Here is a 72089-nt window from a genome sequence, read left to right on the forward strand (position 1 = left end):
CGGACTCATCTCAGACCTCCCAAGGCGGAGCTACGTCACCTCCCACCTCAGGGAGCTGCACTGGCTCCCCATTCAGAATAGATGTCCGTTCAAGATGTTAATCCACACCTTCAAATCACTACACAACGAGGAACCAGATTACATCAACCATCGCCTGAACTTCCACCTTCCCTCCAGACACCTCTGCTCCACCTCTCACTCCCTCAATCACACCCCCACATCCACCGCAGCTACAGAGGAAGACATTCCTTCTGCCACCTCACTGCAATGTCCTGGAAGGAATATGCTACTTACCAGTATGCATCTGTTCTTGGCATAGAGGGCTGCAGAGTGGTACATTATGAATAGATCGCCATCTGGTGTTGGGCTCGGATGATTGCACTTTGTTTTTCTCTTGGAGAGTCTTTTGTATCTTGGTGACTCCTCCCTTGGTTGGTAGTGCGCATGGGCATCGGCTCCATCCTTAGATTGTTTTGCCATAGTAGGGTTAGATGGAGTAGTATAGTAGAATACAGATAAGAGTGCCCATGTAAGTGTATCTAAATAAGATAATGTTGGAACAGACACAGGTTTCCGGGGAGGCTGGGAGGGCATGTACCACTCTGCAGCCCTCTATGCCAAGAACAGATGCATACTGGTAAGTAGCATATTCCGTTCGAGGCATATGGGCTGCAGATGGTACATTATGAATAGACTATACAGCAGTTCTCTCCCTAGCGGTGGTCGCCCGTGTCTGTTGCAACTGTCTGAAACAATGTTTTTAATATTGCTTGTCCCACTCTAGCTTGTTGTGTTGTGTGCACATCTACACAATAGTGTTTTGTGAAGGTGTGCGGTGTAACCCAGGTAGCTGCTCTGCATATGTCATCTAGTGGAATGTTTCCCAGAAATGCCATAGATGCTCCTAGTTTACGTGTAGAGTGAGCTCTAGGGGGAACAGTTAATGTTCTCTTTGCCTTTAAGTAGCATATTTGAATGCATTTTACAATCCATCTGGCAATGCCCGCTTTGGAGATGGGATTGCCTTTATGTGTAGGAGAAAACGCAACATATAGCTGTTTTGTCTTTCTGAAAGTTTGTGTTCTTTCTATATAGTACAATATGGCCCTTCTAACGTCCAGTGTATGTAGGGCTCTTTCAGCTACTGTTTGTGGTTTTGGAAAGAAAACCGGTAATTCCACTGACTGATTTATGTGGAATGCTGAAATAACCTTCGGTAAGAATTTTGGGTTTGTTCTAAGAACCACTTTATTTTGGTGTAGCTGCATAAATGGTTCTTGAATCGTAAAAGCCTGCAGCTCACTTACTCTTCTAAGTGACGTGATAGCTATGAGGAAGGCTACCTTCCATGTGAGGAATTGTATTTCACACCTATGCATAGGTTCAAAGGGTGGCCCCATTAGTCTGGTAAGCACTATGTTGAGATTCCAGACTGGGGAAGGTGGTCTTCTTGGTGGAATGACTCTTTTGAGTCCTTCCATGAAAGCTTTAATTGCTGGTACTTTAAACAGTGACAGATGTTGCCTGTTTTGTAGGTACGCCGCTATGGCTGCGAGATGAACTCTGATAGAGGTATATGCTAGGTTACATTGCTGTAGGTGTAATAAATAGCAAATGATTTGTTTAGTGGATGCGTCCAGAGGGTTGATGTGCTTACTGTTACAGTGTATAGCAAACCTCTTCCATTTTGCTGCATAGCATGCTCTGGTGGTAGGACGTCTTGCTTGTTTAATGATTTCCATGCATTCTGGTGGTAAATCTAAGTACCCAAACTCTATGACCTCAGGAGCCAGATCGCTAGGTTCAGTTGTTTGGGATCTGGGTGCATTATTTCTCCATGGTTCTGTGTAAGATGCATGGGTAATAACCTTAGCTTTTGATGTGGTACTTGTGAGAGTTGTAGCAGCGTGGTGAACCACGGCTGTCTTGCCCACGTGGGTGCCACTAGTATCATTGTCATTGAGTGTTGCTGTAGTTTCCGAACCAGTAATGGAATTAGTGGTAGAGGAGGGAACGCGTAAGCAAATTTGTTGGACCAATTTATCCACAGTGCATTGCCCTGTGACCTTTGGTGTGGGTACCTGGATGCGAATTCTTTGCATTTTGCGTTCTGATGATTGGCAAACAGATCTATCTCTGGTTGCCCCCATTTTTGGAAGAATGGCTGTAGTATTTGGTCGTGCAGCTCCCATTCGTGTACTTGTTCTGACTGTCTGCTTAGGATGTCTGCTATTTGATTTTGAACTCCTGGTAGGTGTTCCGCTAACAGGGAGATCTTTTGAGGAATGGCCCATCTCTATATGTCCTGTGCTAGTCTGGACAGTTGGAGAGAGTGTGTCCCCCCCTGTTTTTGAATATAATACATTGCAGTCATGTTGTCTGTTCTGATCAGGACTGCTTTTCCTGCTATTTGTATTAGGAAAGCTTTTAGTGCTAGAAATATTGCTAATAGTTCTAGGTAGTTGATGTGCAGTTTCTTTTGCTGCACACTCCACTTTCCCTGTTCTGTGTATCTGTCCATATGCGCTCCCCATCCGGAGAGCGATGCGTCCGCTGTTATCGTCACTTGTGGAATTGGCTCTAGGAACGACCGTCCCTTGGAAATGTTTTCTGTGTTCCACCACTTCAGAGAGCGATGCGTCCGGTCGTTTACCAACACCAGATCTGTAATCTGACCTTGAGCCTGATTCCACTGTGTCGCTAGACACTCTTGTAGTGGACGCATTTGTAGTCTGGCATGTGGTATTAGCTGTATGCAGGAGGACATCATGCCTAATAGTTGCATAAACACTCGTGCTGGTAGTAAGTGTTGTGGTTGAAATCTTTGTATTAACCCGACCATTGTCTGTACTCTGATTGGGTTGGGGTATGCTATTGCCTTCTCTGTGTCTACTGTAGCCCCCAGGTATTGCTGAATCTGGTTTGGTTGCAGGTGTGATTTTTTGTAGTTCACCGTGAACCCTAGGTGGTGCAGCAATTGGATTGTCTTCTGTGTGCTGTGAAGACATTCTTCCTTTGACTTGGCCTTTATTAGCCAATCGTCCAAGTATGGGAAGACATGTATTTGTTGTCTTCTTAGGTGTGCTGCCACCACCGCTAGACATTTTGTGAAAACTCTTGGTGCTGTTGTGACACCGAACGGAAGGACTTTGAACTGATAGTGTTGTCCTTCTAACACAAACCTTAGGTATTTCCTGTGGGCTTTGTGAATTGGGATATGAAAGTAAGCGTCTTTTAGATCCAGTGTAGAAAGAAAGTCCCCTTTCTTCAGTAAAGGGAGTACCTGTTGGAGCGTGACCATGTGGAAATGCTCCGAATTTATGTACGCATTGAGAGGTCTGAGGTCTAATATCGGTCTTAGGGACCCATCCTTTTTGGGGATCAGGAAGTATAGAGAGTATACTCCCGTTCCTTGTTGATCCTTTGGTACCTTCTCTATTGCATGCTTTTGTAGAAGTGCTAGAACTTCTTCTCTTAACAATGTTAGATGATCTTGACTCATTGGACGCTGTTTGGGGGGGATGTTTGGTGGGGTAGCTGTGAGTTCTAGGCAATAACCATGTTGGATAATCTGTCTCACCCACTTGTCTGACGTGATGTTTTCCCAGACAGGTAGGAACTGTGATAGACGTCCCCCGACCGGTGTTATGTGGTCTGGGGGGAGTTCTATGAAGTCACTGTTTTGGTGTTGAGGCGTTGCGGTTGTTATTATTTCCGCGGCCTCTACCCTTATTGTTGTTACCTCTGTAACTGCCTCTTGAATTACCTCTGGGTGATGTTGGTGTGAAAGATGTGGACTGCTGATTTGTTCCTGTGTTCTTTGAGCCCCCTCTATAGGTGGATCTACGAAAGGAACCTCTGTGTGTTGGCTGTTGCAATGCTCCCATTGACTTAGCCGTTTCCGTATCTTTCTTCATTTTTTCTAATGCCTCGTCTGTGCTTGAACCAAACAATGTTTTCTGATCAAATGGTTTGTTCAATAGGGCTGTTTGCACTTCTTGTTTGAATCCAGAGATTCTAAGCCATGCATGCCTTCTTAGCATGACACTGGTATTAATAGACCTTGCTGCAGTGTCTGCTGCGTCTAATGCGCACTTAATGGAAGTATTTGTTATTATTTTACCTTCCTGTATCAATTGATCTGCCTTTTTCTGGTGTTCCTTTGGGAGATGTATGAGAAGTTTTTCTAACTCATCATAATGTGCCCTGTCGTAACGTGCGAGTAGTGCTTGTGTATTTGCTATGCGCCAGCTATTCGCTGCCTGTGATGCTACTCTTTTGCCTGATGCATCTATTAACTTCGACTCTTTATCTGGTGGAGGTGCCTCTCCTGTAGATAGTGAGTTTGCTCTTTTGCGAGCGTTTGAGACCACCAGCGAGTCTAGGGGTACATGTCCTTTAATAAAAATTGGGTCCTTTGGAGCCGCTTTGTATTTTTTATCAATTCTGGGGTTTAACACCCTGGCTCTCACTGGGTTTTCGAAAATTTCCTCTGTGTGACTAAGAAGACCCTTTAACATAGGAAGAGTACCTGATGTTCTCTGTGCATTAGGTAGAGTCTCTAACAAGAAATCTTCTATTTGAGGTTCTGTATGCATATCTAGCTTGTGATATTTTGCTGCCCTATTAATGAGCTGCACAAATCCTGTGTTATCATCAGGTGGTGAAGGCTTTGAGGGATATAGCTGTGGGTCGTTGTCTTCATCTGACCCTACATCATAGTTTTCCCATGGGTCCTCCTCATCTGGGATAGTTTCGTCATCCCCTTGAGGTTCTCCCTCCCCTAAATCACTGTCTACATCTGACTGAGGTGTAGCTGGTCTTGGTGTGGAAGGTGTAGGAACATTTGGCTTATTGTGAGGAATAGGAGAAGAGGGTGTGACTCTTGGACGAGGAGAAGCAGGAGGAGTTATATTTGTCCCCATTGTTCTCTTTTTTGGAGGAAGAGGTTTATCTTCTGACTGTTCACTCTTTCTCTTCTTTGTGACCACTTTCCCAGTTTGTGGATCAATAAACAAGATCTTTTGTTTGGGATCTGTCTGTTGCTCCTGAATCGGTACTGAAGGTCCTGGTTCCGAGAGGTGCTTTTGTTTTCGATCGTCAGATCTTGTTGTTTTCGGCACCGAATGTTTGCTCGATTCCGACTTTCTCGGTATCGAGTGTCTCTTGGGCGATAAGTCATATTTGTGTTTCGACATGGAATGTCTCGATACCGAGCTTTCCTTTGCATGTAGCCTCGGTGTCGAAGTCGATGTTGCCCTTTTGTCGGATCCGACATGGTGGGAGTCCGAGTGTTTCGGTTTCAGTTTCGGTTTCCTTGCCGGGCCCGAAGGCGGGGCGTCGGAAACTTTTTTCAGCGGTTTGACCGGGCCCGAGGGCGGGGTCGTTACCGCACGGGGTCGGTTTTTCGGTAAGGGGACGTCGTCACTCACGGTTTGTTGATCGATGAGTTCCTCGGTCTCCGACTGGTCCCCTTCCGACCCCGACTGTTCTTCTTCTTCTTCCTCGATTTGGTCTTCTCCGAACAACTCCGGGATCGCTTCCGCCTGCATTCTGGAAACCTCGTGTCTTCTAGCTCGACGATTCCTAATCGTTAGCTTGGAGGAGAATGCTGCGCAGGCTTCGCAGTCCCTGGATTCGTGCTCGGGCGATAGACAGAGGTTGCACACCTCGTGTAGGTCCTTGTGTGGGAACTTAGCACCACACTTTGTACATTTGTTGAATGGAGTCCTTTCCATGGACCCCGGGCTTGACTGCGTCGAAAAAGGCCTCCTGTTCTTCGACGTAGATTCAAGTTTTTCTCTTCGATTTTTTATTTGCAACACGTCGGAATGGAAAATGAACGCGTTCGATAACAATACCGTCGAATTGGAAAGGGAATACGCGTCGATAAATCACTTTCTTCTGAAGTTGATCTGGAGCGTCTCGATCCTCATCCGAACCCGATGGCGGAAAAAAAACAATCTAAGGATGGAGCCGATGTCCATGCGCACTACCAACCAAGGGAGGAGTCACCAAGATACAAAAGACTCTCCAAGAGAAAAACAAAGTGCAATCATCCGAGCCCAACACCAGATGGCGATCTATTCATAATGTACCATCTGCAGCCCATATGCCTCGAACTGACCTTCACTTCAACTCTGTACCTCATCCTCTCAGCTGGAATGCAGGCAAGGACTCAATACCTGGCTGATCAAGTGAAGCCCCCCACCCAGCATAAGTGTTCTCCGCGCCTGGATACCCTCACAGGTGATTAGCCGCACTATACATATCCTGATTGATTGGGTGGTGTGCATAGGTGGTGTTTGCATTTAATGTGTCTGAGGGGTGTTTGTTACAGTGTTTGTTTAAATATTATGATCCTCAAATATAATCCCAGCAATATTTTCCAAAAGCCTTCATGAAATATAATTGTAAACAGGCAAAAGGAATTGTAGATAAAAGACAGCCTACAAAAACAGAATAATTCACAGATTACGTCATTTCCTTGTAAAATTTGAACAATTTGACACAAAGCGCCACAAGGCCCTGTTAATGGCAGATGTGCCATACAGAAGAATAAATATTATAAAAGCTAGTGATATTAAGATAGATATTTATAACTGCTTCTCCTCCTAAATACATTCTGCCCCCAGAAGCGAAATCCTGCTCTTTATCCCTCTCAAGAACATCAGGGAGCGTTTGTCTCATACCACATTTGCCTTTTCAGCCCAAACCCCAGCAAGCTTCAGCCCGCTTGCAATATGCATCAGCAGCACAATGCATTGTGGAACTTGTAGTCCTACTTGTACCTTTTCAATGATTAGCTCCACATTTGTGGAGACAAAGTACTGCTTATTAAAAAGGTGGCTCTGTTTCAAGGGTCTACACACATTATGTCTCAACATAGCAGCTTCAGGCAGGGGCACATGGATGTCTTGGAAATTGCAAAATCATACCTTTGGGATAGCAGGTGGTGAGCCAGTGGGTTGCCTTAGGGGTGTCATGGGTACCTCTGTAGGCCCACAGTCACTGTAAATGTTCCTCTTCTGTCTGACCACAACAATGACAAAATTAAATAATGTGCACGCTTGGTTGCCACAGACCTCAAGTGATGTGCTTGTTTTACGTAAAATGGGATTAGCCTCAGTTGGGCTAACATCCTGCTTTTTTACACACTCCTTTTCGTACAACATGCAGAGGGACAGGGAGGAAGAAGGGGCCAAGCAAAACGCAGAGTGGGATGGGAGTCAGCCTACAAACACATGCACACTTATGGAGTGCTGCAACAAAAAAAGAAATTTAAAGTCCCTCCAAAAGCGCATACGCAGTGGAAGGACATAGGGCGCTGCAAGGAAGCAGTACTTTGGCCATCCTCCAAGGGCGGGATAAAGAAACAAAGAGAAAGTGAAGCCAGCATGTGCTGACCAAAGAGAATCAGGGAAATGAGAGTAATGATGAAGCCAAAAAATGGTATGCAATAGGCGAGCTCCAAGTCCCTTTTAAGGAAATGCCTTACACGTAACAGCGCAGGCGCTATTTTAGGGGTTACCAAAAAATTGTTCAGTGGTTCAAGCACTTGGCTGAAGCAAGTAGTTAGGCTAAACGAAGGTGAAGAGGAGTGGAGGATGAGCCCCCCCCCCCCATATACAAAGAAAATATCTAATGCAACACAACATGAAGTGCCACAACATCGAGAGTAAAGCTGTGAAAAAAAGTACGACTACCTCTGAAACCATTACATTGGAGAAAAGCTCCTATTAAATACAGCCCTTAGAAATTGCAAAGATGAGTATTAAGCGTTGTATAAAAATTATTTGTATTAGCTCTCTTTTATAGGTGGTCTTACAGTCTAACAGCTTACATTACAGAACCATTGATTGGATTAGTGATCTAACAGGATCAGGTTTTGGACAGTAAGGCTACTGCTTACATACACACTACTTACACGCCATGTTGGATTCCAAGCTTTTAGAGGCAACAACATATATCTCAGTGCAGTTGATCAGTATTTAAAAAGTCCACAGAAATAAGTAAAAAAAGACAACTAGGTTTTACAAAGGTAGGTAAAACTGGTATTTGTGAAGTCTCCACATTAGCAAATTGGAGAATACCTTTTTAGGTCTGGCTTAACAGCACAGCTCTCATTAGAAAAACAGAAAAAAGAGTTTTTAGGAGTATTACGGAGAGGGGCTTTTGGTTGACCCACATGTTGCTGGACAGGTGTATGTTTTGATTGGGCAGAAGTTGTGTGCTTCCACAGAAAAAGTTCTTCCCCTCCTTGCAGCTGTGATTATTTGGTTTGTTTATACAGCTACATAAGCCAGCAGCAGTATGGCTCCTAAGACAAGTCTTACCAACACTCATAAACGATCACGTTTACAATGGAATGGAACTTGAGCTTTCAACAGCCGGGGCCTGTGCAGGTAAGAGCGGTGGGGCCGGATGGGGGTGGGGGATTTCGAAGGATGATGCGAGGGAAAATTAATTATTTAATTTTCCCTCGTCATCATCCATCAAAATCCCCCCCACGCACCCGGCCCCACCGCCCCACCACTCTTACCTGCACCGGCCACGGCTCGCTTTCTAGGCACACATACGGCACTTTAATGCTGTTAGTGTCTTAAAACAGTAATTTACAATGTTTGTTTTTCTCTGGCAGCAGCACAGATTCCCCTCTATTTCCATCATTAAATTTAGACTTCAAAGTGCTGTTGTGTTTTTGAGAGCAGTATGGGATGCTCAGGGCTAGACTAACTCAGCTGCATTTTTAGATCTGCCTTGACCACTCCAACATCGCCAGACCTTATGAGATCAACAAACAAGATCTGTCGTGGTACTACTGAGAGAGGGGCGTAGGCTTAACCCATATGCTGGGTCCGGAGTACAGGATTGATTTGGCCGAAGTTGTGTGCTTCCACTAAAAAGAGTACTTGTATTGAACCCTTTGGCTTGTGGCGAAGCTTATACTCAATACAGCAGGACTGAGTTGATTATGGTGGTAAACCAATGATCATTAAAATAGGCCTAATCTGTATATTATGAAATGTTACAAAAAAAGGCAGTCGGCCTCATGTGAAAAACATATGCTGAAGTCAATAGGCATTAAAGTGTGGATTGTTAATACTCTGTATTAAAGTCTACCGTTTGGTATTTTGTTACATGGAACCTTACAGACTACCATAGTAGGCTTAGATTTGGGTGTTAGTGACCCTTTGTGACAAGAAATGTGTATATAAAAGTTTTGTTTGGTGAGAATCCTTGTTAGGCCTTCATAGGAGAGATTGTATTTTGCTTAGCCTACTGTAATTTTGTATACCTTTCTAATTTTATGACTTTGTACCTGATGGCTGCATTCTGGGAAAATGTATGCTCAAAACAGTAGTCCTGAGTTGGTTGTGGTGACAGGCTATGGGACTGATGGAGCACTGGGAAAAACTATGTTGATTGCCATATGTCTGATCTGCTTATTATGAAAACTTATGACAAAGGCAGTAGGCATAGCTTTGTTATGGTGAAAAGTATTTGTTTTAATCTAGTTGGACTTCAACAGTTGGGTGTTATCACACTGTGTTAAAGACCATGAACAGGTATTTTGTTACATGTACACTCACAGATTACTGTAGTAGGCAAGAGTTTTGGTATTGGCCACCCTCTATGACACACCAGGGGGGTTCTGATGATTATTGTTAGACCCTATTGAAAGAGGATGTATATTGTTTTGCAAACTGTAGTGTTCTACATATTTGTAATTTTGTACCTGTCTTCACGATGGTTATTAATGTATGTGCTCTTAAATAGGCCGGTGCTGGTTAAGGTATAAACCCAATGGTAAAGGTTCTAGTTTTTATCTATACACCGGGGAAAACTTATGCCAGATTCCATACCTTTAATCTGTTTATTATGACACATTAAGGCAAAGCTAAGGCAAATTCAGTAGACTGTCTTACTTATTATGAAAAGCATTTGTTAAAGGCAATACGCTTTTAAGGATGGATTTTTATTATATTTTGTTAAAGCCAGTAGACATGTTCTATGTTTCATGTTATCTCTCAGATTAGGCAAGGGTTTAGGTGTTGGTGACCAACCCAAACAAACTTGGGATAGAAGTTATGCACTACAATAATCCCTGATTAGGCTCGTTTAGGAGAGATAGAATTTTGTTTTGCCACCTGAAATTTTGTATAGATTTGTAATTTTATGACTGTATGCCCTATGGTTATTTATTTATTTGAAAAGTTTTATATAGGCGTGAGGAGGGCAAGATGGTGTCTGAGTGAGATCGCAGTCACTGACCTCCACTCCGCTCCTTGCTGTGCTCAATACCGAGCAGGACGGTTGATGAATGGCTGCTAGACGGCAGGCAAAGCGATGAAGGAGACCTGAGGTAATCCGCAAGATCGCGAAAGTACTAGGCGGTGCCAAAGGGAAAGGAAATGCGAATTGCAGAAAACGCTAGCAGAACCCGGTGGTTCCGGAGATCTGACGGAGCCCAGAGACTGGGGAAACATCGATGTTTGACAGCTTGCTCTACACGCTGGGAATCTCTTGCTCAGCTTCACCTGACAGCTTCCGGAGGGGGAATCTGTGACGGCTGCTGACTGGGGTTGTCCAGCAACGAGGACGCCGGGAGAGGCCACAGAGACTATTGCACGGAGACCATGGTGGAGAAGGACGCAGTAAGACTCGCTGGAACACGCTGTCTGTCACCTGAAAAGAAAGTGACTCAAAGGTGGAAACGGATGCAAAGAAGTCAGAAACAAGCTCCGATAAGGGGGGTAAACAGGAGAAAAATAAGGACAAAGCAGAGGTCCCTCCTAAAATTAACGAGCTGAAAGGTACGCTTCTGGAGTGCCCTGGCAGGAAAAAACAAGTCGTAATAACCAGCATGTTTTCTCCTATAGACTGTGAGAAATAGAAAGAGCTGGGTGCACAGCATAAATCAGCTGACGTGGGCAGTCAGGAATTAATAAATACAGAAAATCCCCTGAACTCCCCACTGGTCATATCACCGGGACTTTTGGAGGGGGGAAGGCCCTCCTGGGGGTCGTGCAACGAGAACAGAGATTTAGGCTCACCTGAGGAACCTCACAGGGACCCTCAAAGAGAGGATAATACTAAAGGGATAATTCCGGAATGGACAGTACCCCTAGAGCAACCAGAGAGACCACAAATACCACAGAGTGGGGAATCATGCCCGAACAATCACAACAAAAAGTTCACGACGACGGGGCCATCCATAAAAGGAGCTCTGAGGCGGGATATCTTTCCCCGAACTCCAAGGAAAAATTCTACTCCTTGAATGCCGAATAAGCGGATGCAGATATTGGACTCTCTAGTAGTAGTGAAGAGGTGGAATGTGTGGATTCATCCACGAGTAACTACAGCCAGCAAGACGAAAAAAGGATACCTAAGAAAAATAAATGGGGGGCGGAAGGAAAAAGGAACACTCACAAGAAAATGCTAGGTGAAGAAGAAGAAGAGCTTAGATGGGATTATTCAGCAACGCAACTGCTACCCTATAATAGCCCGAAAGAGGCAGGAAAGCTGGCCAGAGAACATCAAACTAGCCAGCTGGTGCAGAAAACCTATGACAAAACAGCAGAGCCCTCCCTTTCAATGATTTTTTGATCTTTGAGGTCATTTAAGGACGAGTTCAAGATTGAAAATCGTCAAGCGCGGCTTGCCTCAAAGAAGCTGCAAGGCACTATGGACAAAATTGGGATAACGTGTACAGAGATTGCAGAGAGGCTGTGCATGGTGGAAAAATGCACAGAGGATCTAGAAAATACTGTGGTTACATTGAAGGACAGGCATCCTCACAAGGGGCCCGATTCACAGAACTAACTTAAGACAAAATCCTAAACTTACTACTTTTGGTATTCACAGAAGTTAGGATTTTGGCTTAAGTTTGTCTTAAGACAGACTTAAGACAGACTTAAGTTAGTATTTTGTCTTAAGTCTGTCTTAAGTCTGTCTTAAGACAAACTTAAGACAAAATCCTAACTTCTGTGAATACCAAAAGTAGTAAGTTTAGGATTTTGTCTTAAGTTAGTTCTGTGAATCGGCCCCAAGATAACATGTTGAAGGATGTAATGTGGAAACTAGAGGAGGCAGAAAATCGCCAGCGCCTCAATAACCTGAGATTGCTGGGAATTCCAGAGAATAGCGAAGGCAATATTATCAGGAAGTTTACAATAACCCTACTGAAAAACTCCTTACCAGAACTAGCACACTGGGAGTGGGATAAGGAAATTCAGCGGGTGCATAGATTTCCCTTGTCAATCTCCAAACGCCCTGCAAATACACAAGCGTATCCACGTGTGATTTTAATATACTTTGGGAACTTTCTGCTCCGATAGGCCGTTTGCGATTTGTCCAGACCCAATATGAAGAGGAATTGGGTAAACACTTCTTATTTCACCAAACCAGACTTTGCACACGCCACCGTGGAAAGAAGATGGAGGCTCAGGCAGCTCATAACTCCTTTTTAAAAAAACAGAGCATCAGCCTTTCTACAGAATCCGGCTAAACTAAAAGTCATTCATCAAGGACAGAACTATTATTTTTCATCCGAAATACAAGCCCAGAAACTACTAGAGGAGATCACAACAGGGGGAAAAAAGGACTGTCAAGACTAAATAAGACAATCAATTGGTCCACACTAAAATAATCAGGGAACAGGGAGCTGGAAAGTATATGTATGGGTCTTTGTTTTTTCACCTGTTTTTTTTTAGGGGTTGGATGACGACAATGTTTAGATGGCCCGGAAATTGGGGGAAAAATATAGGTGTGTGGCAAAATGCACTCTCTTTCTCTGTACACACAAGGATGTTTTTTTAGGTCTCGGCTAGAAGCGAGCCAAGCTCGCTCTCGCCAGAGACCTTATTGTTAGCGACTCAGCTTCCCAGGAGGACAGTCCTGGCCGCGCGCAAGGCAATTTGCGCCGGCCGCGCGCGCGCGAACGCGCTGTCCTCCTCGGAAGCTGAGACGCTAGCTATACCTCTCTAGGTTCATGCTTCGCTGGATTGATTGAAAAGGCAGCCTTTGTCCTAATACACTGCACACCCTCGCTTGTTGCGTGGGTGTCTAGATTCGGGATGTATTTCTTTTTTTCTTGTCTGTCTGGCTCGAGCTCAGCATCATTGTGAAGATTTCACGATCATGTCTAATATATTACATGTGCATGGCGAACGTCTGGTTAACGTTTACATTTACTTTTTTTGCCGTGACCTACGTGATTTAGTTAAGCAGAAAAAAAGACGTGTCATGATTGTAACTGGAAAAAAAATATTCCTTTGGCGGGTGAACGTTTTGTGGGCTGTGATGGAAAAGTGATCAGATAAACTCGGGGAAACCCAGCAATGCGCGAGAAGTACGATGACAGCTGCGCCGTTTGCACGTAGCTGAGATGAGTGGAATTGTTTAGCCTGTGTGTCACATCCGTTTTATATAGTGATTAGGCTAATCTCATTTATAGGTTTTTCATGTCAGTAATGTTGTACTTGTATTGTACTTCATATCAGCAGGCCATTTCCTTATCGATTAGTTCAACCTTAAAGCACTTGTGGTTTTCCCATCGTTAATTTAAGGCGTGTGATATAAATGAATGCCAAATTCTAAATGACAGGACATTTTCCCCATTAGTCATCATGTGCAGCTCAATGTAGGCTTCGGTCTTAACTTCTTACATTTGTATACCCATCAGTTGTCTAAATTACTGATTTATGGCCAATTCCAATTAACCCTGCAAACTAGATCGGCCTGGGAGTACATCGAGTTAGTCTGTTGACAACATATTTATTAGTAGTGAGTAGTGAGTGCAGAGTGCAGAGTAGTGAGTGCAGAGTGCAGAGTAGTGAGTGCAGAGTAGTGAGTAGTGAGTGCTGAGTAGTGAGTGCAGAGTAGTGAGTAGTGAGTGCAGAGTAGTGAGTGCAGAGTAGTGAGTGCAGAGTGCAGAGTAGTGAGTGCAGAGTAGTGAGTGCAGAGTAGTGAGTAGTGAGTGCAGAGTAGTGAGTAGTGAGTGCAGAGTAGTGAGTGCAGAGTAGTGAGTGCAGAGTAGTGAGTAGTGAGTGCAGAGTAGTGAGTAGTGAGTGCAGAGTAGTGAGTAGTGAGTGCTGAGTAGTGAGTGCAGAGTAGTGAGTAGTGAGTGCAGAGTGCAGAGTAGTGAGTGCAGAGTAGTGAGTGCAGAGTAGTGAGTGCAGAGTAGTGAGTGCAGAGTAGTGAGTAGTGAGTGCAGAGTAGTGAGTAGTGAGTGCAGAGTAGTGAGTGCAGAGTGCAGAGTAGTGAGTGCAGAGTGCAGAGTATTGAGTGCAGAGTATTGAGTGCAGAGTGTGCAAAGTGCAGAGTAGTGAGTGCAGAGTGCAGAGTAGTGAGTAGTGAGTAGTGAGTGCTGAGTAGTGAGTAGTGAGTAGTGAGTAGTGAGTAGTGAGTGCAGAGTAGTGAGTAGTGAGTAGTGAGTAGTGAGTGCAGAGTAGTGAGTGCAGAGTAGTGAGTGCAGAGTAGTGAGTGCAGAGTGCAGAGTAGTGAGTGCAGAGTAGTGAGTGCAGAGTAGTGAGTGCAGAGTAGTGAGTAGTGAGTGCAGAGTAGTGACTGGTGAGTAGTGAGTGCAGAGTAGTGAGTGCAGAGTAGTGAGTGCAGAGTAGTGAGTGCAGAGTAGTGAGTGCAGAGTGCAGAGTAGTGAGTGCAGAGTGCAGAGTAGTGAGTGCAGAGTAGTGAGTGCATAGTGCAGAGTAGTGAGTGCAGAGTAGTGAGTGCAGAGTAGTGAGTGCAGAGTGCAGAGTAGTGAGTGCAGAGTAGTGAGTGCAGAGTAGTGAGTGCAGAGTGCAGAGTAGTGAGTGCAGAGTAGTGAGTGCAGAGTAGTGAGTGCAGAGTAGTGAGTGCAGAGTAGTGAGTGCAGAGTGCAGAGTAGTGAGTGCAGAGTAGTGAGTGCAGAGTAGTGAGTGCAGAGTGCAGAGTAGTGAGTGCAGAGTAGTGAGTGCAGAGTGCAGAGTAGTGAGTGCAGAGTGCAGAGTAGTGAGTGCAGAGTAGTGAGTAGTGAGTGCAGAGTAGTGAGTAGTGAGAGCAGAGTGCTGAGTAGTGAGTGCAGAGTGCTGAGTAGTGAGTGCAGAGTAGTGAGTAGTGAGTGCAGAGTAGTGAGTAGTGAGTGCAGAGTAGTGAGTAGTGGGTGCAGAGTAGTGAGTAGTGAGTGCAGAGTAGTGAGTAGTGAGTGCAGAGTAGTGAGTGCAGAGTAGTGAGTGCAGAGTAGTGAGTGCAGAGTAGTGAGTGCAGAGTAGTCAGTGCAGAGTGCAGAGTAGTCAGTGCAGAGTAGTGAGTGCAGAGTAGTGAGTGCAGAGTAGTGAGTGCAGAGTAGTGAGTGCAGAGTAGTGAGTGCAGAGTGCAGAGTAGTGAGTGCAGAGTGCAGAGTAGTGAGTGCAGAGTGCAGAGTAGTGAGTGCAGAGTGCAGAGTAGTGAGTGCAGAGTGCAAAGTAGTGAGTGCAGAGTGCAGAGTAGTGAGTGCAGAGTGCTGAGTAGTGAGTGCAGAGTGCTGAGTAGTGAGTGCAAAGTGCTGAGTAGTGAGTGCAGAGTAGTGAGTAGTGAGTGCAGAGTAGTGAGTAGTGAGTGCAGAGTAGTGAGTAGTGAGTGCAGAGTAGTGAGTAGTGAGTGCAGAGTAGTGAGTAGTGAGTGCAGAGTAGTGAGTAGTGAGTAGTGAGTGCAGAGTAGTGAGTAGTGAGTGCAGAGTAGTGAGTGCAGAGTAGTGAGTGCAGAGTAGTGAGTGCAGAGTAGTGAGTGCAGAGTGAGTGTGCAGGTGCAGAGTGGTGTGTGCTGTTGAGTGCAGAGTGCTGTGTATTGGCAATGTAAATGACAATGCCATTTATTTATGATTTAAAGAAAAAAAAAGAAATGTCATGAGCAATGCCAATTGCTCTACCTTTAATGATGCCAAGACCATTGCATTGCAAATGCTTGTTTTCTTTTGGTAGTGAGGTTGAGCCGGGGGAAGGTAGCGGGGAAGGGGAGGGAGTGTGGGCGTGGACAATCCGGACCCTATCACACAGGCTCAGGATTGAACCTGATTGCCTTAAGATGGGTGGGGGAGGGAGGTGAGGGGTGGGGAATAGGGACTTCAGGCATTCAACAGATATAAGATATACAATCAGGATAGATTAATCATGGCGCAAAATGCAGACTAAAGGTCAAGAGTAGTATGAATGGCGTGAAGGGATGGCGAGATCAGGGGGGGGAATTTTATAGTTTTTAATGGCTAAGCTGAAAATTCTTTCTATTAATAGCCAATATAATAAGGGAGATTAAAGATCCAAAATATGGACATAGGAATGACCCTAAGGAGATACGAGCCGCATTCCAAAGATAGTACCAAGAGTTATATGATGAGACCAGTATATGACAGGATAAGATTGAGGAATATTTAGCTCAGACTCCAACATTAAGATTGCCACAGGAGGATCAAGATAGCTTGGATGAAATGCCACAGTGGGAAGAAATTCTATTGTCAATAAATAGTTTAGCTAAGGGGAAGGCAGCTGGGATGGATGGGATACCATCAGAGTTTTATACTAATTTTTACAAACCACTAAAGAGTATTTTAAGAGTGACCTATTTGTACATATCTCCCAGGGTGGGTGCCCCCCAGGATATTGGGCGCGAGCTAAAATCGTAGATTAAAAAAAATAAATAAGGATGCTACAGAACTTGGATCATACCGTCCTATTACCCTAATAAACAGCGGCTCAAAAATATATGCGAAACTTCTAGCTGGCCGATTGGTGCCAATTATTCATAAAATTGTATCATGTCGCCAGCATGGGTTCTTCCAGGGGAGATCCGCTACTGACCATGTACAACGAGTGATCACACTCTTTGACTTTACTGAGATGGCAGGAGACCCTATGGCACTCATATTACTGGATGCTGAGAAAGCCTTTTACAGGGTCTCCTGGAAATATCTGTGGGTAGCGATGTCAAGAAGCGGTATAGGGGAGCCTTTTATTAGAGCAACTCGAATGCTATATACGGCACCAGAAGTGGTAGTAATGGTGAATGAGATAGTCTCAGGGAAAATAGACGTAACCAGAGGGACAAGACAGGGATGCCCATGCTCCCCCCTATTATTTGCGATATTTATTGAACCCTTTATCCGCAGACTAGAAAATAATCAGGTAATCCCACCAATATGGTCCCAAACCTGGGACACAAAAACATTGGCCTATGCGGATGACATCGCGCTGGTTACGAGTGATCCAGGCACCGCAATAAAAGCAATAGAGAGGAGGCCAAAATCTTTGGAAAGGTATCCGGGTATAACCTGAATCAGGATAAAACCCAGATAGTTCTTAATAATAAACGTACGATGAGGGATGATTGTGTAGTGGAGAAAGCCATATATTTGGGAGTCAACATAACGGCAAATTTGGATAGCCCGGTAAAGGCTAATCTGGACCCACTTATACAACAAACCGAAAAAGATCTTAATAGACTAAACAACCTACGCCTAACTACTGGAGGTAGGTGTTACGTGATTAAAAGGCTTTTTTACCAATTTTTTTTACTTTTTTCAGGACAATATGTTTGGAGTTTACACCACAATTGTTTAAAGCTATACATAACATGTTTTCTCGGTTCATATGGGGATATAAAAGACCTTGTAGGGCACTTCCCGCCCAAAAGATACAGGTGGCCTGGCCCTCCCCAATTTTAAACTGTATTGTTGGGTTACGATTTTGAAATACTGTAACGTATTATTGACCCTAAGCAGAGACAATAGGTCAACCGGAGACATACCAACACCACAAGAACTTATTTTGGGTAATGAAGCTAGTGGGTATTTATGGCGACATGCATATGACTGTTATTTTAAAAAAGTACGCTTCAAAACCCTGGTGGGTATACATAAAGCCTGGAATAATGTGCGCAAACTTCTGGGAATTGGAAGGTTCTCTTGCTATACAGTACTATCTAAAAACAATAATCTTCTGGAGCTATTCAATGATGTTTGTATGAATAGATGGTTAAATGAAGGGATTACTCAATTAGGCTGTTTTTATTCTATGGCTGGGCTAAAATCATTAGAAGAATTAAGAAATGAATATCTGCTACACCATAGGGACTTCTTTAAATTCCTTCAAATCAGGGATTTTTTAACAAAGAAAGGGGGGTGGATCTAAATTTCAGAAAATTCAAACTATCGAAATAATAAACACGAATAAATCAGGAAAGATCGATGAAATCTATGATAGTTTGATCACCATACTCCCTGATGATATGAATAAAGTTTTCTTAAAATTTCAGAACAAACTGGGGACAACAGCAGAATCATGTCTTAGATTGTATGAATTATCTCAGTCTATAATAATGTCTGCTAGATTACAAGCCCAGTACTATAAGACATGTTTCCAACTGTATTATACACCAAATAGGATAGCTAAGTGGGGATCCGGTAAAGGAACAGAATGCCCGTGGTGCACCTTGTACAGAGCCAACATTGTACATATGTTTGCAACATGTGACGTACTGCAAGAACTGATAAGAGCGCATGGCCTTCTACGCTCCTAGGAGGACTCTACGGTCAGCCTTGTTGGCCAAAGCCGTTGTTCCCCCCATCAGACGCGCTCGTATTGGAGGTCGCTCCTTTCGATACTTGGCACCTAGATGCTGGAATGAGCTCCCCGTTTCCCTAAGAAAAGCCAATACTCTGTTCTCTTTCAGAAAGGAGTTGAAGACCTGGCTTTTCTCCCAATAATATTCTTTCGGCCCTCGGTGAGTTGCTGTGTTGTGTACTTTTTTCCAGTTCTCTTTGCCAAAGCGCCGGGACACTCCTTGGAGTAGCCGTGCGCTATAAAAGAGACCATATAACATAACAGCTATCTTTTTATCTGAAATCTTTCATGTGAGACAATAAATGACACCTGGGGAAATAATGCTGGGTATAGATGGAGATATTCGACCAAATAATATACAAGGATTGATATTCATGTAAATGGCAGTATTTAGAATATGTATGGCTTCTGCTCGGCTGGATCCGAATCCGCCCGGATTCCAACAATGGCGGGTGCGACTGCTGGCATCTTGCAGCCTAGAGGTAGCCATTTATAGAAGGAAGGGACCGAACAAGCGTAAAAAGGGGCTGGAAATTTGGGAGCCCCTGCTGCACTGGATGCAAAGTCAAGAGAGTGCAGGTTAGACTCCCTGTGGACCTGATTGTACAAATAACAAAATGTACTAAGAAATGATTTGGCTATACAAATAATGAATTGCTTTAGCGAAAATCACTGCGCAAGATGAACCTTATATGTGACACTGCCACATCTCGGATTTATGTAATATAAAGAAATTTATGTGATATTTCAAATATATCTGAGCTATGTAATATAATGAAATATAATGTCTGAGTGGGGTGGGGTGAAGGGAGGGGAGGGAAGCAACGTATATGAAAAATGAAATAATAAAGATCATTTAAAAAAAAAAAATTACGTTTTATATAGCGCTGGCTAAACCCGGAGATATCAGAGCACTTTACATGGTTGCCTTCTGGTGGGAAAGCTTAGGCTCAGTATAGTAGACATGAGTTGTTATGGTGATAAGCCAATGATAACACCTACGGGCCTAATTGGTGCACAAAGAAAGTTATGCCAGATGCCACCGGGCTGGTCTATTATGAAACGTTAACGCAAAGGCTGTAAGCCTGGATTATTTATTGCGAACAGCATTTGTTAAAACCAATAGGCCTCAACCAGTGGATTGTTATCACACTATGTTTCCGGCTGTAGACAGGTATTTGTTTACAAGTAATGTAACAGATTACCATAGTAGGCAAGGGCTTTGGTATTGGTCACCTACTCTGACACATCCCAGGGGGTTAAGAGGATCCTTGTTAGGCCAACGAGATAGGTTGTATATTGTTTTGTAAAAATGGTGAGATTTTTACAAAAGTGCCGATTTCATGATTTATTTTGCAAATTTTGAAATCCCAATATCCTGGGGGGTCTGATTTATCACAACATCTCCCTGTTTTGGACTAAAATCATAAATGCTTCTCTCTCATCAGCCATGCACACGACTCCCTCTAACAAGGCCAAGTCACACCCATTCTCAAAAAACCAGGGGCAGACTCCATCGACATCAATAACCTCATTTATCACTAACTTTCCTTTCGTAGCCAAAAAGATGGATAAGTGTGTCCTAATACAATCCAACCAACAAATACACAAATTCAATCTCCATGACACATTCCAATCAGGATTCAGGAAAGCTCGTAGCATAGAAACTGCTATGCTCACTACAGCAGATGACATTCACAGATCCTCAGATGAAGGTGACTCCTGCCTCCTAATCCCACTCGACTTATCTGCGGCCTTTGATACAGTAAATCACCCAGCCTTACGTGAGACACTCAAAAAACACATGGGTATCAATGGCACAGTCGTGAGTTGGTTCACATACAACACCACTTGCAACAAATAAAAATCAACAGCTGTCTCTCGAAGTCTGCACTAGTGATAGAGCGCGCAGTTCACCCGGGTCACTAGTTTACCAAATTTCCACGCACTGGGCCCTGGCGTGCATACAGATGACAGTGTTTTTCGTGAACCGGGTGATTTTTCACACGCTGCTATGAGTAATTCGGGGGGTGACTCTCACACCACTTACTATTCATGTACCTGACTTACCACAGGCACATTACTCCTGATGGATCAGGAGCTAGCAGTGGACAGGCGACAAGTTTCCTAAAAGGAATAGAACTTTTATACACTTAGTACAATTATCCACACTCGATAAAGTATAAGGACCACAGACACCTGATGGGTTTTCAAAGTTTTATATGAAGAGGTTTAAAATGAGTATGCCAGGATAATGAGGCAGATACAAATCAGTACATCAATGAGTAGAATTAAAGCCACAATGTAACTATGGATTAGGGCAAGTACCATTAGAGTATTGAGGGAACACTACAGAGTATGAGTATTTCGGAACATGCTATTCAGCACAGGCTTAAACTAAGGCAGGGGACGTGAGAAGGACCTATCATGTGCACTTATTCTTAAAATGCTATTCTTACTAAGTTCACTGCAAACATACTAAAGGGAAGGGAAAATGGAACACACTAATATAATATGACAATTTAATAATATCCTACAGGTAGGGAGAGAAGTGGAACATCACTAATAAACAACTGCATATAAATCACTTTAAAGGTGATAGGGCAATATCACAGGCAAGAGTGCTTTATGAAGAAGAGGAAAAGTAAGAGTATAGTCAGACGGACACCCACATAGAATATTTACCTAGGACGGGAATGAGGACTAACCCTGGCCACGGGTCAGTTGGGACAAGTTCGGGGACAAGGACCCTCAAGGATTCAGGAATACCAGAAGGTGAGCAGGTACAGCTCACGGACAGTCAGGACAGGATACCCCTCAGGATTTGGGTCAGGACTGGGCTCACCAAAGGGCACGACCAACACCTGCAGCCTCGGATGCAACGCCTGCGTTACCCCCTCTTCTGCACAGAATCCGCCAGTAACCCCGATTGGGTTTTTCGAATTTCCTAGCAAAGTGCTTCGCCAGCACTTAAGACTATTTCCACCCCTTGGAGTTTGTGGAAAGCGTGGACAGAGGCATAGGAATATGGAAAACAATGAGAGTGTACAGCATATAGAAACAATGTAACACAATTTAGGTAGATAGCAGCATCTTCTCCCATGACCTAGGTAGGTTCCCAGGCGCATCTTGCTTCAGGAGCCAGCTGGCTGAGTTTTGCTTCTGCGCAGTTGGGTTTTTCCCTCATCACGTGTGCGGGGAGTTTACAGGCTTCAAAATGGATTCCATCTCCCGACCCCAGCCCATGGATGCGTAATACATGAAAAGTAAGCGAAAACAAATTAGAAATACTGACAAAATTAATACACTGTATACCAGGTAATGCTTCTCTGCACCCCTTACATTATAATATCTATAGCATTAAGGTTAGTGCGAAAAAGATAGATATGCGAAAAGCAGCTTGAGCAAGCAGAGGGCATGGTTAAAGACAAGCGGCCATTTTAGCAACAATGCGCATGAGCAACAAAATCCCACCAAAATGCGAGTGCGTCACATCACGTGGGTATGACCGACGCATGCGCAGACTGGATTTTCTGCGAAGCAGCCATTCAGTAGTGCAAGCTTTGTTATTACGGAAAAACACATAGGCAAGCCTCCTAGAGACACCCGCGTGTTGGGGAAAAGGCGACATAAATGACGGACAGGTTGAATTAATAATATTACAAGTTAGGCGAGGTTCTTGAGTAAGAGCAAGTCGCTTTACGTGCGAATCCTTGCTCCATCAATCCCCTCTTTGATGATATTTACTATCATCACTATACAGGAAACAGATGCCAACTTCATTCTTCCAATTCGTTCATTTCTATTTCAACAAATTTATTGTTGAGTTTTCTTTCAGCTTCTCTATAAGAATGATGATTTTTAGCCTTTTTATAAATCTGGTTTCTTAATTCTTCTAATTCCAACTCATCAACATTTCTCTTCACTCCTCTCTTATTCACAGTGTACTTCTTTTTATACTTTTGACATTTACAGCAAATGAATATGATCAGTACAGCCACACCCATTCCAGCTATTGGCATCAGTATTTTCCACAGAAGACTTTTACCTAAGTTAGAAAACCAACTACCTACAGAGGAGAGACCATCAGTCAGTCTCTTCCAGGCACTGTCAACCTCTAATGGTTTGAGTTCTTTTTCCAAATTAGTTATGTTCCTTACATATTTCTTAAGTTCGATACTTTTGTCAGGTATGTAGGTGCAACAATGTTGCGCCTTCAGCATCCTGCAGACTCCGCCCTCTTTTGCCAATAAGGTGTCAAGTCAAGGCGATTCTGTAAAACCATTGATCTGATCGCAACCATTTCAGTATTGACCAGCAGGAATCCAGCAGCAGTGTCAGTTGATAACCGGTCCACTACTGTAGACAATTTGCAGATTCTGTGAGTATTTAGAACTACCCCCATTCCAGGTATCAGTGCACTAAATATATCACCTACAATTTCTCCTACACTTTCACGTTTTCTACGCGCTAAGCCATTAATATTTTCATTGCTTCCAGCAGCGTTGTTCACATGGTATATTTTTGGGAAAACAATGCCAAAGTAGCAGCTTCCATACCAGTGATCTGGCAATTTGAAATAAGCCTTGTTCCCACATATATTGTCAGGATTCCCCCGGCCACTGGTAAATCACTGACTGCTATGCGAGTTTGTAAGGGCTTGAAAACTACATATCCCATGAGCCTTCGCGCGGCGCGCTAGAATGACGCTGTGCGACCGGAAAGGATATCATGGCGTTTTCCCAAGGAAGCGCCGCCGATTATCCTACCTGGCGAGTAGTTTCTGCTCGTGTTTTCTGGAGATCTTGTTGGCGTTTCCTTGGAGGAGGGCTGCGGTAAGCTTGTTATCGCTTTACCGGAATTGCGGAGTATTTTGGTGGGGCTTAGTAAGCGCCCGCAGGGAGAACGGTCTATTGACGTTCTCCGTACCTGGTCCTTGGATTACTGAGGTGGGGCTTAGGAAGCGCCTACAACGTGCATGGTTACCGGTGTTCTCTGCACCTGGATCTCGGATTACTGTGGTGGGGCTTAGGAAGCGCCCATATCAAGAGCGGAGAACGCTGTATCAGGTTTTTCCTAATACCGAGTGGTGTGCTTTTCTTTATAAGTGCATTTCCTGTGGAGCGTGGTGTTCATTTAATTGCTCCAGATCTACCCACGTGGAGCGCGTTGCTCTTGTCATATCAGGACACCTGGGCTTAGGTGCCGATTGTACATTCTATGAAAGTTATATTACTGTCTGCGCTTGCAGAGAAGAATCTGTAAAGACGCTGTGTTTTGCTTTGCGCTGGGCATATTCTTTGTTACCTTTATACCAGGAACTTACTTGGTGAACAAACGATCTAGGGGATGTATGCATCATATTGGGATTGATTCTTTTGCTTCCTGCGCTACCCCTTTAACATTCTACGCATACATTTCCTCGGAGGGGGAGTCTTTAACAGTTAATAGGAAGATACCGAAAAGGAGTGTTATTGACAGGATTGATGTCTGGGGCAGTCTGGTTATTTTCATTCCCAGTTCTGGTAGGTGTAACCACATCTTCTCTGTCCATATGCTTTAGGTCACAGAAAGGAAGGGTAACTATGGTTTCTTATGCTTTCTGTTATTGTGTCTTATAGTAGGAAAACCAGGGGATGATAGAAGAAGCCCATTATAACACTCCTTCGTTCCTGCACCCCTGTAGGATATTGCAGGTGAGGTATACGGGTAGTGTATTGAGCAGCAAGTATCCAATCTGAGGGTTATCATTCCACTCATCCTTTGCTTCTATATCTACAGGTTTTCGGTTCCAGTTGCCCAGCTGTTCCCCTCCGGACCTACATTTTCCCCCGCTTGATCTCCTTAACAGTCTGTGACCTTGACAGCCAGACTTGGGATGATCTAGAGGTGGGCCCCTTTATAGCATCGATCCAATCCTGAGGAGCAACCACGAAAGACCTGACAGAATAATCGGCCCAAGAGTTCTGCTCCTCCCGGTTGGATTGATCCAAAGGATGGCCACCTTAGATGAGGTACTGGCCGCACTAGGCTTAGTGTAGGTGGAACTAGCCGCCTCCCGCCAGGAAACCGCTGCGTTGCAGGCACGAATGGATGCCTTACAACGGAACCCTTTTGATGCAGGGAACCCTGCCCCTCCGCCTGCCTCAGTAGTGGTGGAAATGCCCTCCCCTGTTCCTTTAGCTCCCCCGGAACGATTTCTGGGAGATAGAAAAAAGGTACAGGTATTCATGACCCAGGTGATGTTACACTTCACCTGTAAGCCCAAATGTTTTCTTACTAATCAATCCAGGGTTTCTTTTTTGATTTCCTATTTGGGTGGTGAGGCAGCTCAATGGGCGGTCCCTATTGTCAAGAACAACGATGGGATCCTTTATGATTGGGACTTGTTTCGTACCGAATTTGAAAAAACTTTTGATAGGAGAGCAGAAACCTTTTCCGCTGATAAGGAGTTGCTTGTTCTCAAGCAAGGCAGTTCCGATTTAGTTACATATCTGAACCATTTTAGGAGATTGATTGCGGAAACTGATTGGCCTGAGGCCAAACAGATGGTTCTGTTCTACCAAGGACTCACAGACAACTTAAAAGATGTCATAGCCCAAGTTGAACCTCAGCCTACCACGTGTGCTGCCTTTATTGATTTGGCCTTGCGGTTGGACCACAGGTTAAGGGAGAGAAAAGGAGAGCTTGGAAGAAAAGACAGACCACTGTTGTTAGGGGACAAACCAACCAGTGGGGATAAGTCCGAGGGGAAATCGGAACCCATGGACATTGGAGTAGTACGAGCGTCCCTCACATCGAGTGAAAGAGAACATCGCCGCAAATTCGGGCTCTGTCTTTACTGTGGGAAAAAAGGACATTTCCTGCGTGAATGCCCTGTGAAGCCGAAGGGAGGACGCTATCGTGCAGGACAAGGAGTAGTATCCACAGTAGACAAGGGATTGGAAAACTCCACCGCTTGAGTTCAAAGGAAGGGAGGAACTCGAGCGCACACTTCATCCCTTCAGTAACAGAGGAGGACTTAGTGGGAAACCAGCTGTTCTTTGTGGACATAGAATTATGGATTGACCAAAACCCCAAGAATATCCGAGCCATGGTAGACTCAGGAGCGACAGGTTGCTTTATGGATTTGGCAGAAGCCAGGAGACTGGGGGTAACTCCTGTCGCCAAAACCGTCCCTGAAGAAGTGTTTGCTGTAGACGGTCATGTGTTGGAATCCGGTCCTATCACCCAACATACACCGGAGTACGAGTTATGGTATGGGGTTACCACATGGAACATCTTTCGTTCAACCTCATCCAGGCCCCTACCTATGGAGTGATATTGGGACTCCCTTGGCTGAAGAAACATGAACCCTCAATTCAGTGGAAAGAGCAGACTTTGGAATTCTCCTCCCCTTATTGCCAAAACCACTCCATTAGAGAGGACCTACGACCCTCTAGGGTGCTGGCTGTTACTCATATGGTTTCTACCGCCGCGGAAAAGGAGGTGGTATTACCCAGTTGTTACCAGGAATATGGGGAGGTTTTCAGTAAAGTGAAAGCAGAAGTGCTCCCTCCCCATAGGGAATACGACTGCCGTATCGACTTAATACCTGGGGCTGTCATTCCATGTGGCCGAATATATGCTTTGTCTCAACCCGAAACAAAACATCTCCGGGAATATTTGGATAACCTCCTTGCTTTGGGATTCATTAGACCTTCTAGGTCTCCAGCAGCTTCCCCGCTTTTCTTCATTCCAAAGGCCACTGGGGAATTACGCTGCTGTATTGACTATAGGGCGTTAAATGCCATAACAACAAAGAATCAATACCCACTCCCATTGATACCGGTATTACTGGAGCAAGTGAGATCGGCCAAGATCTATACGAAATTGGACCTAAGAGGAGCATACCATTTAGTGAGGATGCGATCTGGCGATGAATGGAAGACCGCATTTAAGACGAGGTATGGGCTCTTTGAGTACCTGGTGATGCCCTTTGGGCTCTGCAACGCCCCTGCCTCCTTCCAATTTTTCCTCATTGAGGTGTTGAGAGACTTCCTAGATATCTTCGTAGTAGTCTACATAGACGACATTTTGATATATTCCAATGATGAATCGGAACATCGAAAACATGTGTGTCAGGTGCTTGAGGCCCTAAAGCAAAACCAACTGTACTGCAAGCTAACAAAATGTGAGTTTCACGTTACTACTGTTGAATTCTTAGGAGTCATGCTCACACCATCAGGGCAGATAATGGCAGAAAGGAAGGTACGTGCCATTGTGGAGTGGCCTAGACCTAACAGTGTTAAAGACATCCAAAAACTCCTTGGGTTTGCAAACTTTTATCGGAGATTCATCTCGCACTTTTCAGACATGGTAACCCCACTTACAAAATTGACCCGGAAGAACACCCCCTTTGTGTGGGGCGTCCACGAACAAACTGCCTTTGATCGATTGAAGACCGCTTTCACGTCGGCACCGATATTAATCCATGCTGATCCGAAACTCCCCTTCGTGGTAGAGGCTGACGCATCAGAACTAGCAGTGGGGGCTGTTCTTTCGCAAAGGAGTGAGAGTACAGGTCATCTCCATCCCATCGCGTTTATGTCTCGCATACTAAATACCGCAGAACGCAACTATACGATTGCTGAGAAGGAGCTAAGCGCCTTGAAACCCTCTGGGTATGTAGTGCGCTATACAAATTTTTTGACTTGACTTGACTTGACTTAGCAATTAAGGATGCCTTCACGGAATGGAGACATTGGCTGATGGGCGCCTCTCAACAAATCACTGTATACACCGACCACCGAAATTTGCAGTTTATGCGAGCAGCTCGCCATCTCACCCCCAGACAACTGAGATGGATGCTTTTCTTTTCTGAATTTCACTTCGTGGTTACCTTTCGTCCGGGATGTGACAACCGGAAGGCGGATGCTCTCACGCGCCAGGAAAGTCACCCAGCTTTGATGGCATCCCCAGAGGCCAGCATCATTGAACCCCAAAAAGTAGTCGGAGTGATACACACAGAGGAATTCCTCCACAAAGTCAAGAGGGGTATTCAAACCTTTGCTTGGAAAACATGGATCCGTCTACACCCAGAATGGAGACTCCGTCAGGGATTGCCAAGAAAAGGGTCTCAGTTGCTTCTCCCCACACTAGCCTTGAGACAACAAGCCTTCAAATGGTGTCACGATCTACCGTGTGCTGGGCACACTGGAGGGAAGAAAACCTTGGAGAAATTGCTTCGCACCTATTGGTGGCCAACCATCCGGCCTGATGTGTTTGCTTGGGTTCAACGATGTGAGACCTGTTCACAGGCTAAGAGTGATCATCGACCTGCACAAGGGCTGTTGCAAACCATGCCCACTCCTGTGAGTCCTTGGGAGAGCTTTTCGGTAGACTTCGTGGTGGGTCTCCCTAAAGATCACGGGATGACGGCTATAGTGGTAGTTGTGGATTACTTAACCAAGATGGGTCACTTCATAGCCTGTAATGGGGTTCCCACAGCTAGCCAGCTCGCCCATTTCCTACTCCTTCATGTAATCAGGTTGCATGGCCTTCCCAAGGTTATAGTTTCAGATAGGGGAGCGCAATTCACTGCAAAATTTTGGAAGGTCTGGTGTGACCGGTTAGGCATCGCCTCTTCCTTGTCCACCAGCTTTCATCCCCAAACGGATGGGCAGACCGAAAGGTTAAACCAGACCCTTAAACAATACCTAAGGTGTTTTGTAGACACCACTACTGAGGCATGGGTGGACTGGTTGTGGTCGGCTGAAGTAGCCTATAATGATGCAGTCCATTCCTCTACTTTGTACACCCCATTCTTCTGTACTTATGGATTTCATCCCAGATTTGCCCCCTTGAGTGTGCCGATCGCTGAAGCTCAGATTCCGCAGTTACAGTCCAGATTAGTGCAGTTGCGAAAAACGGTACTGCAAGCTAGACGGAATCTTGAGAAAGCGAAACAGAAGTACAAGACGCAGGCTGATAAACACCGTAGGTGCTGCCCTGGGTACAAGAAGGGGGATTGGGTGTGGTTGTCTACTCGAAATATCAGTTTCCGAAGGTATAGTGTCTTCAACCCCAGGTTCATAGGCCCTTACCAGGTGATTCGCCACGTCAACCCTGTAGCGGTGAAATTGAGGCTACCATCGCATTTCCGGATTCACCCGGTGTTCCATGTCTCGCTGCTCAAGCCTGCTCGGGGTCCTTGTTCTAAGGCCCCTGCGCCTGTGCGGGTTCAACAGGATGTGGAGTACGAGGTACGATGCATTTTGGACGCTCGTAGAGTAAGAGGTAAACTCCAGTACTTGGTATCTTGGAAGGGCTACGGGCCGGAGGAAGACTCTTGGGAACCTGTTGGCTCTATACATGCGCCCAGACTGGTGCGAAAGTTCCATTTGTCTCATCCTGGTAAACCTGGTGGCAGTCAGTGAATGTTGTGAGGGGGGGTGTACTATCAGGATTCCCCCGGCCGCTGGTAAATCACTGACTGCTATGCGAGTTTGTAAGGGCTTGAAAACTACATATCCCATGAGCCTTCGCGCGGCGCGCTAGAATGACGCTATGCGACCGGAAAGGATATCATGGCGTTTTCCCAAGGAAGCGCCGCCGATTATCCTACCTGGCGAGTAGTTTCTGCTCGTGTTTTCTGGAGATCTTGTTTGCGTTTCCTTGGAGGAGGGCTGCGGTAAGCTTGTTATCGCTTTACCGGAATTGCGGAGTATTTTGGTGGGGCTTAGTAAGCGCCCACAGGGAGAACGGTCTATTGACGTTCTCCGTACCTGGTCCTTGGATTACTGAGGTGGGGCTTAGGAAGCGCCTACAACGTGCATGGTTATCGGTGTTCTCTGCACCTGGATCTCGGATTACTGTGGTGGGGCTTAGGAAGCGCCCATATCAAGAGCAGAGAACGCTGTATCAGGTTTTTCCTAATACCGAGTGGTGTGCTTTTGTTTATAAGTGCATTTCCTGTGGAGCGTGGTGTTCATTTAATTGCTCCAGATCTACCCACGTGGAGCGCGTTGCTCTTGTCATATCAGGACACCTGGGCTTAGGTGCCGATTGTACATTCTATGAAAGTTATATTACTGTCTGCGCTTGCAGAGAAGAATCTGTAAAGACGCTGTGTTTTGCTTTGCGCTGGGCATATTCTTTGTTACCTTTATACCAGGAACTTACTTGGTGAACAAACGATCTAGGGGATGTATGCATCATATTGGGATTGATTCTTTTGCTTCCTGCGCTACCCCTTTAACATTCTACGCATACATTTCCTCGGAGGGGGAGTCTTTAACAGTTAATAGGAAGATACCGAAAAGGAGTGTTATTGACAGGATTGATGTCTGGGGCAGTCTGGTTATTTTCATTCCCAGTTCTGGTAGGTGTAACCACATCTTCTCTGTCCATATGCTTTAGGTCACAGAAAGGAAGGGTAACTAGGGTTTCTTATGCTTTCTGTTATTGTGTCTTATAGTAGGAAAACCAGGGGATGATAGAAGAAGCCCATTATAACACTCCTTCGTTCCTGCACCCCTGTAGGATATTGCAGGTGAGGTATACGGGTAGTGTATTGAGCAGCAAGTATCCAATCTGAGGGTTATCATTCCACTCATCCTTTGCTTCTATATCTACAGGTTTTCGGTTCCAGTTGCCCAGCTGTTCCCCTCCGGACCTACATTTTCCCCCGCTTGATCTCCTTAACAGTCTGTGACCTTGACAGCCAGACTTGGGATGATCTAGAGGTGGGCCCCTTTATAGCATCGATCCAATCCTGAGGAGCAACCACGAAAGACCTGACATATATAATAAATTCCGGGAAACACAGGTTCTGACCCATTTTTGAAACCCCAACCTCCAATTACCTTGTAATTATGTTCACCCTTGCTGGAACTGATGAATACATTGTTATAATAACTAGTCTTTTCTCTATGAAGACAGAGTTTCCCTTTCCATTCAAAATCCAGCAACAAAGCAGGAGCAGCTTCGCCTTCTGAGGTGCTTTCCATCTTTTCTGCCCACCTAGGGGTTCTATCCTTTTCGTCAGTTGCCTTTTTCTGAAACTTTTCCCTCCTTCTCTCTGCCATTTTTATAAACATCTTTTCCTGCTCTTGTAAGGAACAGGTCAGATTAGCTTGTCTAGCTTCATTTAAATCTATGTCACCTATAGTCAGAAAATATTCTCCCATGTAACGGGTCACCTCACTTCTAATATGTACAAGGTTTAGGTTTCCACGAACAGGAAGTTCTGAAAATATTACGTCAGTGTTTGAGTAATAGTACTGTAAAGTGCTTCTATAGAATAAGCTTGCTAATATACTACAGGAAATTCCGTAGGTCAGGGGTAAATGGTGATATGTCACGCCTTCAGCTACAGAAGTGGGTAGCTTCATGCAAACATAACAATCTTCTATTTCCATAGCTTCTACATAGTGCACTAAAAGGTTAGCAAAGACATTTAAGTGTGTCCTGTTTTTCATGCTGTGAAAATGTAGTCCACCCTCATCTGATGCTTCTAATTTATGTCGTGTTTGTCTCATGCTAACTGTATTGTCACGTTTTTCTAAACTTCGTGGTGTTTCTTCAGTCTGTACAACTTCTGAGTCTAACGTCACTGGTTCAGTAGGGTACAAGTTAGGATCTTTACTTATCATAAAGGGTATAAAGACTGTTAGTCCTATCCATATCACTATCAACATTGCTACACTACATAAGCATATTTTACAGCAGGTTTTGCAACAACTAAATCTGGATCTTCCATTGACACTTGAATCAGACATTATAGCTTACAGGTGGTTCCTTTTCGACCCCTCTTTGTTTCTTTATACCAGAGGCTCACTTAGGCGTGTCTCAAGGAGGGTCTTCGTTAGAACTCCGACCAGCAATGGATTCTTCGTCACTTTTGCCACTGTGGTTGGGCTCATCAATTTCTTCCAACCCCAAGTAAGTCCATTCAGGGCTCCGATACAACCTGTTCTGCTTCTTTACTCTGTCGCTTTTTCTGTGAGACTTGCCTCGGGCTTCTTTCCTTTCACTTTCAGCCCTTTTTCGGTCTTTTAGTTTTTCTTCAACTGTCTTTATTCGGAGTCTCAGTCTTTTGATGTATCGGGGTTCACCCTTACTCTTGTGGCTTTCAGTGGTCGAGGAAACTTGACCTTCCTCGTGAACCTTCTTGATTTCACTTCGTTGTGGCACTTTTGTCTTGACAGTGTCTATTTCCCTTCCTGTCTGACTAGTTCCAGGTCTTTCATCTATTTCTTCTGCCTGGTTTCTAGGCTGGCCTTGTTCAGGTTGGAGTGGTATTTGTTCTTTACATTCAGGCGATCTGGATTCTGCTTCCTGAACACGTTCGTCTATATCTATCTGTTCCTGTTCATGCACTTCGATCCCTTGATTTTCTTCCGCATGAACTTCAACTTTAACCACTATCTGACCCTTTCCAGATTCTGGAGTTTCAGGAGGAGTGTCAATGACTTGATCTGTCCCTACTTGGCCTATTTCCTGATCAGGTTTGATGTGAGTCTCGATGACCTGACCTTCGTCCTCTAATTCTGTCTCACCTGCACTATCCCACTCACTATCTAGGTAGGAATATTTTCTGGTTCGTATTGGATCAAGAACCTGGTCGTCGGCAGGGAACCAATCAACGTCTTGACTTGTGCTCGGTAGTTCGATGTCAGCGAGATCCGGACCCTCTTCAGGAGTCTCCTCAGCTGGACTACCTTCAGCTTCAGTCGCGTTTTCTCCGGTTACCCGCTTCGTGTGGCTGGCATGGATCCACTTCGGTACGCCAGCACACTTCACAGCAGTTGTGGTGACAAGGATCACTTGTCTTGGCTTTCCCCACTTTGGTCCAAGGCAACTCTTCCGGGTGTGTTTCTTTAACACCACTCAATCACCTGGTTTCAGTTTATGTGCTGGAGTCTTGGGCCAGTCGTCAGCTGTCTCTCCAATCTGGTGAGAGATAGAACGCACTTGGTCACCCAGCTGCTTGCAGTATTCTAGTACCAAATCATCAGAAATACTTAGCAGTTTGTGTCCAGGTACCCATGCCTGTCGCATCACTCTCCCCATTAGCACTTCATGGGGGCTCAGGCCTGTTTTTCGGTTTGGAATACTTCTCAAACTCATCAGCACAAGAGGCAAGGCTTCTATCCAGTTCATTTTGGTGGAATCACATACTTTCGCCAGTCGGGACTTGATTGTACCATTTACTTGTTCCACTATTCCAGAAGCCTCTGGATGATATGCACAGTGCAGCCTTTGCTCCATCTTAAATGCTCTACAGAGTTCTTTTAGGACATCGTTGGCAAAGTGCCCCCCTTGGTCTGTTTCAATAGTCTCTGGAATTCCATATCTAGGTATCAATTCCCTGAGTAATAGTTTGGCTACAGTTAGGGCATCATTTTTCTTTGCTGGGTAGGCCTCCACCCATCTAGAAAATAGGCAAACTATGACTAGGACGTATCTGTATCCTTTGCACATGGGCAACTGGATAAAGTCCGCCTGCATCCTGACAAAGGGACCTTCTGCCTTTCCAATTGTACTTTGTTCTACTACAGTCCTCTTTCCTGCGTTGAATTGTTGGCACACTAGGCACCTCTGGCAAAGTTTTTCCGCTTGGTTCCTAAATTTTTAATTATGGAATACCTTTTCAAACACACGACACATTGCGTCCCTCCCCATATGTGTGGGTTCATGTATCATTCTGACCATTGGGTCTACCAGGCTGTCTGGCAGTACAGGCACACCAGTTTGGTTAACCACCACACCATCACTCCTGATTCTGCATTCGTTCGTCCTCCATCTGTCCCTTTCTTCCCTGTCTGTTGCTTGTTGTAAGTCTCTCAATTCCTCCCATGTAGATACACTTTCAAACAACATCAGTTGGCAGCTGTTTCCACCACCCCATAATCCAATTTGGAGGGACATTTTGTGTCGGGCACAAAACTGGGCAATTTGGTCAGCGTATCGATTTCCGGCTGTCACATCATCATTTCCAGACCTGTGAGCCGCACACTTGACCACAGCCAATTCTTTGGGCAATTGGATTGCTTCCAGTAAGTTCTGTACCACCTTTCCATTTCTGATAGGGGTACCTGAGGAAGTCATGAATTCTCTTTGTAACCATAGTTGGCCGAAGTCATGAACAACCCCATAACAGTACTGGCTGTCGGTATAAACGGTTACTCTTTTGTTTTTCCCCCGCTTACAAGCTCTTGTCAATGCGATTAGTTCTGCTACTTGTGCAGATTTTACTTCGCATAGGTAAGATGCTTCCAGGGTTGTCGCCAATGTGACTACAGCATAGGCAGCACTTAAACCTCCATCTTCATGTCTCAAACATGAGCCATCCACAAACATCATAATATCCTCATCAAGTAAGGCTATTTCTTTGATATCCGGACGTGGCTTAGTGCTGAATTCTGTCAAATCTATGCAGTTATGTTCCATTTCATCCTCTGCTTCTACATCCAGAGGAATAGGCAACAGGGTTGCAGGGTTCAAGACATTGCACCGGGAAATAATTACATTTTCAGCACCTATTAGAATTCTCTCATACTTAGTCAGCCGACTAGGGGTGAGATACTGGGTCTTGGTTCGGGTCAGTAAGATAACAACAGAATGTGGAACATATACAGTGACAGGATGTCCCATGACAATATTCTCACTCTGTTCCAGGCTGGCGCAAGTAGCAGCTACTGCCTTCAGGCATCCGGGTAATCCAGCAGCTACTGGATCTAAAGTGGCCGAAAAATATGCCACTGGACGCCTGACCAGCCCATGCTCCTGTGTCAAGACTGAGAGCGCGCAATTGTCTCTCGTGTCACAGAACAGTTCGAAGTTCTTGGAATAATCAGGCATTCCTAATGCAGGAGCTGAGCACAGACAATTTTGCAATTTTACCCATGCGGACATGCTTTCTTCGTCCCATCTGACTGGGTCATCCACTCCTTTCTTGGTCATTTTTATCAGGGGTTTTGCTAGTGCTGCGAATCCTACAATCCATTGCCTGCAGTATCCTACAACTCCTAGGAACATTCTTACTTCTTTCTGGGTTCTGGGCAGGTCCATAGTTTGGATTATCTTGATCCTTTCTGTAGTGACTTTTCGGATCCCTTTCTCTATCTGGTGCCCCAGATATTTCACTGAGTTCCTACAGAACTGTAATTTGTCTGGTGATACCTTATGTCCTCCCTTTCCTAAGTGATTCAGCAAGGCAATGGTGTCAGTGACACAGTCAGTTTGACTTTTAGACGCTACCAGAAGGTCGTCTATGTACTGTACCAGAACAGACTTTCTTGGCAGTACTAAAGATTCAAGGCATCTTTTTAGGATCTGGTTGAAAATCGATGGACTTTCGGTGTACCCTTGGGGGACACGATTTCAGACATAGACATAGCTGTCAAATTCAAAACTAAAAAGGAACTTGCTTTCAGGATGCAATGGGATGGAGAAGAATGCATGGCATAGGTCAATGACAGTGAACCATTCCGCATTCCAAGGAATCTGATACAGTATCACTGCGGGGTTAGGCACAATGGGACAGCAAGGTACAACAATTTGGTTTATCTTGCGCAGATCCTGCACTACCCGGTACTTTCCGCTAGGCTTTTTAATTCCAATTATGGGCGAATTACAGGGACTGCTCATTACTTCCTGTATGATGTTTGCTTCGAGTAATCTGTTTATTTCAAGTGCGACTCCAGCTTTTACTTCTGCACTCATTTTGTATTGTCTGGTTCTTGGGTAAACAGCATTTGTTTTTATGGCTATTTTAACTGGATCTACATTTGCCATTAAGCCTACATCTCTTCCTGTGAAATCCCATACTTCAGGTACCACTTTTGACTGCAATTCTTCAGGAAGGTCTTCAATGGACAGGGGTCTAACTTCAGTGTCAGGTCTTACTAACATCAATTTGTACAGGCCATCTTCATCTGGGGTCTGAATCTCGACACCATTTGGTGTGCAAAAGATGGTACAGTTCATTTTGCACAACAAATCTCGTCCTAACAGGTTCACGGGACTGGAGTCACAGACCACAAATCTGTGCATTTCCTTGAAATTTCCTATGGAAATCTCCATGGGTTCAGTTACTGGAGTACTGATTATTTGATTTGAAACACCCACTACTTGGATTGCTTCTCCCGAGAGGGGTAGGTTAGGAACATCCACTGTTCTCACAGTAGAACGGGTAGCACCAGTGTCCAACAGAAAGGTGACGTCTTTTCCTTCAACCTTTCCTTCGATGTATGGTCCAGTCTGGTCTACCGGTAAGGAGGCGCCAAGTACACACTCCTTGTCCTCCCCCCTCAGGCCCCGTCAATCTTGTTCATCATAGATGAAAGAATCATTTAACAAATACTGCGGAATTGTTGCATTTCTCTCATTCTCTCCTTCCCATACCTCGGCCCTTTCATTCTGCTGACCCTGATTCTTATCATTCGGTCTAGGAGCGCGAGGCACTGGAGGCAGCTTTACCTGTTGCTGGTTCTTTCTTGTCCCCTCTTTCTGCACCTGTGGATTTAAACCATTTACAGGGGCATTACCAGCCTGCAGATGTGGACACTCGTCTCTCCAATGCCCTATCTGACCGCACCCGTGGCAGGGGAACTTCTTCATAGCCTCCTCCCGACTCATTTTTACCCGGGGTTTCCCTCCTCCCCCAGCATTGGGATTTTGGGCATTATTAGTATTATTCAATTTACTTAACTGTTTTTCTTGCTGTTCAGCCAATTTCACTTGTGCCCACATAACCTTCTCCTTGAGGGCTTTCTTCTTGTTTTCTATTTCATCCTCACAGTACTTGGCATACTTGAGGACATCATCTATGGGCTTGCCCTGCCAACTGATCTTATTATCTCGAATCCACTGGGATATTTCAGGCCTCAATCCTAACACGAATCTATAACTGAAATGGGTCATGTCTTTCATGTCCACATTATCAATTCCACTGTAGGTTTTGAACACCTGCAGTAACCTTTCATAAAAGGAGTGGACAGTTTCATCGCGCTCTTGGGTAGTTCTATCTATCCGGGTCCAGTCAGTTTCCTTTGCGGGCACCTTTTTCTTTAGGTATTGTATGACTTGATCGTACTTCCTCATTACTTCAGGTGAGGGAGCTCCGGTTTTGGCGTCACGCTCATATTCATCACTGGGCCAATCAATTTCAATTTTGCATTCGGTCCACAAATCTACAGGTACCACAATGTCGAAAAACCCATCCAGGTCTTTCAGAAGACATTTCTGAACTTTTATGAAGCGTTCGACCTGTCTGTACCAATCAACTGGTTTTTCCCGTAATTTTGGAAAGTCATTAGTAAATGACACAATGTCTTGTCGGGACCAAGGGACATGGACATATTTTCCCCCAGGGACCTCCCTCATGGGACACAATTTTTCTACTGGACTTACTTCTTTCAGCACGTATTCTGAAGTTTGGGATTTAGTCCCACTATCTTCCTTTTTCTTTGCCCACCGGGTTTTCCATTTGTCTACATCCCCCCATTTTTGTAGAATTTTCAGTAATTCTTTTATTTGGGTTTGTTTCCCTGACACATTCATGTTTTCTAAATCCTTGTCGGAGAAATCTGCTCTGTAAGGTTTCTGAAGGACTTTGGAGCGACTAACATCAATTCCCATGTCAGCAGCAGTATCCACTAATCTCTCATGGAGTAATCTAGTGTTTCGAGTAAGGTTTTTACTGATAAATAGTAACTCTTCTTCATTAAAGGAGTTTAACCGGTCCAATCCTATATTACCAGCCATTAGCTCCTCTATTTCAATCCTGAGCCTATAGATTTCTAAAGGTTTGGGTTGAGGTGTCTCTTTTGGGGTGTCCCTTTCTAATTCTTTGGTCCATCTATCCAATTCTTCTGGAGTAACCACAGTGGCACTCCTGACCCCTGAAGTGGTTCCAATCAGGACCTCTTTTGTCCTAGCCTGATGTCTTGCCCTCGGTACACTGGTTCCAGGTTCTCTGATAGGCAGATCCATTAAAGAAATTACTGACTCACATTCACTTTCTTGATCATCAACTATGAGCGGTTCTTTTCTTGGGGGAGGAATACTAGGGGTAGGTATAATTGGAGTTATGATTGGAGTTCTTGGACTAGCCAGTCTATCCCCATAAAGGGGTATGGCGGGACCAATAGTCACTGGGATAGTCAGTGAATCCGGACAGGGATTTATCTGAGCTATGGTCTGAATCAGTTCAATTCGCTGTTTGTTCAGGGCTTCCCTTTCTCGTTCTCGCAAAACCCTTTCTGAAGAATTGTCATGCATCACTTGGGGTACCAAGGGAGGATAGATATTCGGGGCCGTCGGAAGGACCAAACTTGGTCGGTCTTCCCCAAAAGGGCGATAATTTGGAATCGCGGTACTAGGTCTGCAAAACCCATCCCCATCATTGGCTTTACTTTCAGTGCTAGTTGCGTCTGTCTCACTGGCTCTTCGATACCTGGGATATTTTGCGAACGGGTTTGATGGACTCATAGGTTCTGATTCTGCAACATAGGGAGGGGGGTTTTTCATCAACAAATCCTCCAGGTGTTCATCTTCTGAGTCCCCCACGGTCATTAGGTGGCGGGTTTTCTCAGTACATTTCCCTTTCTCTAGTTCGGGTACCCCCATCATTGGAAACAACCCCTCAACCATCATACTCTGTCTCCACTGTTTCATTTTCTGCTCTTTGGTTTCTCTTTGGACGCTTGGATACCATTTGCTTACTCCCTTGTCCATCCGGGGTCTATCTCTTTCCAGAGCCTCAATTTCCCATTCTTCTAGTGCTTCGTACTGGGTTAATCTGGGTCTGGGAAGTAATTCATTCATTCGGGTTCTTAAGTTAAACATGATCCTACCATTAAAGGTACCATCAATAGGAAATGCTAGAACTCCGTCATCTGCAGTGTACTTTACCCAGTTTTCTAACCACACACAGGTATGATACCCTTTTTCAAACATCATGAAGGAGGCAGGAGTATTTGGCGGGGGAATGATCACACCTTCCCTTGTTCTAATGGGCTTGTCTGTCTTAAAAAAATTCTTTATTTTATCGGAAAAGGACATTTTTCTTTTTACTCCGTACATTATGCGCGGTCTACCTCGTAGAATCTGTTCCTTATAGAAGCCTAAGTTCTGTGGATTAGGTAGGAACTCAGGATACCACATACACCTCTCCAAACCCCTCTCAAGCTCCTGTTGATTAATTTTGTTTATCTTTGTGCTTCCAATGCTAGCGCGACTTTTATTTTGCGACAGCCAATCAGCACAGTGATTACAAAATCCCTTGTCCAATGAGTGCGCGGCCTTTCGCGAGACGAAGTCTCACGCTCCGGCACTCACCCCTCCCTTACAATTTCAGCTTCGCTACACGCCCGCTGTCTCGACCAATACCAGCGCGGCACGGAGTGACGTCAGGGCAGTCTTCCGACTGACTCCCTCTTTCACAAGGTAACGGAAACTTTGAATTTTTCCTAAAGTGCGAGTGCAAATTTTAGTTAACAATATACAACGTTCGCCGCAGTGTCTGAGTGTTCTAAATAGAAAGAAAAATTTTCTCTCACTACAAGTAAACCACTTCTGTCTACTTTTCATTCACTCCGGATAGACTTCTCTGTCTAACCTCCCACACGAGCAATATAGAACCTGCTACTCCTCTGACTCATCCACTTCTTTCCGGGATATATACTAAGTCAGGCTTTCACCAGCGGACTACCTTGCTTATCAGTCAAGCCTCGGAGATCCTATTACTCCCTCCGTATGTGCCCCTTACTAGGTGATATCACAATGGAAGTTTTATTAAAGGACTCGTGACTATCATTTATTCAGATACGAAAAGATCCTAATTAGTGCTTCCGGTCCTTCCTAACCATGCACTAACAACTCACGACATGCGACCTCATCAGCTAACCGGATTCTGCTCACCGTTAGCTATAGACTTCCCCGGGGATTCGGACTACACTTAACGCTCACAGACAATTTTGTTAATATTACATATAATACTTATAGCAGCAATACAACAATCATTTACATATATATATCAATCCTTTAAACCATTTGCGCAATATTTGAAGCAATGCAATCAATAAAAAAAAATCTTAGCAGCACATTTTATTTTCACGGTTTTTATTTAACTATCTTGTCTACCTATCTTAACTAGTCCTAACCATAACTCTGCTACCAGAAAATTACTGATAGAGCGCGCAGTTCACCCGGGTCACTGGTTTACCAAATTTCCACGCACTGGGCCCTGGCTTGCATACAGATGACAGTGTTTTTCGTGAACCGGGTGATTTTTCACACGCTGCTATGAGTAATTCGGGGGGTGACTCTCACACCACTTACTATTCATGTACCTGACTTACCACAGGCACAATACTCCTGATGGATCAGGAGCTAGCAGTGGACAGGCGACAAGTTTCCTAAAAGGAATGGAACTTTTATACACTTAGTACAATTATCCACACTCGATAAAGTATAAGGACCACAGACACCTGATGGGTTTTCAAAGTTTTATATGAAGAGGTTTAAAATGAGTATGCCAGGATAATGAGGTAGATACAAATCAGTACATCAATGAGTAGAATTAAAGCCACAATGTAACTATGGATTAGGGCAAGTACCATTAGAGTATTGAGGGAACACTACAGAGTATGAGTATTTCGGAACATGCTATTCAGCACAGGCTTAAACTAAGGCAGGGGACGTGAGAAGGACCTATCATGTGCACTTATTCTTAAACTTTATGCTATTCTTACTAAGTTCACTTCAAACATACTAAAGGGAAGGGAAAATGGAACACACTAATATAATATGACAATTTAATAATATCCTACAGGTAGGGAGAGAAGTGGAACATCACTAATAAACAACTGCATATAAATCACTTTAAAGGTGATAGGGCAATATCACAGGCAAGAGTGCTTTATTAAGAAGAGGAAAAGTAAGAGTATAGTCAGACGGACACCCACATAGAATATTTACCTAGGACGGGAATGAGGACTAACCCTGGCCACGGGTCAGTTGGGACAAGTTCGGGGACAAGGACCCTCAAGGATTCAGGAATACCAGAAGGTGAGCAGGTACAGCTCACGGACAGTCAGGACAGGATACCCCTCAGGATTTGGGTCAGGACTGGGCTCACCAAAGGGCCCGACCAACACCTGCAGCCTCGGATGCAACGCCTGCGTTACCCCCTCTTCTGCACAGAATCCGCCAGTAACCCCGATTGGGTTTTTCGAATTTCCCAGCAAAGTGCTTCGCCAGCACTTAAGACTATTTCCACCCCTTGGAGTTTGTGGAAAGCGTGGACAGAGTGCTCCGCAGCGCTCTGTATCAATCACCTATAGAGTTCGTAGGGTCAGTGACAGGTCTGCTACTCGGACAAGTCGGACAATTTCTCTAAGCTAAACTAGACTAGTTATAATTTTCTGGGACCCCTAGACCACCCACAAATGTTGCAAGTGACAAGTTCTCAACTTATGATTGGTCAGGAAAGGTGGTTATGTCATGGTTACCACCTATAATTCTGTGTTCCCACAATGAATATTTAATTTTTCATACCCGCCCCTTGCGTTTACGTTCCCAGGCATAGGAATATGGAAAACAATGAGAGTGTACAGCATATAGAAACAATGTAACACAATTTAGGTAGATAGCAGCATCTTCTCCCATGACCTAGGTAGGTTCCCAGGCGCATCTTGCTTCAGGAGCCAGCTGGCTGAGTTTTGCTTCTGCGCAGTTGGGTTTTTCCCTCATCACGTGTGCGGGGAGTTTACAGGCTTCAAAATGGATTCCATCTCCCGACCCCAGCCCATGGATGCGTAATACATGAAAAGTAAGCGAAAACAAATTAGAAATACTGACAAAATGAATACACTGTATACCAGGTAATGCTTCTCTGCACCCCTTACATTATAATATCTATAGCATTAAGGTTAGTGCGAAAAGATAGATATGCGAAAAGCAGCTTGAGCAAGCAGAGGGCATGGTTAAAGACAAGCGGCCATTTTAGCAACAATGCGCATGAGCAACAAAATCCCTCCAAAATGCGAGTGCGTCACATCACGTGGGTATGACCGACGCATGCGCAGACTGGATTTTCTGCGAAGCGGCCATTCAGTAGTGCAAGCTTTGTTATTACGGAAAAACACATAGGCAAGCCTCCTAGAGACACCCGCGTGTTGGGGAAAAGGCGACATAAATGACGGACAGGTTGAATTAATATTATTACAAGTTAGGAGAGGTTCTTGAGTAAGAGCAAGTCGCTTTACGTGCGAATCCTTGCTCCATCACTAGTTCCACTAGGTGTACCTCAAGACTCTATCCTCTTGCAAGCGTGCTTCAATCTCTTCATGGAACACCTCACAGTTATTCTGAACCAAGCAGGGGTCAACTATCACCTATATGCTGACGACACTCGACTCTGCTACAAGATTCAATCATCCAGTGACATCTGGCACCTGAATGCCACACTAATTAGGATACAAACGTGCCTAAACATCAACCTCCTAAAGCTGAACCTCAACAAAACAGAGCTTTTAGGCCACTCCCCAAAAAAACAACCTTTACCAATCTACGAATGGCTCAAGAATTTGGGCGCACAAAACTGTTCTCTATCACTAGCTAACTCTACAAAGTCCATGGGTATCACCCCGGGCAAAAACATGTCTGAATGAGCACTTCAACAACCCAGCCAAAGGAGCGCTCTACACACTAAAACACCTCCAGAAAACCAAACCGTTCTTCCCCTTTGACAATCTTAAGATGGCAGTACAACCATGGTCCTCTTGAAACTCAATTATAGCAACGCCATCATCACAGGAACTCTGAAAAGTCACCGTGTCCCCCTAAGAGCAGTCATCAATGCGGCTGCCAGGCTCCTCACAAGAATCAAATGGTTTGATCACATCTCATCTGCCCTCAAAAGTCTCAAGTAGCTTCCTACTGAAGGAAGATGCATCTTCAAGACAGCTTGTATCACCCAATAAGCCCTTCACACAAGGAACTCCAAAAACCCTGAAACATTAGAGAGTAGGAAGAGGCCGGGCCCTGAGAACGTCCAACTCTCTTCTTCTCATACCTCCTAATCTGAAGAAGAAATCCTCGCAGGCGTGCTCTTTTTCAGGGAATGCTCCTAAGATTTGGAACTCACTCCCCTAAGATCTCTGCTGCAACCCCTTCTTTTCCTGCTTCAAATGGGACCTCAAATCTCTACTGCTCAACAACTATTTCTACACATGCACAAGATGATCTACGTTTCTCAAGGACCTTACCCACATCAACTAGATCTGTTGAGATGGTTGTCTGACTCGTTCAGTCTTGAATCTGTCTCCCACACCATTACCTTAATGCTGTATTGTTATGTACTTTTTTGTGATTATTTTTAAATACCTAATGCTGCACTCTTCTACACTTTTCTGACTGTTTTGACCCTAACCTCTTCCCCACATGTATCTCGATGAAACATATTTACATAACATGTAAAGCGCTCTTCCCTTCTAAGCTAGCTAGCGCTAAAAACTCTAAAATAAATAAATGTAAACAAACAAATCTGCATTAGCACTTCGTGACACTATGGTACTGGTTTAAACGTAATGCATTGAATTATTACTTTATGACGAGCGGGCTGGAATAACATTCTGCTACTGTAGTTTTTATACTGCTATTTCTAAACACTTTATTGACGATGAGCTTTGAAACGTTTCATGAATAGTGTCATACTCTGCATTTATTGCTAGTGATTTTGTTACTCCAGTTTTTATACCACTATCTTTGTGTACTTTACTGACAATGAACTTTGACATTTTTATGAATTGTGTCATACTCCGCATTTACTGTTAGTGTTTTAATATGGCAGATGCAATGTTGCTATGATGAAGTATTTTTATATATTATGGAATTGCTATGTGTGCTTATATGGTTTTACTTCAAAACGGAGTAAAGATCCAGAATCAAGCCAACAAAGCAAGTAGGTCTGACTTACTTACTCTCAAAAACATTTGTTAAAGGCACTAGGTTTTTAAGGGTTGATCGTTATTACACTCTGCTAAAGCCTGATGGCGGGTATTTTGTAGGAGTGTGCGTAGTTTGCATAATCTACTTTTGCGTAAGTTCATGAAATTAATTTGTGAACAATTGCACAAAATTACATAAAAAGCAAATCTATCATTTAGCATTATCTTGTAGCATGAAATAGGTCCTTGTGTCAATTTTTGACATGAGGACAAGCCTTGTCTAAAACACATTGCAGAAAACACAGGTGCCACAAATGGCTTCTGTTTGTTCGTGTTGTTCCTGCACTCCAGCTCTATACTACTGCCTTGAACGGTGGCGTAATTAGCCACCTCCCCAAACCTATTGCTACCCTGCGGTGCTCCTCTGTGCTCTCAACCTGGGCCGCTGCTCGCTGCACTACTACCACACCACATCAGACAACATGGAGGGAGAGTTCACAGGTGCCTCCTGCTCTTTTTCATGCATTTTCCCACACCCCACGCTCACCACTCCCGCACCAACACCCAGCAACACACTCATATACACTCACAAACCAGCGATCTGCTCTTGCTCACACAGACTAACCACCACCCACGCAATATGCCACACTTGCATGCATGCTCCTCAACACCCACTCCTTCACAAACATGCCACAGAGATATAGGACATACTGCTCAGCCACACTCCAGACCTGCTATTACTCACGCAAGCATGGCTAAACCCAACGTGTGCGCCAGACATTGCTACAGACATCGCAGCCATCTATAAATTCAACAGGCAACACTGTCAACATAAGCCCGGAGGCTGAGTCGCCATCTTCATAAACCCTTATATCCAAAGCACCAGGACCCCACATCAATTTCGCCTGCCACATCATGGACTTCGCCGCACCCCTCATCAACAATGCCAGCACCTTCATTCTTATAGGAGACGTTAAGTTTTACATAGACAACCACACCGAGCCAAACTCTATGACCCTTCTAGGAAACCTTGGAAATGTCGGCCTCATCCAGTACATTATCGAACCCGCCCATTCTGACGGGCACCTATTGGACCCGATTTTCTCGTCAATCAGCAATATCACAGTCAAGAAGCCAGCAACTATGACTTGGACAGACCACTCCCTTGTCAGTTTCAGCATACCCATCCGGCACTACCTCAGGCCTACCACTACTGGACCCGTCTGCTGCAGTTGGAAGGGTATCACAGAAGAGAACTGGGCTTCCGCCCGCTCTACAAACCTACCCAAGCTCACCACAACTTGCTGAAAGCCAACAAGAACCTTAACAACAGGATTTCTGCATGACCAATTCCCTGCCTCCTTCAAGCACAACCCAGTGTGAAAACCTAACCACAGGCCAGCTGGTACATGAAGGGACTGAGGCTGACAAACCGCAACTGCAAGCAACTGGAACACAAATGGAGAACAAGTCAAGACTGCATGGATAAAAACATCGTCAAATCTGCCCTGAGGAGTTACCTCCAGCATATAAGGAACAGCAAGCACATAGCTTTTGTAGACTAAATTGACTTTGGCAGAAACAGTGGTAAAGAAATCTTTGATTTTACCTCTCATCCTGCTGCCTCCAGCAACATTACCTGGTTGCAAAACCTTTGCAACAAACTCTCGGAATTCATCTGTAACAAAATCACCTCCATATACAACAACTTCAACCCTCAACTGGATCCAATCTCCGGAGCAACTCATCTCATCAGATCATTGGGGATCTGCCATATCTTGTAGTGTTTCTCGACTATTATAATATTGATTATATATGTCTCTGTTCTTTAACATATGTAAAGCGCTCTGATACCTGCGAGGGTCTTGTTTGCGATATATAGAACCTTCAAATATAAATATAAATATCTTCCCATCATAGGCGAAGAATGAACCCTGATCTCATGGCCCACCAACACCACAGTCGAAAGCACCGCTACCTAGTTGACCATCAACTCAGGCTCCCCATCTGATCCTTGTCCCACCACACCTTCACCAAAGGATTCCTACTAATCAGCGAAGCACTAGCACCCATCCTCAATGCCAACATCGACTAAACCATATCTCTGGACACCTGGAAATATGCCACCATCACACCCCTGCGTAAGAAACCATCTGCTAACCCAGCCACATTCTACACCTACAAACCCATCTTCTTCCTAGCATACCAAGCCATGGTCTTAGAGAAACTAATCAACCAACACCTCATCTGCCACCTCAGATACCACAAGATCCTCAACACCACACAGTCTGGATTCAGGTCCAACCAGAGTACTGACACAGCACTCACTGCCGCCACAAACAACATATGCATGATCCTTGACAGAGGAGACACAGCACCCCCTCATTCACCTGGACCTCTCTGCTGCATTTTCCATGGTCTCACAGCCCACCCTCATTCGGCACCTGCATGAGTTTGGCATCCAAAGACCCGATCTCCACTGGATCTGCTCCTTCTTAAAGGATACAACACAAGCTGTAAGCCTGGCACCTTACTCCCTGGAAGTCCACAATCTACGGAGTGCCTCAAGGTTCATCGCTGGCGCCACCATCTTCAACGCATACCTGATCCTTCTTGCACATCCACAACATGACAACAGCATCCTTCTACGCCGATGATAGTGCAACTAATACTTTCTCTCTCGGGCAAGAACCCTCAACACAGGAAACAAGTTCAATACCTGTGTTATCAATGTCGCCAATTGGATGAAAGTCAACTGTCACAGCTCAAAACTGACAAGATAAAAGTTGTGATTTTCAGCAAGAACTCTTCACCAATGAACTTGAACTAGTAGCTGTCTGAACTCAGACCCACACCCAGCACCCACAAGATGAACCTCGGAATCATTAAAGAAAGCAAATTGGATATGACCATACAAGTCAACACCGTTAATGCATCCTGCTTCCACAACCTGAAAATGCTGAGGAAGATCTTCTAATGGCTCCCAAGCAACACCAGAAAAACAGTCCCTCATGCCTAGTCACCAGCAAGTTGGACTACGGGAACACCCTCTATGCTGGTATTCACCAAGGAACTCACTAGAAGACTACAAATCATCCAGCACTGGACGCCTGACTCATCCTCAACCTCCCATACAGAACTCACATCACACCTCAGGGACATCCACTGGCTCCCGACACACAAACACGCTCATTTCAAATTCCTCACATACACATGCAAGGCGCTACAGAACGTAGGCACTGCCTACCGGAAGATAGGAAGGGTGATCTTTTACAATGCTCCTAAAGCATGGAACAACACCCTACTCCACATCAGCTCCAACTCCTCTCTTCTTGAATTCTGCAAGAAGCTGAAGAACTTGCTTTTCAATTAACTAACATACCGTAGGAAAGGCTAGGAACACACACATCCACGGCGCCAGGATGCCCTGGTGGGTGATAGAGGTACAATACAGAAAAGATTACATGAGTATAAAGATGAATGACAGAGTACATTTATGATGACCTATTGACTATCGAAACCAACCAATGACACTCAAGGCACTTTCAATCATAAGCTAGTGCTATTGGCATTGCCAATGCTTGCTGGATCTGGCTTGACGGCATTGCTATCTGCAAAACCAATTATTACCACTTGTTTTAAATATACTTCTGGGTGCTAGGGAGTGCTTGCATTGTAATTCACGAGGAACTGTTTTACGCTTCAACAGTGCTTTGAATCCTCACACAATAAATTAACTATCTCGACGTAGATCCGCTGCATATAGAAAACATTTTTTGTTTTGTTTTTCACTGCAGCAGACTTTTTAAAATTACTCAGTCAGGGCTCAAAACACCAGCTTGACCTAATGGCGTTTCCAATACTTGTTTGTAAGGGACTCGTTTTAGGACAAAAGTCAAATTCCCAAAGAAAAGTTTTATTTTCACTTAGCACATTACTTGTATATTTGGGCACAGTCCTTAGGGCCACCTTTCCTCACACACATGTAGAGCACAGGGAGTAGCTGTGCATGTTAAGGCTGTGCAAGTGGAGCTAGGGAACACCATAGCAGGCGCAGATATTTGGGTCACCTAAGTAAGGGCCGCCTGAGCCCAGAGCCACATTTAGTCCTGAGAAATCAGCGTGCTGTTGCTGCATAGCATTGACAGGCAAAGATAGCAAGCCAAAACATCCCAGAAATAAGGGGAAGGGCAAGTTGCCAAAAATATATAATATATATTTTTTAATATTGTGTTTAATTGGATATCTTAAAAATGCCAGCGGGGCGTTCCTCAGTTAAATCAAGCTGAGAGATGTTTTTATTGGGTGTAGGCCCGTAGAATATCAGCAAACCGGCGCACGTCACGCGGAATGGTACAATCCTCCATGTTGTGACGTTGTAAAGTTCTCCGCAGCTTTGGCATTCTGAAGACGCCTGGAATGTCCACGAGCTCTACTCGCTCGTTGCGCGCGGCCCTGCCACGCATGTCGTTTCTTGCGTCCGGATGGTCTGCATATGCTCGACATATGTTCCGGATGTAGCACGCCCTTCTGCTGCAGTTCATAACGGGCTGCGAGCCTCTCTTGTGTTTCCTCAGCTATGCTGAATATGCGTTCACAGAAGCATACAGTTTGTGGTGTGAGTAAAGGTGCCATGGCCATGGTGGGAGCAGGGAAAATAGTCCCCCGCCCCCTGGATGGCTGGGAAAATACAGGCTTAAGTGGGGTTCAGTGGGACTGGTCAGTTAACGGTGCCACTGCACATGCTGCACTGGTGATAGCTCTGCCCCTGCACACGGTGTGGGATAAGCAGAGCCTACTTAACCTATATGCTACTGTCCAGTAACTGGCTCAGAGCCAAGGTTTACTAGCTGATTGCATGTCAGCGCCTGAGTACTCCAAGCAGTTCAGTCAGTAAATCTAGGCCTTGATACCAGAAGCTACCAACCTAGTGCTCCTAAAGTGATGCAGCAGGTACATCTATAGAGTTATAGTGTGAAAATGTAGGATTTTAGTATAGAGGAGTTAGTGGCGCTCAGCAGAATTTCGGTACTCAGTCCGACACAGTTCTATATCCAAATGGTGCTAACAGGAAAGGGGTGACCCTATAAACCCCTTACTTTTGATGATAACAAGGCCGAGACGCAGGGGTCCACGCTAGCACCAGGCTAGAAGGCACATACACACGAGTCGCCACTTACCGGACCGACCTACTTTCAGTTTTTCCACGTTCTTTCCTATTCTACATACTCGCAGGACCCTCTATTGGGCTTCTACGATAACATAGACTGAATTATTGCTATTGATTTTGGCCGGATGAGTGTTGCTCACTCGCTTTTGAATTCTGCTTTTGGAACCCAACCGGGTTGGAATTATCACTGGTTCAGGGAGTACATATACAGTCTATTGAGACCGAAGCCCTGAAGAGTCGGAGATTATTTGTCTCAACGAAACACGTGTCGGCTGGCTGTTTTCTGTGCCAACACATTATAAAGAACAGAAGAAATTGCAACCAGATTATGTTTTCATTGTCTCGTATATAATTATATACTGTATAATTTTGCCTATATGTGTCTACAGGACTATTGTAAATTTATCTATAGAGTTAATTAACTTTATTAAGTAGATAAATTAAGGCGCAGATTTACTAACATGCACACAAGCGCTGTATGAAAATCAGATGTGCTACATTGCGTGAATGGTTAGGATCTGTGCTGCCCCATGTTTATTAATAGACCCATGACAATATTGCAATTGGCTAAGCCTGTGCAAAAAGCTGTTTTTTAATCACAACGCTAGCCCATGCACTGCAGCGCAAAGGTGTCCCAGTGGTATCTTGTGTGAGATGTGTATGTAGGGCAAATTTAAAGACGAGGACAACCACCGAGGTTAAGGTTAAGATGGGTACAATGTGTAATTAAGCAGCTTATGTGTAAGGATACCACACCATACTGCCTTTTGCTAGTGCTTGGTTTCCTTTGGCATTAGGATTTCACGCAAAGCAGGTCACCCTATTTTAGTATATTTGTCTTTGCTTGAAAACCTATGCATGTTTGTACTGTTCTTGCCTCTTTACCCCACCACCTTTACATAAATTGCTTTAGGCAGTAATTAACGGGGGTGATATCGGAGCGTCTGAGGTGAAGTTAAGAGCCCTATTCTACCCCAGTCAATGACTACCTGAGAGTAATCCCACCGGATAACATTTTTCTTCAGACCCATACAATTTGGGACGAAAGTCACACAATTGTTTGTTAGCTCCATGGTATTATTTAGGTGTATCGTTTCCATAACCATACCTATTAGATTTTATTTTTTGCGAACAGTTTCAAGTTAATTTTATTAGCATAGTTACTTAAAACTGTTTTATAAAATGTACAGTATTAAAATGTTCTAAGGAAAATAAAAAATGAAGTATTGTTTAAATAGGTTGTAGTCCGTTATGAGTGTGAATGTAGATTTTCCTAGTTGTTATGACGGAAAGTCTTAATTGTATTAAAGACACGAAGGCGAGTATTATGCTTTCTTATCTTGCATTTATTATCACAGCAGCCAAGATAAGTAAAACCACAGTTCCCAGGGGCCCAGGTAAACAAACTGGCCAATGGGAAAATATGAAAAACAAGACCTTATAGCCAATCAGCACATATCAGCCTAGATAACGTCACATCTGACTGCAGAGCTTCCTCTTTTCGCTGGCTAGCAGCTCAGATAAAGTCAGAAAACAGTGGAACAATCGGCAAAACAATAGAAAGAGCCAAAGTCCAGGAACAAACTTCTTGAGTCAAATCCATCAATGAGAAACGAACAGCAGGATTTGCCATAGATGTCTCTAAACCGGAAGGAGAGGTGATCTCATGGGGAGGAGACTTAGGGCCAGATGTAGGTAAGTAACATTTACCGATTCTTAATTACCGAAAATTACCGAATTTTACCGATTCGGTAATTAAGAATCGGTAATTGTGAGGGGTGGGTATTTAGGGAATCCAGATGTTCCCTTTTACCGAATCGGTAAAAGTCGGTATTTACCGATTCGGTAAATACCGAATCGGTAAAGCCTATTGATTCCTATGGGCTTCAAAGCCCATAGGAATCAATAGGCTTTACCGATTCGGTATTTACCGAATCGGTAAATACCGAATTTCACAAGGGTGCAGGGGGTGTCACTTTGACACCCCCTAAACAGGATTGGGTGCCATGTGGCAGGCATACAAGCCCTAGGGGCAGGTCTGCCTGCCACATGGCATAGGTGTGCATGCACACATGTGCATGCACACCGGAATCAGTATTTTACCATGAAGTTGGATTTCATGGTAAAATACTGATTCATTAAGGCCTTTGGGACTCAGAAGAGTCCCACCTACATATGGAATTTACAGAATCTGTAAAATTACCGATTGGTTTTTTTTCCGAATCGGTAATTTTACCGATTCTGTAAATGTAGATTTACCTGCATGTGGCCTTGGATTTAGGCCCCTACATACCGATTGGCCATTTACCGGTTGGTAAATGGCCTGAAACAGCCACCTACATCGGGCCCCATATCCGTTGTTGAACAGGACCATCACGAAGATGCAGGCGGCAAGGCCGGAGTCACTGAAGGGAGGGAGAACACAGATTAGCAGTGTAGAGGTGGGATAATACTCGCCTCCATGTCTTTAATAAAATTAAGAATTTTTCGTCATAACAACTAGGAAAATCTACATTTTATGGCAAGACAAGAGGCTCCTATTATGCTTGTTTAAAGCATATCAACCACCAAAGAAGCCACAGTATCAACCGGTTTGCAGTAAAACTACGAAAAACATTGTCATTAGTCCAGTCGGCTCATCTCAGAATGTCCTCTAGACAGGAACCGGCCCAAAAGGTTTTAGAAGCCATGGCTCCCCTGGTGGAGTGAGCTCCGAAAACAGAGACATCAATTCCCACAAGAGACCTAACCCAACGCACCCAATGGGCCAAAGTAGCGGAAGAGACAGGAAGGTGGGGTTTATGGAAAGAAGTTAGGAGTTGGGAATGAGAGGGCGCTCTGAGATCAGAAGTCCTTTGTTCATACATTTTTAAACATTGGCCTACGCATAATTTAGGATGAGAGGGAAAATAAGGATAAAACACAGAATTCAAATTTGTTTTAGTTTGCCTATGAATTTGAAACAAAACCCCTGTAGGGGAAAATTGGCGAGAGGAAATATCCAAAGCTTTAACATCAGAAACACGTTTAATGGAAGCCAGACACAAAAGCATGGTAAGTTTAACAGACAACATCTTTAGAGAAAGTGCGGCATTATCTGGTCAGTCAGAAAACAACTTGAGAACAACAGAAACATCCCATAAACTTGAAAACGTAGCCAACGGAGCTTTGGAAAACAAACTACTCTCAGAAGACGGCAGATCAAAGGATGAACGCCCACTGGCTTGCCGTCGATAGGTGAATGGTTAAGAGAAATGGCAGACCTGTACAAGTTGACTGTCCTGTAAGACTTACCTGCACTAGCTTCAGAGGCCAAAAAATTGACCACAAAATTCAGAGGGGCTGAAAGGGGATAGATATGCCTTTCCAGACACCAGCTTGCCCAAAGAGATCAACCGGATTTGTAAGCTTTAGATGTCCCAGGGGCCCAGGCCTTGCTGATAAAGAGAGAAGCCTCTTACGAAAGGAGGAGGTCAGGAGGGACAGGCTGGAAACTTTCCAAACGGACAAAACCAGGGAGTTGTTCAGAATGAGACTGCTGTAGGCCTAGTGGGTTCAGAAGCTAGGGTGACCAACCGTCCGTAAATTTCACGGACCGTCCGTAATTGGGACCTCACGTCCGTTGTCCGTGAGGATCCCTTTTACGGACGCCTTTTGTCCGTAATTCTGGCCATCACAGGGAACAGCGCTGCTCCCCTGCAAAAAGCCTTAGGCCCTTGATGCTGGCGCCTCACACTCCTCCCCGAGCACAAGAGCAGCCCCTCCAGCCTGTTGTCATTCTGTAAGCTGGCTAATTGCCGCATACAGAATGTCAATGGGGCAGTCTAGGGTGTGACAGCATGTGGTGGCCTCCTCCAGCCTCGGTGTACAGCAGGGCAATCAGTTAGATAAAAGGTAAAATGCCCATGCTGCAACGATAGACAACAGTTTATTTAAAGAAGCCTATGAAACAAGTTAAAAAGAACAGGTTATGTTCTTTCACTATCTCATCATTTTACAAATTAAGTATTTTCAATATTATATTCAACAAAGCCATGGTTACTGCTTTTTTATTTTAAGCAAATAACAACCATTGACAAAGCCAATAGTCCTGGCTTGTTGTTGGTGTAATGATACTTGCTGTATTATATATCTGGATGCAATTACAGAAACAACATACCAGTCGCGCGAAACACTATGCTAAGCACAGATTTTTAGCCTAGGTGTTTTAAACCACACCCTTAATTACATTGAATACCCCCTTTGAAGAGACCCCCCAGTTTTTTTACGCCACTCAAAGCCCTAGAACAACACCATGTCACAGTCACCACACATCCTGGCACTGTGCATCATGCATGACTCATAACTTCTAGTTTTCAGATTGCTTATGTGCAGGGGCATAGTGAACCCTCCCCCACCCCACCCCACCCCTTGCTTTAGGAACTACAGCAGGGGTGAAGTTCTTGATGTGCATCTTCTGTCTGCAACTCTGCAGGCAAAGGCTCAGCTCATGTGAAAAGGTGGGTGAGTAAATAAGTGAAGGAATGTGTGAATGGCTGGATGGATTAGTGAAAGGATGAATGGATGAATGAAAGGGTGAATGGATAGATAATGAAAGAAAGGATGGATGAGTGAGTGGAAGTATGGCTGAGAGAAAAGGTAAATAGATGGATGTATGGGTGGATGGGTAGATGGATGGGTAAAAGGGTGGATAGGTGTGTGAAAGGATGGATGGATGGATAAATGAAAGGGTAGATAATGGGTGAGTGAATGGATGAATGGATGAGTGAAAGAATGGATGGATTGATGAATTGATAAGTGAAAGAGTGGATGGATGGATACGTGAAAGGGTCGATGTAAGGATCGATGAGTGAGTGAAAGAGTGTAGATGGACAAAAGGATGGATAGATGAGTGAAGAAGTAAAAGGGTGGATGGATGAGAGAACGGATGGATGGATGAGTGAAAGGATGGATGAGTAACAAGGTCAATGGATGAGTAGATGGGTGGGTGAGTGAAAGGATGGATGGATGAGTGAAAGGGTAGATAATGGGTGAGTGAATGGGTGAATGGATGAGTGAAAGGATGGATGGATTGATGAAATGATAAGTGAAAGGGTGAATGGATGGATAAGTTAAAGGGTGGATGTAAGGATTGATAAGTGAGTGAAAGGGTATAGATAGACAAAAGGATGGATAGATGAGTGAAGAAGTGAAGCGGTGGATGGATGAGAGAACGGACGGATAAGTAATAGGGTCAATGGATGGATTCATGAATGGATGAGTAGAGGGGTGGGTGGGTGGAAGGATGGATGGCGGAATAAGTGAAAGGGGATGGAGAGAGAAAGGAAGGATGAATGACTAAAAGGGTGAATGGGTGAAAGAATAAGTGACTGGGTGGATGAATGAGTAAGTGAAAGGATGGCTGGATGGGTGAAAGGGTAAATGGCTGGATAGATGAGTGAATAGATGGATGGGTAGAAGAGTGGATGGATGACTGTACGGATGGATGGTGTGAAAGGGTGGGTAGATGAATAATGGATGGATGAATGAAAGGGTGGATGGAGGGATGAATGAGTGAAATGATGGATGGAAGGATACATGGTGGCTAGGTTTGCAAATGGTTGAATATGTTTGGATATAGATGGGCACATAGATGGAAGGACAGAATGAATGGTGAAAGACTGAATGATATGTAAAAGAATGATTACACCTTGTAGCACCCATTATCTTAAGTAACATTTCCTATACATTGACTTTCACGTTTATGAGTCATTGTCTCTACATAATGTGTGTGTGATGTAACGCACTCTGACACCCTGCCCTACATACTTGGGATGAGTAAATCTATAAAAGAAATTAAATACACATGAGAGTCGGTCTATGTGAAAATGAGGGGCACCATTGGAGGGTGGTAGCAAGGCCGGACTGGCCAACCGGGCATCAGGTGTTTCCCTGTGAGGCTGGAAAGGGGGGTGAGCAGTTTTGTTACTTGGGGCTGGCACAGCCAAGTTCCTTGTATATCCAATAGTTTTGAATCAACAATAAACGCGGCCTCACTTATATTCAGGTGTGGTCCACCATCCTCTGTTGACTAATGTACCTTCTGGAGCGAGATGCAAGATTTGAATCGTCTAAGTTTGCAAGCAGCGGCCATACTGAAAAACCATGAAGTGCACGATTGTCTCAACCTAATATAAACCTATTGTACTTAAGTGGTTGTCTATTTACTTACTTAGATACTATTGTGCGACCTCCTCTGACGTGTCTGTAAAACGTACCTTTTGTCCCGAAGATTTGTCCTGAATTTTGACCTTTTGTCCTGAATTTTTGTCCTGAATTTTGACCCTTTGTCCTGAATTTTTACTCTCACCGTCCTGAATTTGCACCCATGCCAGTTGGTCACCTTATCAGAAGCAAGTCCTTACATGCTGGAAGAAGCACCGGAAAATCCACCACCATTTCCAACAGGGACTGAAACCAGATTTGAGACTGCTAAAATGGGACCACAATGACCAAGGATGTCGACTGACAACGACCTGGGAAAGCACCCTGTTGAATACACAAAAGTGGGCTGCCCCTTGAATCAATTCCTATGTGTATCAACAGAGTTCTGTAGAGATGCACTACCAGTGGGGGCATCTCATAAAAAGTTACGGACTGGCCTCACACACTGCCCGGTGACATGCTTCATCATCGGCTGTCCTCGCCCTCTAAAAACTTGGTTTGATAGAGGGCAGGCATGCACCTGGAGACAGGGATGCACTTCTAAATCTAAGTGATAAGTGATTTAAAAACCATTACATTGGTCCATGTAATAGATGTTTCTGTTCCTTCAGAAGATGCTTGCAGGTGCACTAGGAGGTGCAACATCCTCTGGTGCTGTGCCGCATAGGCAACAAAGGGAGCCTCTGTGATCCCTGAGCCAATGCTGGAGATGCTGTGTGCAGGGAACCAGCCCCAGACGATATTTCAGGAATTGAATTTTGATGGGTTTTGTGTATCCTAAGTTGAAGTATTTTTGGGGGACCAGAGCAGTGTAGGTATTCGAGGTCACCCAGCCGTAGGCTCTCTTCGATAGTGCAGCTTTGTCTTCGATCGGTGATTGGAGTTTTACTGTTTTCCATACTAATTTTTTGAAAGTGGATTTGACAATGGGTGATTCCCAAAGCTGTGGTAGCCCTGCACAGACATTTTTGAGGTAGCGTGCAACAGGTGATGAGTGGCTCTGTTGTATTTCTAGCCATAAGTAGTGGTTGAGGGTTTCTGATGGGGCTTTTCGGATTTTGTTCCAGGTGTTAATGTAAGTTACTTGTATTCGCAGAGTCTTTTTTTGTAGCCTAAACTACAAACTGATCTGTGCTGATGAAGTGTGGTTGGGCAAGCTAAAGATAATTTTGTACGCTCTTGTGATTATGATGTCCAGGATCTTGGAGTGCCTGCCCCTCTGTAGTTCGCTGCCATTGGCTATCATTGGTAGGAGCTTCAATCAATCAATCAGGAGTTTGTTAAAGCGCAACTACTCACCTGTAAGGGTCTCAAGGCGCTAGGGGGGGGGGGGGGGGGGGGTGCAGGTTCCATTCCATCAAGGAGGGGGTCTGTCGAAGAGCCAGGTTTTGAGGTTTCTTGCGAGAGATGTTGTCTGTCTGAGGTGGAGCGGAAGGGCGTTCCATGCTTTGGCTGCGAGGAAGGAGAAGGAGCGGCCTCCCGATCTGGTCTTTCTCGGCGTAGGAGAGCTGGGCTGATCGTAGGGAATTTGAGCCGGCTGTTCAGGTATGCTGGTCCGGCGCCGTGGAGGGCCTTGTGTGCGTGGGTGAGCATCTTAAAGGTGATTCTCGCCTCGACGGGGAGCCAGTGGAGTGTGTGCAGGTGCTGGGAGATGTGGCAGTGTTTTGGCAGGTTGAGGACCAGTCTTGCGGCGGCGTTCTGGATGTTCTGTAGCTTGCGGATGAGGTTTTTGTTTATTCCGGCGTAGCGTGCGTTGCCGTAGTCGAGTCTGCTGGTGACCAGGGCGTGAGTGACTGTCTTTCGGTGTTCGAGGGGGATCCATTTGAAGGTCTTACGAAGGAGGCGGAGGGTGTGGAAGCAGGAAGATGAGACAGAGTTGATCTGGTGGTCCATTTTGAGCTTGGAGTCCAAGATGATTCCCAGGTTGCGTGCGTGGTCTGTGGGGGTTGGCGGGTTTCCGAGGGCGGTGGGCCACCAGGTGTTGCTCCAGGCGTCGGGTTTTGGGCCCATGATGAGTACTTCTGTTTTGTTGGTGTTTAGTTGTAGGCAGCTGTTTTTCATCCATTTGGCGACGGCTTCCATACCTTCTCGAAAGTTGCGTCTGGCGGTGTTGGGCTCGTTGGATAGGGAGAGGATGAGCTGGGTGTTGTCTGCGTATGACACGATGTTGAGTCCGTAGGTTCTGACGATGGGGGCAAGTGGAGCCATGTAGACGTTGAAGAGCGTCGGGCTGAGGGAGGAGCCCTGGGGGACTCCGCAGGTGGTAGGTGTGGGGTCTGAGAGGAAAGGGGGGAGTCTGACCCGTTGCGTCCTGCCAGAGAGGAAGGAGCATGTCCAGTCGAGGGCCTTGTCCTGGATTCCTGCGTCGTAGAGACTGCGTATTAGGGTGCAGTGGGAGACTGTGTCGAACGCCGCTGATAGGTCTAGGAGGATGAGGGCTACTGTTTCTCCTTTGTCAAGTAGGTTGCGGATGTCGTCTGTTGCGGCGAGGAGGGCGGTTTCCGTACTGTGGTTTTTTCTGAAGCCGGATTGGGAGGAGTCGAGGATATTGTGTTCTTCAATGAAAGTGGCGAGTTGGCTGTTGATGGCTATCTCGATGACTTTCGCTGGGAAGGAGAGCAGGGAGATGGGTCTGTAGTTTTTGAGGTCGGTGGGGTCTGCTGAGGGTTTCTTCAGGAGGGGGTTGACCTCTGTGTGTTTCCAAAGAACAAAGATCCTAAGCCTAGAACATTATTTCAAAAGAATATAATATAGACCACAATCGGAAACTATATACTTTTTTCTTAAACCCAGCCGGGCAAAGAATTTATTTCGTAAAGTATGACAAGTATTCAAAGTGTGAAATATAATTAGACAACAAACATTTATCGTTTGAAGTAAGGCACAAGCCTGTGCCGTACTTAGAAATGAAAGAAAGTTATAGAAAAAGATGCAAAAGGGAGGACAGTTTACTTCAGGCAAGGAAAGGTGAGCGAAACTGAGTACTGCTTCACATTCAAATTGACAGTAATTCCCAGAGTAGTACATACATACAGAGGTATTCAAAATAAAGTGTTTGTCTACTGAACAAAGTCGACGGCGTTTCGATCCCGTGCTCAAATTATAATGGGATCATCATCAGGACTTAATAATTGCCTGGTATTTACAAAAGTATGCGCCTGTAGAGAGAAAAACAGGAGAGAAACAGAGAAGCAATAAGGATTTAAGTTGCTGTTCTGCGGAAAGAATTCGAGGTCAACTGAGTAACATTCCGTACTTACATGATTCGGAATCGCAGTGCAGTGAGAGTGTCAACACGTGTTTTATTTAATAGGATTGTGCCAGTTTGCATCGTGCATCTTTGATATCAGTGATTGTAAGGGTTACTAAGGCTCCGTGTGAGAACCGTCAGCGGTATTGGTTTATAACTAGGTATGGAATAGTGTGGAGCTAGGAGCGTTTGTGAAAGACTGCCATTTCCGTGAAAGTGAGGAGGCGGCAGCGTGTGCACTTATCCGATGGGTCGGGATTGAGAAGACAGTAAATAGTTCAGGAGTTCCACTACTTTCTTTAACCAAGGATTGGGGAGAGAACTAGTGGTAGATGGCGTGGAGCATCATGCTGGTTGTGATTTAGGATATAGGAACAAGGCATACCAGCGAGGTCGGAATGTTCTGAGTTGCGCGTTTGGTATAATCCAAAGGGCTGGGTGGCCGGTTTCTCAGTTCGAGACAACTAAAAGAAGTGAAAATCGGCATTAATCTTTAAAAATTGAGTCGGGGAGCCTAGCGTCTCTAGGGAAGAATCTTACCTATTACGGATTGGAGATGGCGAGGCAATTTCGAATTTCGAGGCAAGTCCCGTGTGGGAGCCTCGTCCTGTTGTATTAATGCAGCGTTCGATAGTGTATTCGATCCGCTGAAAGGAGAGCAGTATAGGGTTACGGGTTCATTCTCAAGTGTATGAACCTCGCCAGTTAATGTTCGGGGCTTTTCTTACCGCTTACGTGGAAGCTGTCCGTTGATGGGGTCGGTGATCCGCTGCGGGAGAAAAGGGTTGGCATTAGGGTAACGGCTCTGATTGTAGTTAGGTTCCGGGCTCTAGCATCAGTAGCCGAGCCTCGTTTGGGCTGAAAGGGCTCCTTACCTCTAGTAAGATACTTGGACAGGGTGCCGGTCCACAGGTTCCTCGTCAGTTGCGCTGCTTCCTAGTGAATGAGCGCGCTGCCAGAGGATAAGGCTGAGAAGTCAGGTGACAGGAGTCACATGATCGCAGGGTGACTAGGGATAGTGGCGGCCATTTTAGAATGGGTAGTTAAGCTATGAGAAACAAAAGGAATACGGCGCAAGTGGGGTGAATTCGTGACCATCCTAAGGTGCGATGTGATCTATAAACATGCCGATAGTGATGGGAAATGCTAAAGAATACGGGTGAATTAACGTAGAGCATGTGTGATAAAACCATTTATGAAAAAGCAGATTATTATCAGACACAATATACTCTGGAATCCAAGGAATTTCAATGAGTTCATATGGAACAGTATTTACTGATTCTGAATCCATGTTACCATTTCGCATGAAAAAGTTATCTGGTAATTGTTTAAACTCAAGCCAGATTTTTACAGTCTTCACTTTTGTTTAGTCCAGGTTCTGAGGCCATGTTATGGTTGTGCTTGAAACAGATATCTAGTAGTTGTTTATACTCAAAGCAGATTTGTCCAGTCCTCGCTTTTGTTTAATCCAGTCCGGATAGTGTTAAACTGGATTATGGACTTGAGTTCTTCCCTGTTCAGGAGTTGGGAGAGGTTTCCTCCTCTTTGCGGGAGTTTGATGGCTTTGAGAATTGTCCATTGGATGTCATCAGCTGTGTGGTTCATCTCTGTGAAGTGTTCCACCATAGGAGCATTGGGCGTTTTGCATCTGATTTTGCTTCGATGCTGACAGATGCGTGACTTGGCTTTTTGGCTGGTTTGCCCTACATACATTTTCTGACATGGGCACAATATCGCATAAATGACATTACAGGTGTTACAATTCGTGAATGATTTCATTTCGAAGTTAATACCATTATAACAGATATTGCGTGCTTCAATTGTGAATTCACAGACAATGCAGTGGCCACATTTCACATGCCCAAGTAGTGGTGGTAGCCCCCAGTTGGAGTCTATAGTTGTTCGAGGGAAGGGGGCAGGTAGAGCTGCCCTGACAAGATGATCTTTCAAATTTTTGTTTTTTCGAAATGCGAAGAGGGGTCTCTCTAGGTTGATGGTGCCAGCATTTATAGTGGGCCAATGTCTAAGAATTGATTTCCGGATTCTATTGGATGCTGGGCAGAATGTGGTCACGTAGGCTATTCTGTCTTTATTGTCCCGTGTCTTTGGTGTAAGGAGGACATCACGTGGACAGTACCAAGCCCTTTTTGATGCTGCTTTGACCAGTCTTCTAGGATAGCCACGCATTTTCAGTTTATTTGACAGGCGATTGGCCTCCTTGAAGTAGTCTATTTTGTTCGAGCAATTACGCCTTATTCTAAGAAACTGGGAATAGGGTAATGAATCTTTTAGGGCTCTCGGGTGGTTGCTATTATAGCTAAGCAGAGTGTTCCGCTCTGTTGGCTTTCTGTAGAGGCGTGTTAGTAATTCGCCCTCATGACTATAAATTGTTAAGTCGAGGAAAGCAATTTGGGTTTTATTGTGGGTCAAGGTGAAGGTTAGATCCGCACAATTATTATTGAGCCAATGGAGAAACAGGTTCAATGTGGTGGTGTCAAGGTTCCAGACTAGAAAAATGTCGTCTATGTAGCGACGCCACAGGGATATTCCTGTGAAAAATGGGTTAGCATCCGTCAAGATGCTACCAGTTTCCAGTGCATCCATGAATAGAATGGCCAGGTTGGGGGCAAAAATAGCCCCCATGGAAGTCCCCTTTATTTGCTGGTAGAATGTGCCTTCAAAAGTAAAAAAGTTTTTTGATAGACAAAGTTCTAGCAGTTGGAGGATAAAGATGGTTGGGACCCTATGTGGACGGGGCCGTGTATCAAGAATTCTTTGGATCACCAGTAGAGCCGCTGTTTGTGGGATGTTCGTGTAGAGCGACTCTACATCCATGGTGCATAGTGTGTTGATGGCGGGATCAAAGGGGTAGTGTTCTATCAAATTTATCATCGCCATGCTGTCCCTTACATAGCAGGCTGTGGTGGGCACGAACTCTTTTATAAAGAAGTCCACGTAGGCCCCCAGGGGTTCCAAAATCGAGCCGCAGGCTGAAACAATTGGTCTGCCTGGCGGTTTGTCGATGTTTTTATGGACTTTGGGTAAAGTGTAAATCACAGGTAGGCGTGGACTCTTCACATTGAGAAAACAATGTTCTTTTTTACTCAGGAAGCCTTCATTTCGTGCATTTGTAGTGAGTTCCATTATGGTGGCTTGAATCTCTTTGGTGGGGTTCCCTGGGAGATGCTGATAATGATCAGTGTTCCCAAGTTGTCGGAGGACTTCCGTTTTGTAAGTCTCAATTTCCTGGAGTACAATTCCTCCGCCCTTGTCCGCACTTTTAATTATGAGCGAACAGTTACCTTTCAATGTACTGATCGCATCTTTCTCAAGCCTTGAGATATTGTAAGGAATGTAGAGTTTTTTTCTTTTCTAGTTCTGCCAAATCTTTTATGACTAGTTTCTCAAAGGTTACAATTTCTGATGGGATCATACTGGCGGTGGGTGAGAAGGTGGAAGGTGGACGGAACGGGGTGTTTGAACTAATGGAGGGAGAGGGATGCAACTGGAAAAAGGCTTTGAGGCGAACCAGTCGGAAACATTTCAGTAATTCAGCTTGTAGCTCCATGAAGTTTGGACGAATTGTAGGCACAAATGACAGTCCTTTCTTCAGGAGTTCAAGTTCAGGGCCACGCAGAGTATGTTGAGATAGATTAAAAATGGGAATTATCTCAGAGGATGGTTCAGTACTGCTCAGGTGTTCTACCATTGGTAGAAGTTGTTGCGTGTCTTGCGCTCACCAGGTGCATTGAACCATCGTTGTGGTTTCTTCACCCGCCCTCGTTGTGGGGTGTTCGGCTGGCCTCTGGATAAAAAATTAGACTGGGCCCCGCCCCCACGTCTGGAATTACTACCTCTCTCACCTGGATCTGAACTGTCAGAGGAGTCTCTGGAGGTATCAGAGAAACCTACCAGGTTTTGTCGCTTGTTGTATCTGCCCCAGGGTCTGCTATTGGGGTTAAAATGTGGTTTATTGGTGTAAAAGTCTTTTTGTAGATAGGGTAGGTGTTTTCAATACTGTATGATTTTATATATTTCTTGACTTTATTAGACTTTTTATTCTGTTCAATTCTGTGGAAATCGGCCACTGTCTTTTCTACTTGATCAAGTAGTTTTTTACACTCTGCAGTGGGGTCGCAATCGTTAATTTGTTTAAGTACCTCTGCTATTTCTTTTTCCAAGGATTCCAATGTTTCTGAGGCTATATCTATGCCTAGAGCGAGCCAGTGCCTTGAGCAGGTGGTTCCGATGTAGCTAAAGTTAGACGTATATTTTGGGTTGTCCGTAAAGATGCTTGGAATGTTACGAACCTGGAGACCTAGGGGTATGACCTCTGCTTTTAGGTAGTCTGTCAACATTAACACCATTAATTGTAAACAAACCTGTTTCTTTTTTAGCTTTTCAAGTTGATCAGGTAAGGAACTGTTAGTCGTTGTTGGGACATCGGGGGTCTCAGATAATAGAGAGGGTTTGGAGCATAAGTGCTTTATGTAATCCGCAGTATAGAGTGGGACATGGGTTGACATCTCTTGAAGGGTGAGGGAATTGAGGATTAAGTAAAGAAGCAAAAGATAGATGTACTTTTGGCACTAGGGTGGCCGTCCTCGTATGACGAGGTATAAGGTTTACAGAAACCCCTGCAATCCAGCGATTGCGCTCGAGTTTTGTACAAAAACAAGGGGGACCCACTAAATGGCTTTGTAAATACCAGGCAATTATTAAGTCCTGATGATGATCCCATTATAATTTGAGCACGGGATCGAAACGCCGTCGACTTTGTTCAGTAGACATACACTTTGTTTTGAATACCTCTGTATGTATGTTTTGCATCTTTTTCTATAACTTTCTTTCATTTCTAAGTACGGCACAGGCTTGTGCCTTACTTCAAACGATAAATGCCCGGCTGGGTTTAAGAAAAAAGTATATAGTTTCCGATTGTGGTCTATATTATATTCTTTTGAAATAATGTTCTAGGCTTAGGACCTTTGTTCTTTGAAAATAACTGATACCCATGGTCCAAAGCCATTTAGTGGGTACCCCTTGTTTTTGTACAAAACTCAGCGAGTTTCCAGTCGTCGGGGAACGAGGCGGTCGCCAGGGAGCGGTTGATGGTGTGGCAGAGCATGGGTGCGATGGTGTCAGCGGCTCTGTTGAAGAAGAGGTGGGGGCGTGGATTGACTTCATTGTCTTCAGTGTGTCTTTGGTGGTGAGGGCTGTCCAGTCATCAATCCCTGGTTTCCGGGTGTCAGGTGTGGTTGGTGAGGGTTCAGTGTGTTGGTTGTCTTCGTCGAAGTTGTCGTAGTTGCTCTTGATTTTGTGGTGGAAAAAGGTGCTGAGTTTGTCGCAGAGGTCTTGTGAGGGAGGGATGTCGGTAGACTCGCTGGTGGTTTGGGCGAACTCCTTGATGATGCTGAAGAGTTCCTTGCCATTGTGTGCGTGCGTGGAGATTCTGTCTTCAATCGCTTTTTTCCTCGTTTCTCTGATGAGTTGATGGTGAGCGTTTTATTTTATTTTATTTTATTTATGAAGCTTGTAAAGCGCACGGCTACCCCCAGCGGGGATGTCCCGGCGCTGTAGACTGCAAGCTAGAAAGGAAAGGCATACTTATGCAGAGGAGAATAGCCAGGGCTTCAGTCGGCTACGAAAAAGTGATTCAGACGGAATGAACCTAAGGTCTAGAGGGAGGTTGTTCCAGAGTTTGGCCGTCATAACTGTAAAAGGGTATACACCCGTTACAACGCATCTTTTACTCCGCACTACCATTACAACGCGACTTTTACTCCGCATACCATTACAACGCATTGCGCTGGGGGGCGCTCTAGGATAGGGAATAAGTATAATTTACTATCCAACACCTTCCCTAGGGTCCACGGGGACTGGAGTTAGAATAGTAAATTATACTTACCACTATCCAGCACCTCAAAGCGCTATGCGTTGTAATGGTATGCGTTGTAAAAGTCGCGTTGTAACGGTATGCGGAGTAAAAGTATGCGGAGTAACGTCATACATCCCTGTAAAAGCTCTACCGCCCATTCTGGAGCGACGGAACCGAGGGACTGTGATAAGACGTAGATTGTTAGACCGTAGGGATCTGACCGATTGAGAGAGTACAAGCGTTGATGGCGGCTCTGAAGTTGCTGTGGGCTTCTGTGGATTTGGTGTTTCTCCAGGCCTTTTCGAGGCGGCGGCATGTGCACCTGGACTCTCGAAGTTCGGTGGTAAACCATCTGGCTTTCTTGGCACAGGTATTGTTGTTTTTCTTGAGGGGGGCTATGGTGTTGGTGCTGTCCGAGATCCATCTATGCAGGGTTCGGGCTGCGGTGTTGGGGTCGTCGTTTTCCGCGATGGTTGGGGTGGAGTTGTTGAGTGAGGAGATGAGCTGGTCGTCTGTGATTTTGGTCCAGTTTCTTTGTGGAAGCAGGTGCTGGTGTCTGTGGATGGTGGGTGTTCTGAAGGTGAAGTGGACGCAACGATGGTCGGTCCATGAGAGTTCGGTGGTGTGGCTGAAGGTGATGGAGTTTCCTGTAGTGAAGAGGGGGTCGAGGGTGTGTCCTGCTGAGTGTGTGGGCTCGGTCACGATCTGGCAGAGTCCAATGTTGTGGAGGTTGTCCAGGAGGCATGTGGTGTTGGGGTCCAGTTGATTATCGAGGTGCAAGTTGAGGTCTCCCAGCAGGTTGTAGTTGGTGGATGCGATGGCCTGCGGGGAGATAATGTCCGTGATGGAGTTGGCGAAGTGTCCGCGGGGTCCAGGGGGTCGGTAGATGAGGGTTCCTCGGAGGGCGGCAGTGGGGCTGGCCAGTATCTTGAAGTGAAGGTGTTCCATCAGTTCTGTGGACACACCAGGGAGTATGCTCAGGCGGAGGCTGGATTTGTGGACGATGGCGATTCCTCCTCCTGGGTGGGTGGGGCGGTCCTTCCTGTAGATCTTGTATCCTTGGGGGATGGCGATGGCGATGTCCGGTCCTGAGGTGGCGTTGGTCTAGGTTTCGGTGAAGAATGCTACGTCCGGGGTGGTGCTGTCGAGGAGGTCCCAGATTTCTGTGGCGTGTTTGTGGAGGGATCGGACGTTGAGGAGGATGCATTACAGGGTCTTCGGTTCGGTTGTGTTCTTGTGGGCGGGTTGTGCTGGATCCGTGTTCTTGGCGGTGCTGCAGGTGTGCCGGCAGCGGTGACAGCTGAAGGGTCCATGGGTGTAGGCTGGTGATGCTAGCTTGCAGTTGTTGTTGCAGCCTGGGTTGAGTGCGTGGAGTGCTGCTGGGTCGTAGCGTTGGCGGGGCGGAGTTCCAGGGTTCCTGGTGCCGGTCGCGGACGGGTCGCGGATGGGCGCAGACATGCTTGCCTTTGACGCGCCTTCGGTGCACCAGCGGCGCGCCCGCAGCCCGCGGCAGCGCAGTGGCCGCCATTAAGTAGGGGTCGGGGAGGGCTGGACAGCTGGGAGGCGGGAGCGGGGAGAGGAGCTGGATTGGGCCGGTCGCGCTGGGGGGGGGGCGCGGGGGCAGCAGCGGCGGGGAAAGGTAAAGGGAGGAAAGAAGGGATAAAGAAAAAAGGGAAAATAAGCAGAAATAAGGCACAAGAGAGCAGAGATGCAGAAAAGGACAGAAAGGTGAAAGATGGAAAGGGTAGAAAAACGAGTGAAAACGAGTGAAGGAGCAGAGGGAGAGAAAGGGAAAATGGGCAGAAATAAGGCAAAAAAGAGCAGAGGTGCAGAAAGGTGAAAGATAGAAAGGGTAGAAAAATGAGTGAAGGAGCAGAGGGAGAGAAAGGTAAAATGGGCAGAAATAAGGCACAAAAGAGCAGAGATGCAGAAAGGTGCAGAAGGGTGAAAGATAGAAAGGGTAGAAAAATGAGTGAAGGAGCAGAGTGAGAGAAAGGAGACAGAGGTCCACTGGACCACCAGGGATGAGGTGCAGTGAAACCTGCGGGTGGAGGAGGGCCTCGATCACCATCACTCAAGAGTGTAGGGGCAGGGGCACCTCACGTAATGGTGGAGCTGCGAGGGTGGGAGAGCAATTTCACTGACAATGAGTCAGTGGTCTTGCTCGCCTGTTCCCGCAGTGGCCGCCATTAAGTAGGGGTCGGGGAGGGCTGGACAGCTGGAAGGCGGGAGCGGGGAGAGGAGCTGGATTGGGCCGGTCGCGCTGGGTAGGGAGGGGTCGCGGGGGCAGCAGCGCCGGGGAAAGGTAAAGGGAGGAAAGAAGGGATAAAGAAAAAAGGGAAAATAAGCAGAAATAAGGCACAAAAGAGCAGAGATGCAGAAAAGGGCAGAAAGGTGAAAGATGGAAAGGGTAGAAAAACGAGTGAAAACGAGTGAAGGAGCAGAGGGAGAGAAAGGGAAAATGGGCAGAAATAAGGCAAAAAAGAGCAGAGGTGCAGAAAGGTGAAAGATAGAAAGGGTAGAAAAACGAGTGAAGGAGCAGAGGGAGAGAAAGGGAAAATGGGCAGAAATAAGGCACAAAAGAGCAGAGATGCAGAAAGGTGCAGAAGGGTGATAGAAAGGGTAGAAAAACCAGTGAAGGAGCAGAGTGAGAGAAAGGAGACAGAGGTCCACTGGACCACCAGGGATGAGGTGCAGGGAAACCTGTGGGTGGAGGAGGGCCTCGATCACTAACACTCAAGAGTGCAGGGGCAGGGCCACCTCACTTAATGGTGGAGCTGCGAGGGTGGGAGAGCAATTTCACTGACAATGAGTCAGTGGTCTTGTTCGCCTGTCCCCGCCGTGGCCGCCATTAAGTAGGGGTCGGGGAGGGCTGGACAGCTGGGAGGCGGGAGCGGGGAGAGGAGCTGGATTGGGCCGGTCGCGCTGGGTAGGGAGGGGTCGCGGGGGCAGCAGCGGCGGGGAAAGGTAAAGGGAGGAAAGAAGGGATAAAGAAAAAAGGGAAAATAAGCAGAAATAAGGCACAAAAGGGCAGAAAGGTAAAAGATGGAAAGGGTAGAAAAACGAGTGAAAACAAGTGAAGGAGCAGAGGGAGAGAAAGGGAAAATGGGTAGAAATAAGGCACAAAAGAGCAGAGATGCAGAAAGGTGCAGAAGGGTGAAAGATAGAAAGGGTAGAAAAACGAGTGAAGGAGCAGAGTGAGAGAAAGGAGACAGAGGACCACTGGACCACCAGGGATGAGGTGCAGTGAAACCTGCGGGTGGAGGAGGGCCTCGATCACCAACAATCAAGAGTGTAGGGGCAGGGGCACCTCACGTAATGGTGGAGCTGCGAGGGTGGGAGAGCAATTTCACTGACAATGAGTCAGTGGTCTTGCTCGCCTGTTCCCGCAGTGGCCGCCATTACGTAGGGGTCGGGGAGGGCTGGACAGCTGGAAGGCGGGAGCGGGGAGAGGAGCTGGATTGGGCCGGTCGCGCTGGGTAGGGAGGGGTCGCGGGGGCAGCAGCGGCGGGGAAAGGTAAAGGGAGGAAAGAAGGGATAAAGAAAAAAGGGAAAATAAGCAGAAATAAGGCACAAAAGAGCAGAGATGCAGAAAAGGGCAGAAAGGTGAAAGATGGAAAGGGTAGAAAAACGAGTGAAAACGAGTGAAGGAGCAGAGTGAGAGAAAGGGAAAATGGGCAGAAATAAGGCAAAAAAGAGCAGAGGTGCAGAAAGGTGAAAGATAGAAAGAGTAGAACAACGAGTGAAAATGAGTGAAGGAGCAGAGGGAGAGAAAGGGAAAATAGGCAGAAATAAGGCACAAAAGAGCAGAGATGCAGAAAGGTGCAGAAGGGTGAAAGATAGAAAGGGTAGAAAAACGAGTATAGGAGTAGAGTGAGAGAAAGGAGACAGAGGTCCACTGGACCACCAGGGATGAGGCGCAGGGAAACCTGCGGGTGGAGGAGGGCCTCGATCACTAACACTCAAGAGTGCAGGGGCAGGGGCACCTCACTTAATGGTGGAGCTGCGAGGGTGGGAGAGCAATTTCACTGACAATGGCTTGTGTGACTTGGACTAAGGAGAGTAGTGAAGGGACGCTCAGTTTTAAGCAGAGTTTCTTTAGCGTGACTGCCAGACCAAGGCCCTTCCTTCTGATCGAGTCCTTGTGAGCAGCAAAGTGGCCTCCCTTGTCTATGATCACACATAGGTATTTGTATTCCAGTCGCTGGACCAATGTGTGTCTTGGCCGGTGCCAAGTTTGTCCTATTAAAGGGCAATGTAGCGAATTTCTTGCTTTGAGTGTCACAAAAAAGAGCACATGTAATGGGTTATAAAAAACGTATTCACAATATAAATCATTTATAGGTGGTGTCATATTAGGAATTGTGTTGACTTGTAAGGTGATTGCACCCAGTGAAACATTCTGATCCTTTGATCCTCAGCAGGCCGTCAGTTGCTTCCCCAGTGTTCCACTCTAGCGTTTCCTTGGCGTTCTAATAAACAACTAGAAGGCTAACATTCTATCTTTAGGTCATAAGTGAGACACTTCTGGACTCTTTGTTGCTCGAATTGGAGCAGTTCTGTTCTGGTCATTCAGAATCCAGACACAAGACAAAACCATAAAACAGTACATACAATTATCATGAGAATACATTTCACATAATATACATTCCTAATACTTTAAGATACACAATCATCAAATCCTGTTCGTCTAGTGCTTGCTGTTGAACAATTCTTACACCAATATTAGCAACTTCAACATAAACATAGGTATTCCATGAACAATAGATTTGAAGAAAAATATACTTTAAAAATAATTTTTGGTGTGATATCAAAATGTAAAATTTGTAAACTATGGCCTGTCAAGTATTTTAAGAATCATACTGCATTATCTTCCTTAATCGAAGGGACTTCTTAAACAAATCTATTACTGTAACACATATAGTTAATGATTCTATTTTTTTTAAATAAATAAAAGCAAGCCTACTTTGCAGATAGTTGTACAATTTGCAGAAAAAGTGCATAGTTCCTTGCAATGAGACACCATCACAGTGGCAGACTCTTGGGTAGACCAGTGACCCATTCTTGGATAGGCTACTAGGTGGTGGATCACGGTCAGGACCTACGGGATAGAGGAGAGAACGGCGTTTCTTCTGCTTTGGAATGTATCAAGGTTCCGTATACCATCTCTTCAAAAGTCTTACTGAATTTTATATACCTATATTTTAAGGTCATTTCGAAGAAACTTTATTTCTATGTGAATAACGCACTACCCCTACCTTTTTTACAAGCAGGTGGTGCCATTTAAAGGAAATCAGTTCCAAGAAAACTAAATCTTGGGTGAATATCGCGTTACCTACTTTTTAGAAGCAGGTGGTGCCTCTCAAAGAAAAATTACAGTTATCTTCAGGGCAGTGCTATGAGAACATTTCCTGCTGCCTGATGGATGTAGTATTTGGTCAAGATTCAGTTCGCCATTTGCCTTGACAAAGTCTAAGGGAAGACGAAACACGTGTTGGCAGCTTTGTTTTTTGGACCTACCTTCATAAGAAAATAAAATCACATCCTTGAAGAAATCCAGTGATATGGACTGTTCTTTTTCTATAGACTCGGAAACTTGGACTATCTACGTATGTTTAAAAATTAGTGCATGATTGTTAGCTCCATAGATTTGCTATAAGGCTATTACATAGGCCTGGGATTTAAACGTTTTATAAACATGAGGGTGTGCTGAATATTTATTTCCAACCTTGGCAGGTGGTGTATCATATTAGGCCGAAACCTAGTGAGTAGGAAACAGTCATACAAGTTAGTCACTGATGTAAGGTATGGCTGTATATTTGTGGTTAGAACTAATAATTCATGGTATATCACAGTGATCTTACTGGATCATTTCACTCTCTCTCCCATTCCAAAACAAATCTTAGTTTGTTTTTCATAAATGAGTTTGGAATCTTCGAAGAATCCCCATTGTCCATTTCATTCAAGATTGTACCAATACCCGTGAGTATTTTTCTAATACAGGCTTGTCATGGCATCTTCATGGCATTATCAAGAGCTAAACAATCTACAAAGAATGCCCTGTTTCTGTTGTGGTCCAGATATTATGCTATCAGAGCAAGTGGTATTTTAATAAAATCCTCCAAAAATGGGAGAGCCAGTTCCTTATGGGCCATGGTAGTAAAAGTACTTTTGGGAACGGCTATTAGCATCTTAGCAAAGCTGTTCTCAGTCTCAGTTGTCTGAAGGGTATGAGATTCTGAATATCCCCAGATACCAAAACCATATGTTGCTGTCGAAAAGCATTTGCTTGAATAGATTCTGTACATTTCTTTAAGTGGTTTGGTGCCCTATTGGGTAGCAAATCTAAATACACCTTCAACATTCTTTTTCGTAGCTTATTCTTTTTGAATGATGAGGCATACCCATGCGATCAAACAGCACACCCTAATAGGAAAAAATATCAACTTTAAGTATTATAGCTCCATTAAGTGTAAATTTACAGGGCTTAGGAATTCTCTCCCCACACACTGTAGTAAAATGTTTAGTTATTTTGATTTTCAAATGCAGTCCATAAAATGGACAAAAGTATCCGGCCGCTTCTGAAGGCCCCAAGAAGTTCTAGAGAATAGCAGAGCTTTGTCCGCTTACAGAAAAGCTGGTACTTAGTGGAGACCTATCTTGGGCATGTCAGCATTAGTTTGAAGGAGTGCTCTTCCCAGGCAATTAATGTATAAATTAAATAGGAAAGAAGTCAAAACACAGCCCTGCCTAACTCCCCTTCTGATCTTGAACGACTTTGAGTATTCCCAATTTGGATCAAAACACACTCGGGCAGAGGCATGTTGGTATAACGGGCTTAACAAAACAATAGTAGAGTTATCCAGACCAATAGATCTCATGATGTTCCAGAGTTTTGGGTGGGACAAACAAACAAAAGCACTACTCAAGTCCATGATGCCCAAATAGAGAAAACCATTTGTGTCCTTGGTATATTTGCCGATTATCTACTCTAAATTTAGACACTGTTCCTCTATGCCTAGTTCTTTCCTGAACCCAAATTGGATGTATGAAAGGATTGCATTTTGTTCTGGCCAATCTTCCAATTTCTGAAATATAAATTTACCCAATATCTTAAAGGATAAGTCCTGTAGAGAGACTAGGTGACAGCAGTGGGGGTCAGCCTTGTTCCCTTTTTTTAAAGATTGGCACTTAATAGACACGGACCAAGTTTTTGAGAACGAACCGGTTCTTACTGAGTTTAAAACACTGGTTAACAGCTTGACTCATAAATAATCTAGGTTTCCTTTATATCTATATCTAAGGGGACCCCATTCGGACCTGCCGCCTTAGCTAGGGGATTTCCTTAGGGCTGAAAGTATGTCATACATACTACATATATAGTGGCTAATCTCTAAGGCTTTTCACAGTGGGGTGTCTTGTTGGTAATTCTTCTCATTAAATATGGCAGAAAAATGGGTAGTCCATTGTTTTTCCATCGGTGCTGCGCTGTGAGTTGGTCCTGTGGCATCCTTCAGGAAAGGAGAGTTAATGATTAGCCAAAATAAGATGTTATCATTGGTGGCACTAGCTTTGACAAGATTATCCCATGCTTCTTGCAAGGCCACATTCCTTTCGTTAAAGCTTTTTTTATGGATTGCTCTTGCTTCACATATTGAGCTCTTTTGTTTTGAGATGGACTTTAGTGTGAAGTGAAGATTATCTTGGGCCTGTTTACAGTTTTTATCAAACCAACCTATGACTATGATTAGCCTTTTTGGTATTTCGAGCAAACGATATGTCGTTCTACATATACCCTCAAAAGATGCAATACTCTGGGAGGGGGAGGGTTGTTCTTGCAAGCATACCTCAAAGTCAGTTAATGAGCACCAAAAACCTTTTCCGGCTGGATCTCAGACCATTTTACACAAAACCCACTCCTTCGATAGGTCTCTGTATTACCACTTTTTGCTGATGAGTAAATTCTGGCAAAGATAGGGTTAATTCCATAAATACCATAATATGGTCATTCCAGACTGTGTGCCTAACCCTGGGTTCTCAAGTGTGTGGGATAAGTTTGTCTGAAATTAGGATA

This window comes from Lissotriton vulgaris, chromosome 12 (genome assembly GCF_964263255.1).
Source record: "Lissotriton vulgaris chromosome 12, aLisVul1.2, whole genome shotgun sequence".
NCBI classification, from domain to species: Eukaryota; Metazoa; Chordata; class Amphibia; order Caudata; family Salamandridae; genus Lissotriton; species Lissotriton vulgaris.